Raw genomic sequence first — 71194 nt, 5'->3', positions numbered from 1 at the left:
GTCGGTTCCTGGTAACTGGGTCCTTCCATACTCTTGGGGGTTTTGATAATCAGCTGGTGCATGTTCCTCTAGCCACTTAGTTGCTGCGTGGAGCCCTCTCCGCCTTTTGCCTTTCATTTCTGTTAAAGAGGAACATGAGCAACCGGTGGCAATCAACCCAGGTGTGGTTGTGGGTCTGGATAACAGTCTGGAGCAAATCAATTAGGGCTTGCGGCTTTTCGCTGTAGGACGGGGTATTGTTTTCCCTGTTGAGAAGGTCGGCAGAGGTGAAGGGCTGGTACACAAAAACATGCCTCTCCACCACCTGACCATCCTCCTTTATCCCAGTATACCGCTGGTCTCTCAGCGGCATTGGGATCCCCGTTTTGCATCGTAAACGAGCTGCCGAGGGAGGGGTGGAATGGCGCAATGTGACTTACTGCAATTAATAATCTCAATTATTAATTGACACTTCTAATTATCAATATTAACTGATCATATAATTATTAAAATCAATACCGATAATAATGATAATTCATATTAAAAAGTTATACTAACGATAACAATAAATGATTAATATTAATGATGCCTGGTATTAATAAGTGATATTGATCTTATTCATTAGAAAACTAATATTAGCTCATAATAATTAATATTAATATTAATAAGCTGAACACTATTAGCAATGATTTCTTAATATTAATATTAATATTGGTAATACATATTCATGTTTATATTAAATGAGGAAGAATTAATATGAATATTATGCCTAATACCTCAGTGGGTGTACACCCACCTGTGATATTGTTCCTAATGTCCAGAGAGGGAGAGAGCATGATATTACGTTCAATATCGCAGCAGGTGTACACCCACCCAGTGATATTGATCCGAATATCATCTCCAGAGGATGGCGTATGACATTACTCCCAAGATAGCAGTGGGTGTGCATCCACCTGGTGATATTCCTTCTCATATTCCCGGAAGAAGAGAATGCTATTACTCCCAGGATCACAGGAAGTGTACACCCCTTCTGTGACATTGTTCTTAATATCCGGAGGGGGAGAGGGTGATATTACTCGAAATATCGCAGGCTGTGTACACCCGCCTTCTGATATTGTTCCTAGTATTCAGGAAGGGAGAGGACGATATGACTCCCCAAACAGCAGGAGGTGTACACCCATCCTGGGATATTCTTCCTAATATCCATGGAGAGGAGAGGCTGATAAGACTCCCAATATGGCAGGGGGTGTACATCCAGTCTGTGATATTGTTCTTAATATTCAAAGGTGGAGAGGTTGATATTACTCCCAATATCACAGAAAGTGTACAAACCCGTGTAATATTGTTCCTACTATCCAGAAGAAGAGAAGATGATATTACCCCCATGTCGCAGGAGGTGTACACCCACACTGTGATATTTTTTGTAATGTGCAGGGCGGGGGAGGATAATATTCTTAATAGCACAGGGTATGTACAGCCCCCCTGTGATATGGTCCTTAATATTCCAAGGGGGAGAGGATGACCCTACTCCCAATAGCACAGAAAGTGTACACCACCCCAGGGATATTGTTCCCATGATCCAGGAGAGAAGAGGATGATGTTACTTTCAATATCGCATGGGGTGGACACGCCCCCAGTGATACTGTTCCTAATTTCAACGTGGGAGGGGACGATACTACACCCAATGCTGCTGGGGGTAGAAACACTCCCGTGATATTGTTCTTAATATCCAGGGTGCTATTACTGCAAAGAGTACAGAGGATGTACACCCGTCTATAATATAGTTGGTGATTTCCAGAGGCGGAGAAGATATTACTGACAATCCCGTCAACACGCTGTGTGACCACCGTGGATCGTAATATCCGGGGGGGAGAGGGGGGTGATGTTACTCCCTGCATCGCGGGGGGCGCCTGCCCCCCTGCGATGTGGATCGTAATATCCAGGCGGGGAGAGGGGGGTGATGTTACTCCCCGATTTTTCCTAGGATCTTTTGTCTACTACCACCCTTGTTTCACACCCTGGGACATTATTTTCCATATTCTAGCAACATGCCGCTACTAAAGTCACCGGGGTATACACCCTGCGATATTATTCGTAATATTGTAGGGGAATGTTAATCATGTTGTCACAGGACTCTACACACTTGAGATGTTATTCACAGTATCCTAGCGGGACATTAATAATAATATCACAATGTGTGTACACCTTGTGGTCTTATTCTCCTAAGGGGAGGTTACTTTTATTGTCACACGGGGCAGGTTCCGTTTGATATTATTCATAATATCCTAGAGGGATGTCACCTCTTATGTCACAGGTTTGTACACCTTGTCAAATTACTCGTATGATCCTTGTAAGATGTGACTCCTCGTATCACGGAGGGTGTACACTCTGATATTATCGTCATATTCTAGGGAAATGTGACTTTTAATGTCACAGAGGTTGTACACCTTGTGAAATTATTCGTTATAATTTTGTGGGATGTTACCCCTAATGTCACACGGGGTGGACACACAGTGATGTTACGTGCAATATTCTGTAGAAATGTTACTCGTAATTCACAGGTCGTGTACACCCTTTAATATTCTTCATAATATTCCAGGAAAATGTTACTGCTAATGTCACAGGACGTGTAGACCCTGTCATCAAATTCGTAATATCCTAGCGGGACTTCACTAGTCATTTCACAATGCGTGTACACCCTTTGATATTATTCGTGTTGTCCTGAAGAGATGTTACTACTGATGTCCCAATGCAGGTACATTCTCTGACATTATTCGTTATATCCTCGGGGGATGTTACTTCTAATGTCACACAGGGTGTACACACAGTCACACAGTGATAGGAGTTGTAATATTCTATAGACATGTTACTCATAAATCACTGGGGCTGTACGTCCTGGGATATTATTCGTAATATTCTAGGGGAATGTTGCTACTATTGCCACGGGGGTGTATACCCTGTGATATGAATCGTCATATCCTGGGGGGATGTTACTACTAATGTCACAATGCCTGTACACCCTGTGATATTGTTTGTGATATCCTAAAGAGATGTTACTAGGAAGGTCACAATGCATGTACACCCTCCGATATGATTCGTTATATCCTCGGGGGTGTTACTTCTAATGTCACACGGGGTGTACTCCCTGTCATATTAGTCGTAATATCCAAGGGGGATGTTATTTTTAATGTCACCGGGGGTGTATGACATACGTATTCAATGCCTGTGATACTATTCCTAATATCCTAGGGGCATGCTCTCCCTAATGTCACATGGGGTGTACACCATGTGTGGACACCTGCTGTGATATTATTGGTAATATCCAAGGGGAATGTTACTCCTGATGACACAGGCGGTGTACATCATGTGTGTACACCGCCTGTTATTATTCATAATATCCTAGGGCGATGTTTCTTTGAATGTCACAGAGTGTACAAAATGTCACAGAAGGTGTACACCTTGTGACGAGATCTGTAAGGTCGGCAGAGGTGAAAGGCTGGTACACAAAAACACCCCTCTCCGCCACATGACCATCCTCATCTATCCCAGTATACCGCTGCTCTCTCAGGGGCAGTTGTATCCTCGTTTTGGTTCATAAATGAGCTGCCAAGGGAGGGGTTTCTCCCGAGTCTTCACCTCCTCTCTTGTTTACTCTGGGGGGCCTAGGGATATGCTTGTCTTGCGGAGGTGCAAGCACTGTGAACTCAAGAGTGGGAAGCCTCTTTCCCTGGTAAGGGGAGGGCATCAAAACCAAGAAATTAATGCCAGGACAACACTATTCAGTAAACTACAGAATGTGTTCAGATGTCACCAGTTTTTCCACTCATGTCCTTCTTCTTTCCCCAAATCCCACATTACATTGAGTTCCATGTCCCCCTGTTCTCCTCCGATCTGTGACAGTTCCTCAACCTGTACTTGTCCTTTTATGACCCTGAGAGTCTTGAAGAGTACAGGTCAGGCATTTGATAGAATGTCCCTTAGTTTGGGTTTGTCATGTTTTGTCATGCTTTGATAGATTGAGGTTATGGATCTTGGGGAAGAATGCCATGGTGGTGATGTGCTCTTCTCTGCTCACAATACTGCAGGTATGTGCTATTGGCACATCTGTTGCTGGTGAAGTTAGCCTTGATCATGTGATTGGATGGCATCTGCTTTCCCCACTCAAAGTTGCTATTTTCCCTTTTGTAAATAATATATATTTTGGGGAAAGTTCTTTCTTCTTATCCCTTTTCTTCTTAGTATCCTATATCTTGTCAAACTTTTGTCCACTAATTATAGTATTCTTTGGTGAATCTTGCAGCAATTATTGCTGTACTGCTCTGATAAAGTTTGTCTACTTTCCTTATTCTGTCTCTATTTGTTAACTGGAATTCTTCTGTTCTCCCGTACTTGTTATTTATTCAATCGCTTTTTTATGTTAGCATGGACTTATGGTTATTTTATTCTTTGGGTTATAAAAAATGTTTTTGTTACTTATTTTGTTGCTCAGTTTTGTTCCAGCTTTGGCCACTGGGAGCTCTTTTAGGTTGGCTCCTGTGTCCTTTTACATGATGTATTCCTTTTATAGTTTAAAAAATACAACAGAGTACAAATAATTAAAATTGTTGTCCACCACTTTTTATTTTGTTGTTTCATTTGAATGAGAGAGTATGCTGAGACTAGCCAAGGAGCAAGTGAGATTCATTTGGGGTACATAAACAAATCTTTAAAAGATTTCCTTCCTTCCTTCCTATCTCCCTCCCTCCCTCCCTCCCTTCTTCCTTCCTTTTTCCCTTTCTTCTTTCCTCTCTTCCTTCTTCCTTCCCTCCCTCCCTCCCACTCTCTTTCTCTCTCTGTATGCACAATTCTCTTTGGCATATGAGGCTGAATGGTTCTAAAATGTAGAATCAGGAATCTACCTAGGTTGTGAAAATAACATGAATAACGTGTGAAACTGTTTCTTTTTTTTCAATCACAAAGAATAACAAGAACTTCATATTGTTAAAGAGACTCATGAAATCCCTGAACTTGAGTGCTGCCCAAAGTTCACTTGAGGAGAAAATTACAAATAAATTCCAGAATATTGATTTGTCTGATTTTTCAGGGAAAGGCTGAAAAGATGACTAAGGTTAATTCATCCCTAATAAAGGAAAATTGTACTCACTGCTTGTTTATGCATGCTGCAGTGAAAAAGAAACTGTTCCTAAGCCCTGGAGAGCACTCCTTAAGTTGATGATGTCTTTGAAGCATAGTTGAAATTCTTTGAAGTAATGAGATTAATGAGGAAAAAAAAAGAGAAATAATGGATGTCTGCTGATGCTCTTTCATTAACGTTAGATTTGCAGTAAAGATTTAAGACAATAATCCAAGAGAGATGAATCATTTTATGATGTCACATTGCAGCCAAGCATTGCAGTGAAAAACTCCATAAGAGCATCTCAGCCTAGCTATCCAGATAGCCAACCTGTGAAAAATAGTGTCTTCAAACATCAGCCTGTTTGCCTTTTTTGTGTGTGAAGATTTGAATGCTGATCTTAGAATACTCAGGTTCATTTCTTGCTACAGGGAAATTGACCTGGCTGGAATTAATGAAGGCCACAGTGGTTGTGTCTGTGGAACACCCAGGGAAAGAGCTTTACAAGTTTTTAATAATGTTAACTCTCCGTATAGCTGGGTGTGGCAGATTCTCTCGGTGCTTCACCTGGAGACCGTGGGTCTTTTAATTTGTTAATTTAATTTTTTAAAAAATTGAAAATTAATTTCTGTAAGGAGATGGGGTCTTGTTATGTTGCCCAGGCCGGAGTGAAAGCCTGGGTCTTTTTACTGGTTGGATGCTTTCATCCAGCTCCCTCCGTGGGTGGGTGCTAAGGGATTCTCAGGTGTAATGCGCTGAGATATTGTGAAGTATTAACTTGGTCTTCATTCCCGTTTCCTGGCATACAACTCCTAAAGTCCTTGGGATCACCAAAGTGCTGTCTTTTATGTGTCTTTTGTCTGATAGGTTCAGGGTGGGGCTGGTTACCAGAGTGGCCGAGGCAGAATCAGAGGGTTGGGACTTTTAGCCCCAGGAGGGGAGAGGGGCTGAAGGTCAAGTTGATCCCCAGTGGCCAATGGCTTAATCAATCATGCCTGTGTAATGAAGCCTCCATAAGAAGAAAAGAGGACAAAGTTCGAGAGCTTTTGGATCTCTGAACACGTGGTGGTTCCTGGAGGGTGGCCTGCCCAGATGTCAGAGGCTTTGGAACCAGAGTGACTCCATCAAATGGGTGAGACTGGAATTGGAGGGATTGGTTTTTCAAGATACAGGTCACAAAGACCCTGCTGATAAAATAAAGTGCGGTAAAGAAGCCAGCCAAAATGCACTAAAACCAAGATGGTGACAAAAGTGACCTCTGATTGTCCTCATTGTTCATTACACGCTCATTATAATGCATTAGCATGCTAAAAGACATGCCCACCAGTACCATGACAGTTTATGAATGGCATGGCAATGTCCAGAAGTTACCTATATGGTCTAAAATGGGAGGAACCCTCAGTTCCGGGAATACGCTGCCCCTTTCCTGCAAAACTCATGAACAGTCCACTCCTTGTTTGTTATATAATCAAGAAATAACCACAAGTCTATTCAGTCCAGCAGCCCATACTGCTGCTCTGCCGATGGGATTCACCCTGTGGCGTGGGAGGGCATGGAAGCTCTGCACCCTACAAGTCTCTTCATCAGTATCATCTGTAGTGTCCTTTGCGGTAAACTGGTAAATGTGTTTCCCTGAGTTCTGTGGGCTGCTCCAGCAAATTAGTCGAACCCAAAGAGGGGCTTTTGGGAACCCAACTTGAAGTAGGTTGGTCAGGAGTTCCAGAGTCCTGGACTTGCAACTGGTGTCCGGAGTGGGGTGGTCTTGGGGACTGAATATTCAACCTGTGGGATCTGACGTTATGCCCAGGTAAATCGTGTTGGAATTGAATTGGAGGACATCCAGCTAGCATCCGCTGCTTGGTGGTGGCGAAACCCCTGCCCCCTGCCCCCTGCCTACATTTGGTCACAGATGTCATCTTCTGTGTTGATGATTGTTGCGGTGGTATGAGAGCAGAGGAAAAACATGGTTTGGGAGAGTTTTTCCCAACACACACACCTTCCAGAAATGGTCCCCTGGCGGGGCTCTTCCCCCTTCCTTGTTTTTCTTCCCTCACACCTTACAGGTTTCTCCTTCATAAACCCCTTGTGGCTGTGTCTTCCCTGAGGGTCTGCATCTCAGGAGCCCAGCCTAAGATACTTGGTGTACTTAGCAGATATATTTGAACTTTTGAATATATTGATTGTGAAACTTCAAGAAATAAATATCCGTCTTGTTTCTCAGTATTACTTACGTCAGGAAATTATAGCCCACATTTATCTAAAAATACATTATATTAGTGCTAAACATTTCTTTGTAGTGTTTAGATTTGGTGGTCTTGCTCTTAAGGAGAAAAAAAGTAAAAAGCAGTTTCTTCTAATATGTCTGCAGAATGAATTTAAGAAATCCATATTTTTCTGATATTTTGTCTGGAAAGCACATTTGAAACTCCATAAGGAAACCCTTTCTCACATGTTCAGTCTTTGCCAGATCTCTCAGAGGTGTTTTGGGAGCTCAAGCTTGAGTCTAAGACAACTTAATCAAGTTGGCTTTCAAGGTTTTTGGGAGTAAATGATCTCCTTGATCCTCTGAACACAAGTAAACATTTATTGAACATCATTTCTCATTTTTATCAACATTAAAAAAAGCTGGCAACAACTTTGATGTTGAAAATGATCTTCGTTGTGTTCTAATGGCCACTTTGACCAGGAAAGAGGAACCAGGGCAGACAAGCAGATTGAGACCTTGTGACTAAAATAAAGATTCTATTTTTAGGGAAAATGAACTATTTTCATCTAACATTGCCACAGCCTTGCTTTGTTTTGAGTAATGATATTTAATTTGTTAAGATATTTAAAGTGACATGAAAGGCATGTTTTGTGTGTTTGGCTTTTGCGTTGGTGAACGGGGGGGGGACTTTGGGTTGCAGAAGGTTTTGAGGGCTCCCTTAGTGACCTCTGTGGTCTTTCCCTACAATGACATTCATTGAAAACAAGATTTACTTATTTTTTCTTAACTAAGACTTGAGTCTGAGTCAGACCAACTTTTCTTCCAAATAAGGATGTTGTGGAAGTTGCATTAAATTTTGAGTTTCGGGTCCAAACACTGAGGGACAGAGACTGCAGAATGAACCTCTCCCTGTGTCAACAGACTAAGCTAATTAACATGGTTGTCTTTGGCTGATCTGCGAAAAATTAAAAATGACGCAGGGTCCTCTTTAGCTGGACCTTCTCCCTCTCTACCTCCTTCCTTGCTTCTCCTTTCTTCTCTCTTCCCCTTCTACCCTGTTTTCTTCTTTATCTTCCTTTTCTTCCAATTCATTTCTTTCATCCATTTTCCTTGTTTTTCTTCCTTTTCTCTTTTTCTTCTTTCTTTCACGGCAACTGAAATATACCCATCCCAAAATAATTGCAGTCAACATGTCACCCTTTTTAATAATAAATATTCTACAACATTGACACAAAAGGACTCCTGCAGTTAAACATGAAGCAGAAAATTCGGTGGAAAAGAAGTGGGTGTAGACAGCAGGGATTGTTCTTGTGTGAGGGTGATTCTTAAGGAAGGCATTTTTAAGGGAGGGGTCTGCAGGGGCCAGATGCCAGAGAGAATTAAAGCTCCATGCCTTGGATGAGGATTCAAATCCAGAAATGACTTGCAGGAATCGGGAGATGCCTTTCTTGAGAAACGTCTGAGCTGGGTTGGTGTTGATCTTGATGACCTGTTTAGGTTGTCTTCTGTATGCCTTAATTTGCTTTTTTGTTAAGTGGGAGCAAGGATTGTGATTCCTTTCCATAGATGAGAGATATTGTGAGGGCCAAGGGCCCGTTGGAAGGCAGCATGGTGAGGATGTCAAAGCACCGAGCCGGGAGCCGGATCCGGGCCTTAGACCCAGCTCTGCTGTCCCCCAGGTTTGTAATCTTCAGTGTGTACGTAGCTTCTGAAGATCTTTTCCTCATCCATGAAATGAGATGGTCGAGTTTCTCAAAATGGGGTGCATTTTCCTGGTTAAAGCTCTTTTGTGCCCCCCTACACTTTTGGATACATGCTTTTTAAAGGCATAAATGTAGTAAAAAAAAAATTGCTCAGAAATTTTGTTGAAAGAGCAGATGGATAAATGAATGCTCCGAATCGGGGCCTCCAAACATGACGGTGTGGGCTGTGGGGCTGTGCTATAAACAGCTCCAAGGGAAAGGGGGACATGCTTCATGAAGATGGCAATGGCAATCCTGCCCCATGGATCTGTGGCAGATGGCTGCCTGATCCCAATGGACAAGGATTCAGTGACCTGAAGTTGCTGAGAAGAACACGAGGCTCTTGAAAGATGTAACATCCCCTGTATCCTTCTCTCAAGGGTCGTTTTCTAGGAGCTTTGAAACAATCCACTTGGGCTCCCCGTCTTCCTCTCTCCCTACAGAAACACACATCTGTGCACACTTTCTGGGTTTGCAGCAGCCTTGGGGGTCCAGGACCTGCTAAGAGGACTTGGCAGGGTGCCTGGGTCAGCAGAAGCCTCGTGTTGACATGGGCCGGAAGAGAAATAACCTGGGTCTCCCAGCGCTTCCCTTAGAAGCTATATTGTGTAAGTTAACAAGCCAAAGAATCCCTGACTGTCTAACCAAGGAAAATATTTTTATCTTACTCAGAAAGCAGTTCCCTCCTTTGTGCAGTGCAGCTAGAAGAGAATGAAATTTTCTTAGGACATGCATCATTACTAAGAATTTTTCTGTAAATTTATCTGTGTGCCTTCTACAGTTACCTGTGTGTCCCCTGTGGCACCTATGGAAACCAGTTGTTGGGAAATCCTTCTTAAGGTAAGAGCATCTATGGACCAGTGTGTCCCAATAGCTTTGGATGGGGGAGGCTGAGTTAGTTTATCAATTAACACATTCCTAGCACCCCCTGGTGGACATTGCTGCTCTAACTGACCTTGGAATTCTTGGACTTACCTGGGCTGGAGATATCATACCCAGCCAGACACCACCCACCCCGCCCCACTGCTGTGGCCCCCACCTGACCCCGACTGCCAACCACGCCTTCTTAATTTTCTCTGTGTTTTTCTGTCGCTTTGTGTTTGTTTCTCACAAAGCCCTGATGAAACTATCAGGGAACAAAGGACGAGAGACAGGGGTCTGAATCCAGAGTAAAGAGTTTTAGTTCCAGGCACTTCCTTGGGCTCAGCCCATGCATTGCTGTTCTCTGTATGTCAGACAGGAGGGGGTAGGTGAATTCCAAGGCTCCTTGTAGCAGAATAATGCAGTGTGGTAGAGCCTGGGCTTTGGGGTGGGTCAAACATCTGAGATGTTGGTTTATATCTGAGCTTAGTACTTGAGGCAAGTTGCCTTAGTGCCACGAACTTTAGCTTTATGAGCTGTAAAATGGGGATAATAATGATAATAGCTGTCCCTGGATTTATGGTGGAGATCAAATGGGAGCAGGCATGCAAAGCCTGGCTCAGCATGGCACATTAATTATCAGGCTCAGCTCATGGCAGTGGATGTTTTTATTAATGCCACTGTGATCTTCCAATGATTTGATCCGGGAGATGCCTGCTGAAGAAAGCAAATCAATCTGTACACGATAGTAGGAATAGTAGCATCGATGTGGCCTTGGTACTTATTTTGCATTTGGAAAAATTCCAAAATGCTTCATTCATCTCAGGTTTTTAGTGGGTAATTTGTCCCAAGTCAGTACCACTGGAGCCTGGAGCCATCTTCAGCCACGTGGGTGTCATCACATCCCTGTCTGCAAGTGCAGATTTGGGATGAAGACCAGAGTCAATGGGGTAGGAAATGACATCTGCCTAAGTGGCCCTGTTGTAGCCTGGGGAAAGCAGGGCTGTGTAGGTAATGATGTTCTCTGATGTTTCACAGCTGTAACTCTATTCCTTGTTCCTGAGTAGGGCCAGGCTTTTCTGGTCTAGGTGCTCAGTCTTCTTCTACTTCTGTATATCTGTCCTTGTTCCTTCTCCTTTTTCATTCCTTCCTTGATTTTGCTAACACACATAGCACTCGCTGTGTACTTGCCTCAGTACTTCACAGGAAAAACTCAGTTCATTTTCTCAACAACCTTGTGAGCTAGTTCCTGTCATTATGCCTCCACAGGTGGGGTGAGTAGTGCCACTCTGGGTCCTGCCATTCACTGGGAGGGAGACCTCAGGAGGGACCAGGTCAGGGCTCTGACTGGGCACTCAGTACTGACGTTTGGTATCAGGAGGGCAGAGTGAGACAAAGGTGTGCATTTCACACTCAGCTTCTGTTAGGGGACACAGGTTTTGTTAGAGGACAATTCCCCATGGCCCTCTCTCATTTCTGCAAGTCTTGCAAGCAGAGGCACTGTCTGCCTTTTGTTCTGTGTTATCTTTGCATAACAAACATTCTTGGGAGACAGAGAGAGTGTCTCCCATTGGAACAAAGGTGGGCATGTGTATTAGTGTACTTTCACACTGCTGATAAAGACATACCTGAGACTGGGTAATTTATAAAGAAAAGAAGGTTTAATGGACTCACAGTTCCACGTGGCTGGGGCAGCCTCACAATCATGGCAGAAGGCAAAAGGCACGTTTTACATGGAAGCAGACAGAGAATGAGAGCCAAGCAAAAGGGGAAACATCGGATTTCATGAGACTTGTTCACTACCACAAGAAAAGTATGAGGGGAAACCATCCCCATGATTCAATTATCTCCCACTGGGTCCCTCCCACAACACATGGGAATTATGGGAGCTACAATTCAAGATGAGATTTGGGTGGGGCCACAGCCAAACCATATCGGTATGCTTACTTACAACAGGTTCCCCAAGCTAAGCATTGCTGTTCTGTAATGCAACCCACTGCATATACAGTATTACCTGGCCCTCTTCATGTGGTCCTGTGGAAACTGAGGCTGAGGGCACTGGTGCAAAAACCTTGATTGTCTGGCTATTGCTGTTGTCCTTTGTCTCGGATTCAGGAGTCTCTCACGTCTCCTGTCAGCATCCATGAAACAGGCAGGCTGACTTGTTGGCTTGCAGGTAGGGTAAAATCTCATTGCCTTCACAGTTCCTGACAGCTTCCAGGTTCATGACTTAGAGGAGGCAGAAGTTTAGGATTTTAATGATGAATCAGCCATGGCATCCACTCTTAAATTGCTCATAGACTAATGGGTGTAGAGGGAAAAGGATACGTGACAGAATGACATACAAGTTAAACAGTGAATACTTTCAGAGCAGTTAAGGAAAAGACAGTTGTTGGGCATGGCTTGAAAGATGAATGAGATTTCGGTGGATTAGAAAGCTGGACAACAGAGTTCTAGGCAGAGGGAACAGAGTGAGTGAAAGCACAGAGGTGCATGTGAAGGCCAAGAGTGGATTCAGGGGACAGTGCCTGGTTACTTACAATTGTAAAATATTTCTTTAGTAAGGTGTAAGGAGCAGTGGCTAGAAGAAACAGCATGGACTTCGGCGTCAGACAGTAAGTCCAAGAGCATGAGAGCCAGAAATGCATGGCCAGCTGGGCTGGACAGCTTCATCCATTCTTCCAGAGTCACCCTTTACCCTTCACATCCTGCTCACTGTCCTGGCAGCCTGGCCTTGTCCCCTTGCTCTGTCTGGGTTGGCCAATGGGAGGTGCCAGTGAGAGATGAGTGTGTTGCAGGAAACTGAGGACAGGAGAGACTGATACGGAGAACAGGAGGATTGTTTATTTTAGGTACTCACCGGCTCAGTGGATTCATATCCAAAAAGCTGAGCATTGAACAAAGACTGAGCACAGTTTTTATAAGTTGACTTACAGAAGCAAAACAAAAGCAGCTAATCATATGATAGGTCATATAATCTATAGCATAACGTAACTTGTGGCCCTGCATAGCTGTTGGCCTTGTAGCTGCATTGAAAGAAAAACAAGAACAGGCTAAATATAGACATTTGTAAAACACAGCTGTACTTAAGAAGCCAGAGAAAGGAGGAGTAACAATAAAGGAATTTGTCTTTCTTTTTTTCCCTTCAATCTTGCTCTGGCAGGGGGTTGTCTGGAGCCCATTCTTTTGGCCTTGGCTTCTCAAATAGTGTTATCTTATAACTGTTCTTGAAGTGAGATTGCTAGACAGAGGAAAACTTGTTCTTTTCTTTTTAACCCTTGCCTTGCCTGTTACTTTTCTTGGAGTGAATGAATGCATATTTATTTTAAGTTTCTGCCTCAAGTGGATGAGAGGCGAGTGAGGTCAGGGTGTTGATCTTGGCTCCTGGCCTGCAAGGTTGCCTTGGGCTGCTCTTTTCCTTTGATGGAAAGTCACTGTGCCCTCAAGGGGGTCTCTAACCAGCTCTCTCTTTTTGGATTTCTATAAATTCCTTCCTCTCACCTTTTCAAGTGGTAATGGCTCCATTACAACTAGCCAGGTAACCACACTCTCCTGTGTGGTCCCCAACCCTGCCTGTTAGGGATTGTGTAGTCCCTGTGGAAACTAACACGCCTCCTGGGATCTGACTGGAGCAGACTAGCTTCCCTGTTGGGACCCGAGTGGTACAGTGGCTGATGGGGATGAGATGGGAAGAACGTTAGGTCAAACCCTAGAGGACATGTGTTAGGAGCCTGTCTGAAGAATGGTTTCCTAGTTTCACCTAATGAACTCCATTCTCCCTTTAAGATCCAACTCAGATGTCTGCTTCCCTGGGAAGATTCCCGTGAACCCATGCCACTTTCCATAGCATTTATTGACTGTGTTCTAATTGCCTCCTTCTCTATGTCTCTCTCTTCTGACTGCAGGTATCTGATGAATCTCCGTATCTCTTACACTGCACCCAATAAATACCCGTTGAATGAATGAATACATATATGGATGGATGGACAGACGGATGATGCATGGTAGATGGATGAATACTTGATCCCATGCCCATTGAGGGTTTGGGTCAGGGGACTGATGTGAGCAGACACACAGAAGCACAGGCAGCCCCCGGCCTCCAGCAGATTCTTCCAACCCAGCTGGAAAGACATGATATGGACTTGGGAATTCTCTAACTCTGAAAGGCCCCCTCTGCTGAGGTGTCCCATGTTCACAGACAGTGTGCATGACCAGAGGTCAGAAAGAAGGGAGCTCACTCTGCTCTGGGCAGGGGGAGATCAGGGAAGGCTGCCTGGAGGAGGTGAGGCTGGAGTGGGGCACTGAAGGATGGGAAAAGTTATGTGGATGGAGAGGCGGAGGGAACAAAGGCCTGGGAATCTGATGGGCCAAAGGGAAGACAGGAGACAAGTAAAGCTTGGAGATTTTGTCGAGAAAAGAAGAGAGGAGGCAATTAAGGTGGGACAAATGACACCAGAAAGCCACTGAAAATGCCCCAGTGGGGTTTGTTACTTTTTAAAAAAAGCAACCACAAAGAAAGACAATGAAACATCCATGCTTTCTTTAGTAAGGTGTAAGGAGAAGTGGCGCCAAGAAACAGCATGGATTTCGGAGTCAGGCAGACCTGGGCTAGAATTTCAGCCTTGCTGATTTTTCACTGTGTGACTCTGGGCAGGTGACTTTACCTCTCTGAACCATAGTTTCCTTTTCTAGAAAATGGGCCTTGTAATAGTACCTCTTAGGGCTGCTGTGAAGGAAGGATAACATGGAAGCAACATGCCTATCATAGTGCTTTGTGTATGGTAAGTACATTGTTGATGTTATTGTTAATACTATGACTACTATAGCCTTTATATGTTTTGTTTTGTTTTGTTTTGTTTTGTTTGGGGGAATGTGGCATTTGAGAGTCCTGGGCATTGTCTGCAGTAGCTGTGGCAGCTGTGATTGTGGGTAATAGGAGAAGTCATGCAGGCACAAGGCTTTTTTTCTTCTCTTTTTTTTTTGTGGCCTGAAAGAATGAGATAGCAGAATATTAATACTGCTATCTGGAGGCTTGACGCTGGGGCCTGGCGGGGGCTTGTTTTTGCAGCCAGAAATAGTCTGGCCTTTGCCTTTCCAGCGGGCAAGTTGCCAGGCCAACGAGTGTGTAAACCACCCGGCCGAACAAAGCAAAACTATTTTTACCTTGGGGAGCCCAAGAATGCATCACAGAGTTTACGCACCTGCCCCACCCAGCCTGGCGGCCCAAGCCAGTCGCCAATGGAGGCTGGTCTGCGGCAAGCAAGTGGAAAGCAAACAGTCCTGCCCCTTGGGGACCAGCTGCCCTGGCAAGGATACCAGGTGTTCCAGAAAGGCCCAGAGTGCCCCCTCTTTCTCCTCTAGCCAGAAACGCTGAGAGAGTTTCTGAAGTGGTCACGCAAGGAGCAATAAAGGTTTAATTTTACCACCTAATTCGATATGAATAACAGCAATTCTACTCACAGCAATGCCTTCCACTTACTGAGATTCTGCTAGCCACAGGCACTCCGCTAACTGCTTACACATGTCGTCATCTCTTAGCCTGTAATAAAGATTTCCATGAGGGACATCCCCAGTTTTCTGATGTAGAAGCTGAGGCTCAGAGAGGTTAAGTGACCTGCCCAGGGTTACCCAGCTAGGATGCAGTTTGAACCCAGGCCCATTCACTGCAGAGTGGATGCTCTTCTCACCTCCCTCACTGTCTCCCCACACATGGGAAGAACAGGGAGGGCCAGCCTTGGAGTCGTCATGGGGAGAAGGGTGCCTACGGTCCTGCCCATGCAGGGCTGTGCAGGCGTGGAGGCCGGGAAGAGAATGGGACAGCCCCACTGCCTGCTGATACCAGCAGATATGCACACATACTGGAGAGCGAGGGTGGCGCCATACCTGGTTCTCTGCTGAGCAAGAGGGAGGCCAGGGTGTCAGAGTCTACAGAACTGAATCCTCCATGTGTTACCATAGTGAAGGCTTTTCTTCCTTTCTCCCTCCCTCCTTCCCTTCCTTCTATACTCACCTCTTGGTAGGATGTAGCAGAAAGAGCATAGTTTCGGTAGTCAGCCTTTGTTCCCTCCTCTTCTCCACGTACTTGACTCTTTTCATCCTTCAGTGCCCAGTGTCAGCCTCGCCTCCTCCAGGCAGCCTTTCCTGATTGCCCCCTTCCGAGAAAAGAGTGGGCTCATCTGACCTCCTGTCGTACCCACTGTCTATGAGCATGGAACACCTCATGGAGGGTGGCCTGTCAGTGCTAGAGAACTTCCACGTGTCCATGTCGTGCCTTCCCACCTGGGTTGAAAGCTGCTTGAGGGTAGGGGCTGAGTCTTGGGCTTCTTCATGCCACTTTGTATTACTCCTATGCCTTCTAACCTTCCATGACTTGTACCACCCTTTGGATTGATTATTCATCCACTCACCTATTCAACAAATACTCATCAAGTGCAGTGTCAGTTATGTGAAGATGCCTGAGATGCTATCCTGAAGTCTAGAGTCAATCAGGAAAGAGAGCTAAGAAAGGAGGTAATTATAAAACAGGGTGGTGGGCCAGGCACCGTGGCCCAGGCCTGTAATTCCAGCACTTTGGGAGGCCAAGGCAGTAGGATCACTTGAGGTCAAGAGGTCCAGACCAGCTTGGCCAACATGGCGAAACCCTCTCTCTACTAAAAATACAAAAATTGGCCGGGTGTGATGGTGCACACCTGTAGTCCCAGCTACTCAGGAGGCTGAGGCAAGAGAATCACTTGAACCTGGGAGGTGGAGGTTGAAGTGAGCTGAGACTGTGCTACTGCACTCCAGCCTGGGTGACAGAGTAAGTGAGACTCCGTCTCAAACAAGCAAGCAAACAAACAAACAAACAAACAAACCAAAAAATGAAGCAGAGTGGTAAATCCCATGGAAGAGGAGGCAGACTCATCTTGGGAGCCAGAAAAACCCACATTCAAATCCTGGCTCCACCACTTCCTACCTGTAGGAGCTTGGTCAAGTCACTTCCTCCCTGTGCCTCAGTTTTCTCATTTATAAACTGAGGCTAATAACAGTTCTCAACTCACAGGGTTGTAGTGAGGACTGAATGAGATGGTGTGGCCTTTTCGTCCTTTCCATCATGTTGGCTCCACATGGGCGGGGGTTGTGTCTTCCTCGCTCCCCGTGGTGTCCCCAGCCTAGGGCACATGGTGGGGCATGAGGACTGTTTGTGGAATGGCTGTTGCTCTGTCCCTGGGTCACAGTCAGTGACTGCCTGGTGCTGTCAAGAGGGGCTGAGAGTCCAAGAATTGGAACGCTCAATCCATAAGCAGGTTTTGTGCCAGGTTGGGAACACGAAACAGGGCAGAGGTGGCCAGGAGGCGGGCAGCAGCGAGGTTCCAGGAGGTCTCATTTCCTGTATGTTAGAAGAATAAATAGTAAAATGTGTCCTGGACCAAACCTTTGTTCCTTTTCTTGCCAGACTTGCTTATGGGAAAATTAGCTGCTTTTAGCAGAACATGGAAAAGAGGGAGAGTATGTATTGCCAGAGGTTTAAGTTTCTCAATTTCAAACCTGAACATGAAGGCTTTTCAGTTGTGTGTTCTGTTTGAGATTTGCACAAACCTGGTCTCTCTCTTTCTCTTTTTGTCTCTCTCTCTTTCTTAAAATCTTATTTCCTTGGTTATTGTTGAAGTGGGACACGAATTATTAAAAAACAGAACAAACCACCCAACAACTAGAAACTTTGTTTTCATAGCAGCACAGGCTTATATTTAGTTAGAATAATATTCTTTTGAAATTCAATTTCCCTTATTCCACAGTGGTAGGAGGAGAAGAAAAAAAAAGTGGAGATGTCTGAAACATTCCCCAGCATTCTGAACTTAGGACAGAACAGAGCGGGTTTTGAAATCCTGGCCTGTGTGTTTGCCTCCCGAGTCTTCTGCTCTACCTTCAGTCATTCTTCTGACAAAAACAGAAGAGCGAGAGGCTGTGTTATCAGTTTTCTGATTGGCTCTGAACAAAGGAATGGTGCTTTCTCTCCACGCTGTCAGCTCATTGATGTCAATCAGAAAATTGATTCGAGGCATGTTTGGGATTCCGACTAGTTTGTGTGCATAACGAGTTCCAAGTCAATATTTTCAGAGGGATGAAATAGATAGAGGTTGTGGGGACTAATGGGGGCAAGAATGACCCACTGAGACCTTGGGAAGCCACCCACTGTGATCTTGGGGAGGCCACACACTGAGACCCGGGGGAAGAGGCCACCCACTGTGATCTCCGGGAGGCCACACACTGAGATTTGGGGGAAGAGGCCACCTACTGTGATCTTGGGGAGGCCACACACTGAGACTGGGGGATGAGGCCACCCACTGTGATCTCCGGGAGGCCACACACTGAGATTTGGGGGAAGAGGCCACCTACTGTGATCTTGGGGAGGCCACACACTGAGACTGGGGGATGAGGCCACCCACTGTGATCTTGGGGAGGCCACACACTGAGACCCTGGGGAAGAGGCCACCCACTGTGATCTTGAGGCCACACACCGAGACCTGGGGGAAGAGGCCACCCACTGTGATCTTGGGGAGGCCACACACTGAGACCTTGGGGAGAAGGCCACACACTGTGATCTTGGAGTGGCTGCACACTGAGACCTTGGGGAGGACACCCACTGAGACACTGAGATATTTATATTTTCCCTGGAGCTCCGGCATCTATCTGTAAAGTGAGGTGCTACGGTTCTATTCCTACTAATTTACCCTATGGAAACACACACACATGTGTAGGCATAAGTAGAAGGCTATCTTTAAACCACAGCAGTGTAACTGCAGTGAAGTAGGAGACAATTTGGGTGTCTATTGAGAGGAGAATGGTAAAATACATCATGATACATTCCTACAATGGGAAACTATGAAGTGTTAGAAATAAGGGAATCTGAGATGACATGGGTGATTCTACAAACATGATGTTGAGTGAAAGAAGCCAGATTCTTTTGCTGAAAATTCATTTGTTGAAGCCCTACCCCCTAATGTGATAGTGTTTGGAGATGGAGTCTTTAGGACGTAATTAGGTTTAGATGAGGTCGTGAGGGTGGGGTCCCCAGGATGGGATTAGTGCCTTTCTAAGAGACAGAAGAAAGCTTGCTCTCTCTCTTTCTCCTCTCCACATGAGGACATAGCAAGAAGGCAGCCATCTACAAGCTAGGATGAGAGCCCTCACCAGAACCCAACCATGCTGGCACCCTGATCTTGGAATTCCAGCCATCCAAATGGTGAGAAAATACATTTCTGTCGTTTAAGCCACCAGTCTGTGGTCATGGCAGCCTGAGCTGACTAATACAAGTGCCTGCTGTTTGAGTCCAAATGTATCAAGTTCAACAGGCAAAACTGAGCCATGGTGTTACAGGCAGGGGAATGGTTCCCATTGGGTGGGGTGGGAGGGTCGGGAGGTGGAGAGTGAGTACCAGAAAGTGGCCTAAAGTGGCTTCAGAATCTGGTCATGTTCTGTTCCCGATCTGAGTTTTGGTCACACGGGTACATTTACTTTGTCAAAATGCATCCAGTTGTGTTCTTAAGATTTGTGCTTTTTAAATGATTTGTGTTATAATTCAGTAAAATGTATACAAAGAAAAATAATCTCATTCAAAAATTATCAGTAAAAACAAAAGTCTTGTGAACAATATTTTAGTTATTTCTATATTATTCGTATTTAGCCCAGTGCCTGAATTTAAACCAGATTGTGTGCTAAATGTAAAATCTGCTACAGCAACAACAATAAAATGAACAAGGTAAAACTGTGTATGCTGTTGACACAGAAAGATATCCATATTGTATTTTGTGTTTTTTTTAACAAAAAAGGATGAGCAATATTTACAGCATGATTTCATTTATGCTTTTTAAAAATTCTAAGTGTATGCACACTTATAAGCAAATTTACATGTAAATTGACATATGGACATTGGAGGTGCGGTGACCATTAGTTTTTAGTTTTTAATCTTTTGAATCTTTGATTTTTTAAGGATTAGGATATTTCTTTTATAAATATAAAAAATAATGGTGAAGGTAAATAAAAGAGGACAATGAAAGTGAGTTTGGAGCAGATGACATCTGTGGCCCCTGCCTCTTGCTCTGAGGTCTGTGATTAACATTGACCTTCTTCATGTCCAGCCAGATGGATGACCAGGTTTGAGTTGGACGACACTAAATCTCCATGTGATTCTTAATTTAGATCCAAAAAGGTGTCCATTCTTGTGGCTATCATTTCGGTTTTTGGTTGTGGATTCTCTTTCTCCAAGTGGAGGTGGAGCTGGCTCTGGAAGCCAGGTACAAGGGCAGAGCCTCAGGGCATTTAGGTAGCCGATCCCCAGGACAAAGAGGAGCCCAGTCTCCTCCCCACTCCCAGGGAGATGGCCTGAGGGAAAGGGGGAGTCAGTCACATGCTTATATTCCAAAACAATAGACCTGTGGAGAGTGGCCTGAAGACACAGAGGAGAGAACAGTTGTTTCTGGTCAGGGAAATCATGAAAGGCTTCCTAGAGGAGGGGGCATCTGAGATGGTCCTTGGAGCATGAGTAGAAGTTTGCCAGGGAGAAAATGGTAGAAGGAGAATGTTTCAAATGGGGGAAACTGTATACACAAAACTCGATATAGGTATATCAGGGGAAAACATGTGAGGGCTAAGGCTGGAAAGGCTGTTTGGAGGCTGACTGAAGATTTGGACTTTATCCTAGGGTAATAAGGAGCCATAAAAGATTTGAAGCAAGACACTTAATCAGATCTAAGTAGGCAGGAAAAGCTTTCCACCCTTCCCCTTTCTTTCCTCTCTCTTATCCTCCCTTCTTGGGAGGGGGACTCTGAGCAGCAGGAATAGAAGACAGTCTGGGTAGACATGATAAGCATTGAGGTTATGCCATGGAAGGCAGCTGCTATTAGTGACACAAAGGTTTGCTTGCCTTGTGGATGTCTTATTGGGAAAAATCTGGAGATGGTAAAGCCATTTCTGTTACTGGTCTATAAGGCTACTCCTGATCACAGAGCACCTGAGACCCTGGGACTGGGGGAGATTGTGGTACAGGTGCAGAGGGAGGAAGATCAGAGAGATCCTGAGGAGGGCTCTGTGTGCTTGGATCAAGGACTCAACAGGGAAGGTGGGAGAGTTCTGTCGCACTTTGGACACTGTGTGTCATCCTGATCATGTGATCGTTTGATTTTCCTTCTGGGGATGGACGGTTGACCTCCACCGTTCCCTGGTCATCACTGTGCATGCGGGACACGCTGTAGAACAGCTCACACTGGCTGGCACTGCTAAGCAGGTGCGGAGGGGAGTCAGAGACCCCCGGATGGAGGGGTGAGTGAAAGCCTGCCTGAGGCAGTCGCCACGGAGATGGAGGGAGGAGAGATTGGCAGGAGGTGTGTGTAGTGGGAAGAGAAGAGACAGAAGTTGAGGATAATTAGGGGTTTCCTGTATGTGTGGCTGGGCATGATGGTGAAGAGGCAGAGGAGGGGAGGAGCTGGCATGGGGAAAAAGAGAATTAGGGTGGAGCCATGGGAACACATCCATCCTTGCTGAGGGCTGTCTCTCCAGTTGACATTAGATGGGAGGCCTAACATCAGGGGATGGAGGAAAAAATCATTTCTGCCACTTTTGGCTTCATGGGAGACTCTGTAATGGGGCTATGTCTGATGTTACTTATCGCTCTGGTACCCATCAAGGTTTCTGCAAGGAATCAAAGCTCTTTAATAACATGTGAAAAAAATACACGATTCCTCATTCTGCTCCTGCTCCCCATTTTCTGTGTGGCCCCAGGAGTCACTTCACCTCTGGGGACCTCAGGGCAACATGCAAAGTGTATTTGTCATGGAAGAAGTCCTGTGCTATGGTCTGCTACTCACTGCCATGTGAGCCTGAACAAGTCCTTTCCTTTCTCTTGGCCTCGGTTTCCCCATGTGCACAGTGAAGAAGCAGAACAAAAAGAATTCTGAGGTCCCAACAAGTGCTCACCATCAGCAATGATGGCTTCCCTCACTTGCCTCCCCCCTTGCTGAGACAGCCGAGAGATGCAATGGGCTGGATCCTGAAGCATTTATGACAGAAACCCTCTGCAAACACAAGGACGGGAAGTTAGTGTTGTCCTGTGGCCTGGGAAGGCTGGTGGTGCCTTGCAAAGCAAATTGAATTTGTGTTTGAAAATTTCAGTGACCAAACAGACTGGCCTTTTAAAATTCCAAATTGGTTTTGTAGATAAATGGATCAGATTAGTAGGAAGGAAGGGAGAAACGGAGGGACCGTGCAAAATGCGTGCAATTGCTGGCAGGCAGCCTTCTGCCTTATGAGATTAGCATCTCTGCCTTTTGCTGGAAATGAGCCACTCTGTTCTCCTTGCCTGCCAGGAGTCACGATTTAAAACCTCTTCCATTTTCTAGCCCAGTGAGGACAGCAGCTGGAACCATAGAAACTGGTTTTAGTTGGTTTAATCTGAAGCCCCCAGGCTGGGCATCTGCACTGACCCACAAAAGAGCTCCCTGGGAAATGTCTTTCAGAGTCAAGGCCACGGATGGAGCAGGAGCTGTCACCGGTCAGTTTTCCAACCACGGGGATGGAGCGTCCTGTAGTCCCAGCTTCCAGGGAAGCATCCTTCATTAAGGCTTTGAGCCACAGGGTCAAACTGAACTCCTTCCTGCTGTTCCTGTAATGCAGCACTCAGACTGGATCCCTGTTTTTGAAGAAGTAAATGTCTAGAAACAGGGACAAACTGGTATTTAAAAATTACTAGTGGCCTTCTTTTTTCTTCTATCAGTTTCCCCACAGTTGGAACAAAGCTTATCTTTGGAGAAAACTGTTTAGAAGTCCAGGACAATGGGAAGATAAAGTCCCTGCATAATAATATATTTGTTTATTTATTCATTCATCACATGTCTATAGAGCATCTATTATTTTCCAGGCCCTGTTCACAGTGCTAAGTATACAGCAGGGAACTAAACAGACACAAATATGCTTTTTGGGATTTTTATCTTGGTAGCCTACATCCAGATTATGACACGTGTTGAACAAAACACATAGTAAGTTAGCTAATGTGTTGGATAGAAGTAAGTGCCATGAAGAAAAACAAAAGCAGGAAAGAGGATCTGAGACTGGAGATTTGGTGGTGGCGGCAGGGTGTTCAATTTTAAATAGGGGCCAGGGACAGCCTCCCTGGGAGAGTGACATTTGAGCAAAGGCCTGAAGGTGGTGAGGGAACAGTTTGTGTGGAGATCTGTAGGGGAATTCCAGGTCTCCGGTACAGCAAGTGCAAAGGCCCTGAGGTGGGAATGTGCTTGGTGTGACCCAGGAACGATGAGGAGGCTGGTGGGGCTGGAGGAAAGGGTTGAAGGGAAGCAGGCGGAGGCCATATTGGTAGGGAGGGTGCAGGGGGTCGCTCGCAGAGCACGGCAAGGACTCGGCTTTTAGTCCAAGCGATTTTGCAGCCAGGAAGGGTGTTGAGCAGAGGAGGGGCTGTCTCCTGACTTACAGGTGTAGAGGGATCAGTCAGTTCTGAATTGAGCATGGGCTTTGTCAGGGCGAGGGCAACAGGTAGGAGGCCCATGAGGAAGTGACTGCAGCAATCCAGGTGAGGGGGGCAGGGGGCTCAGGCACGAGTGGGAGCAAGGAAGCAGACTGGGAGAGGACCCAGGCAGATATGACTTGCTGACATTGAATGGGGGTATGAGGAAAAGGGGGAGTGAAAGCAGGTGGAGACCAGAAGTTCAGTGCTGAACACACAGAGAGAGCTCGAGGTGTCTGTTACACAACTGAGGGGAGATGTCCCAGCCAGATAGAGGAGTCAGGAGTTCAGAGGAGAGGTCAAAGCAGAGGCAGAAATTGGGAATCATGAGTGCGTGGACGACCATAACACTGAAGGAGGTCACCAAGGGAGTGAGCACGGATGGACGGGCACACAGTGAGTCCAGACACCCTGATATTTAGAGATCAGGGGAGAGGAGCCACCATCCCACCTTGCCCGCTCCTGGGACCTGCTCTGGGAATGAGGAGAAATGCAATTCCTGCCCTCTTCATGAACTCAGGAGCCGGGAGATGTGGTGAGACGTGGCGAAAGTTCCTGTTGCAGGCAGCGTTCTTGGGAAGAAGACTTTGAGGAGGAGGACCTTTGTGTGTGGGAAGTTAGCTGGGGGTGCTCTTGGGATCAAGTCCTGTGGGGAAGCAAAGGCAGCAGGATTTCACAGAGGGAGGAGTTGAGTTGCGCTGCAGTCAGGGCAAAGGTCTTGCCCATTGTTGGAGGGTAGGGGCTCAGAAGTAGGGCAGCCCTTCAGAGCTGCCCTGAATGAAGGCCCAGGGTGAGTCAGGGAAGGGCTTGGCCAGGCGCTGGAGATGAGGTTCTCATCCTGAGGGGACCTGGGAGGGCAGCCCAGCACTCACTAAAGCACCCAGGGGAAGGTGACCAGGCCACCATTAGACGGTGGGGGCAGGCCAGAGTCTCTTAAGAAAGTTGATGAGTTGGGTTCCTGGAGCATCAGGATTGGTAGAACCTGGAGCTGCGATGTATCCAGGGTCAAGGTTAAGTTTTGTGTTGTGTTTAATCATTTCCCCACCTGTGTTTTGGGAGGCTTCCAAGAGGGGCCTCAGCTACATCAAGGGAATGAGGGAAGGGGCGCTGGGGCCTGCAGGAGGTGATAGAGGGAAGCCCAGGGCAGCAGCAGACCAGAGTCACAGAAGGGAGTAGTGCTTTGGTGAGCACTCATTGGAAGCTTCTGGAAAGACTTCAGGATGGGGGGCACTGGCTAAAGTGTGGCTTTGCTGTCGTTGAGGAGACAAAGGTTCAGGATTGGCTAGGAAAAGGAAAGGTGGAGGGTGACCTTCCTGAAGGCCTCTGGCCTGCGGGCATCGTAGTTTCTCAGCTTTCCTCCATTGCTTTCTGTTCAGCTGACTGGGTAGCCAGACTTACACGGGCCAAGCCACTAAGTAGCCAGGTCAGTGAAAACCATGCCACGCTCCTTCCCCTAGCTTCTTACAATGACACATAACAACGCACAGAATTGTTTGTCATCTATATCAGGGCCTTGGTGCCAAATTGCTCTCATTCCTGTTCTGCCGCACCAGAGCTGTGTGACCTTGGGTAAGTCACTCAACCTCTCTAAGCCGTTGTTTTCTCGTCTATAAGGAGAACAATATCTATCTTACGGAGCTGTTGTGAAGGTTTAACTGAGAAAGCATCTGTGAACGCATCTCCCTTCCTATGTGGTATTTGGGGGGCATCAAGAAGATCTCAGTCCCTGTTTTCTGTCTGTGCGGTTAGAAGTCCACGACTTGGGCCTGGAGGGATATGCCAGTTTCCCTGGCTCCCAGAGAGAGGAGGGTGCTTGGGCATGGTGTTTCGAGAACCTCCTTCTTGGACAAGTTTCTTATTTGTGTCAAGCCCATTCTCCTCCACTCCATACTTGATTCCTGCCATGGGCACCACCGGTCTCCATCCACCCAGCCTGCAGATAAGCCAACAACAATGTTATCTGTGGCTGCCAGGCCCTTTGGGGCAGAACTCCTTTGTTGGCAGTCTTGGCTCCTGTGGGGGTTCTGGGTGGCTCTGGGTTCGGTTGGGTTGAGAGGGCCCGAGGCAGGGCCTGGTTCCTGGTGGATGTGCAGGGAGTGTTCACTGGATGAATGAGAGTGAGGGCTCTGTAGATGGTGGGGTGAGACCTTCGTCCAGCAGGAGCTGAGCAATAGCCGGCTTCTCTGAGACAAAAAGAAATAACCACACCAGGCACCGTTCAAGGTTCTGCCCCCTGGGAGTACTTCTCCTCACCACGGTCCTTCAGGGATGTTCTGGAAAGGGGCTGCAGTGCTGCCATGTCCACTTTAGGACTTTGAACTCAGTCTACCCTGACTCTGAAGCCATAGACTGTGATGTTCTACTATTGCTCACACCCCACTTTGTTTAATCACCAAGCTTCTGCTTTAATATTCTTCCGAAGGGCTCAGTCCAAAGGTAAGAAACTCTTCTCACTAGAAAGTTTCTTTGTTCAGCCGAAAATGACCTCCATTCCGGACCAGCTCTCTGCATGCCTGCGCATGGATAGGACAGGTGTCCTGAGATTCTGTTCTGCTGCTGCCTTCCCACATGCCCCTTTAAACACTTGAAGACAGTTATTGAGCCTTGCTTCTAGGTTTTTCCTCACTATCATGTTCAATTGCAGTCCGACCACGTGGTTCCTTGATTCCCTTCTAAAGCTCTGCCCTACCCTAATTCTTCCTGCAGCCATGACATATCCCAAGACAGACACCCACCTGTGAGATTACATAGATTTTATTTCCAGGAACAAACGAGGTTCTCAGACAGCAATCAATTGATAGAGTCAGCTCCTGGACAGCTGTGTTAATTCCACAAATGTTTCTTGAGCACTTAGCACATGCAGGACACGAGGGCCAGTTCAGGAGGAGCTCTCACAGCCCACTCATTTCCATCAACAGCAGGGAGGAAGAATGACTGTCAGATGTCAGGCACATAGTGGGCGCCTCTCTTCCCTGATCCCAACCTCCTTTGATAGTAAGAGGCAGGGACCAGTACTAGCCTCACACTGTCATGGGTCCCAGAGCTAATGCTGCTTGTTCCTGCTGATACCACAGATGTTAGGGGTTGATGGGTACATTACTTGCCCCGAGTCACTCAAGCACACTGTTGCAGACAGCACTTCCGTACTGATGCTGAAGCAAGATCAGAAAGGTCTAGCTGTTGGTTTGTTTATCTTCCATGCGTTTTAAGAGCTTTTTATTAACTTACTATTATGGGATCTAAGTAGTGTGCAGAAAAGGACTGTCATTTCTGCTGATCAGCACTTCCTGGTTACGAAGATACAGCTCAGGGTTGTCTGCATTTTTGCGGCCTCAAGATTTCGGGTCCTTGTAATGCTTAATTCTCTTCAACATTTTGTTCAGTTTGACATTTAAAGAATTTTCTGTGGTTGTTCCTTTTAAATGCTGAGGAGGGTTTTAGGTAAGCATATATTGCTGCTTAAAAAGTACTCAAGATGTAATAGTGGTATATTGTTTTAGTTAAGTTACAAGTATTCTGTCATTAATCTATCATTTATCATGTTTTGGCTCAAATACATACACACATGCAAACACACACCTAAACAGATACAGCAATGGATGCTCACATAGATGTTTAGGGTAAAATATACACACAGAGAAAGGCATGCAAATTCATGATAACCCCATTTACCATGGGGACAATTCTATAAGGGCTTAAAATCATTGATTCATGTATAAAGGCATCAAAAGACCACATTTGTTCCTCAGGATCATGGTCTTCCTTGTGTATACACAGTAATGAAACTTATATGACTCTCAAGTATCAGAAATCCAGTGCTCCTACCAGCCATAAAAATCGATTTGTGAGGACTGAGTCACCTAAGAAGCATTTGTGAAATTGTGAATACTGCTGAAGATTGCACTTGCATGCTGTCGGCGATGGGCAGTCAGTGACGAGGGTGAAGGCAGTAGAGAGAATAAAGACACGCTCTTTATGGAGCAGCTGGGAGCCATCTCTGTGTGCAGTGTGGCCATCCCAGACAGGCCGACATTTAGGACACTGACAAAATAGTCCTGATGCTTCCCCTGGTGAAGGCAATCCCAGGTTGTCATTGAGGAATATCATGGCACATCCCACGTGCATTGCTGGGATGGGGAAGTCAAGGCATAGGGCAGTTTCATCGCCCTGGCCAGAGAACCCCAGGTTCAGCTGCAGAGGAGTGATTGCCAAGGATGCAGTGGAGGGGGTAGGACCCATAGAGCCTCGGGGACCAGCTCACAAGTTCTGTGTTTAGACTCATGCAGAGGAGGATGATCTTCCAAGGGCTGAGGTTGAAGGGGTGTCAAACTCCAATGGAAAAGGTTTAGGAAAAGACCTTTTACAAATCCAAAGATGTTTCACAGTGGGCGAGGCTGGTGTGGCGACAGTAGTGGCCCACATGGCTGGGTTGGGAGCCAGCTCTGCCCATGAGGTGCCGTGTGGCTTTGCAGTGTGGCCTCACAATCCCAGCTTTGTTTCTTCCCCAGGGAGATGAGGCTGGTGATGCTCAAGATCTCAGAGGCCCTGCCCAGCCTGAGTATCTGTATATAATATCCCCCTTGGGCAGGTAACCTTCTTGTGGTTATGACCTTTTTCTGCATGTGCCGTACAATACTTAGGAGTCTGCCTCCTACAGCTGGGCGATGTAGCTCAGTTGTCAGGCACTCTGACTAGAGAGTCAGACTGATGAGGGTTTGAATCTATCATCCTGCTGAGAAAAATGGGCATGATACCAGTGCCCCTCTCAAAGGGGTTCAGTGAGGACTTGAGTAACTAGAAGCATCCATAAGAGCTTGGTCAGTAGAAGGCTCTTGTGGAAGAGGAGCTCCCAGAACCCGGTGGATTGGGTGCAGAGCAGCTGCTATGATGAACGGTATAGATGTTTCCCTTTGTTGTATTCAAACTGGGTAACAATAGGCTTGCTGTTCTGGGAGGGGCCTGAGGGTGGTCCATCAGAGCACATCGGTCCAAGCACACTAGAAGGGCAGACATCTCTTTGGCAGGACGTCTGGAACATGGACAGGGATCTGAATGAAGATGACAGTAAGTAGAGCCTCAAAGACAGCACGGAAGACTGTGTGGAGATATTTTAGCCTGCATTTGAAGAGGACCTAATCTGACCTCTAATATGTTGGGAGTTCTGTGTCCATAGTCTTTTCTAATAAGTTCTGTAGCTAGCACTGTGTGAACTCTTCCATCTGCCCTAAATGCAGTCCTCGGTCTGCGTCTGGATTGCCGAGAGCACCCCTTCCTTCCTTCCTTCCTTCCTCTCGTGTAAAGCCTACCTGTAGCTTGCGATCTCTTCTTCCGTTATGAGCCTTTGGACAATGGAGAAGGAAGGTGGAAGACGAAGTTGAGAACTTTTCTCTCTATCACAGTGACACCATGCAAACCTTATATTCTTTTTCCTTTTGCTTCTTTTCTCTAGTTGACAGTGTCTCCTGCTCCCAGCCAAATCTAAGTGAGATTTTCAGGATTCTTATTTTAATCACAATTGGATTCAGTTCTTAGATGACGTTAACTCTACAGAAAGGTCGGGAAAAGGCTTCACTCATGATCTTTCTCTAGCAAACAGCCAGTTCGTTCATTATCGCTTATGAAACATAGCCCAGGTGACCCCATCCTGTCACTACCGGGACAGAAATACAATGGATTCTCAGGGCTATTTAAAAACATGAAGGAAATGGTATTTCAGGAAGAAATGTGCTATGTTTTAAAAAGGGAAATTTTTGAATCCGAATTTGAAGCAGGCAGTGCAGAGGGGTGGTGGTTGCCGGTGGCGGGGAGCGGGGAGGGGAAGAGCGTGAGACTGAGAAGTGGGAGGCCAGGATTCAAGTCCTGGCTCTACTCTGAATTAGCTGTGTGATCTTGGGCAAATCACTTAACCTCTCTGAGCTGCAATATTCTCATCTATAAAATGAGATGGTTTAGGTCTTAATCTGAGGACCATGAGGGTGTGGGCAAAATGTTTTTTGAACATGCTTTGTGGGAGATGTAGAGAGAGGTCTGTAGCTTTCATTTGAATCCAGAGAGACCCATGACACTAACACACCTTCATGGTCACCACACTTGATGACACTGGAGCTTCTTTGCAGGCATAACACTCTTTCTTGTCTTTAATGTTGATATCTTAAAGCTTTAAGTTTTAGACCTGAAGCAGAATATGAAATTAACCTATACTAAACTTAGAGAGCTCAATTTAAATTTTGTTGGAATCTTTTTTCATATTGAAGTGAAAGACTGCCTGGAGATATTTTAGCATGTATTGGAGGAGGGCTTAATCTGACCTCTAATATATTGGAAATTGTATATCCATACTCTTGTTCTAATAAGCTTCAAATAACATTCTAATGCAATCTTTTTTCTTCAAAACACTGTTTATTAGCAGTCTTTCCATTTATGATTAGAGTTTCTCATAGTAGCAATGGACTAGGTCAGATCTGGACTCAAACCTATGCTCTGCCTCCTAGTTTCTGGGTGACTTTGCTCAAGTCGCTTAACCTCTCTGAATTTCATTTCCCATAATTTTTTTTAAAGGGATGGTGTCATCTTGCAGGATTGATCAAAGATTCATTGGCTACAAAGTGCCTAATACATCACCAGCCCAGAGTAGACATGAAGTCAATATTGACTCTACGAGATGATCAGGTCCCCAGAACTTTAAAAGTAAACTGCTATTAATGGGAAATATTATCTCCTGTGAAGTTCCTGTTTTGACCTCATGCCTTTTGGTGAGCAAGGTGAGAGAAAGGTGAAGTCTTTGGGCCCATTACAAGTCTAGGAACCCTGAGTCTTTCATAGGGTTGTCCTGAGTGCTGGTCTCAGATGTGATGGAACTCAGGTGAGCACTTGGGGTTCACTGCAAGGTATAGGGGCACCCAGGGAAACTTTTAGAAAAAGTTAATGAAATCAGAAACCAGGTAGATTTTTTTTCCCCAAGTGTCAGAAAGGGAGCCTGCTACAGGCCTTACATAATTTAAATGTGCCTGTTTAGGGGAGAGGTGATTGCCCATTTCATCCAATCGAGTTAATGTTCCAGGCACTAAAGTGTTGTCCCATCACTTTTCAGGTCTATAATATGAGTGACTTCAGGGGGAGAAAACCTTTCTCCAGTGATACGTTTTGGGACAAAAGTGCACGGATAGGAACATTCTGGGATGTGGCACCCATGTGCAAATCTCCTCAAGGAGGCCTTTGACCATCACCTTCAGGTGCTGGCTCTCTGTGACAGCATCCCTGACTAGGGCAGCATCTCCCACTTTGGCTGGAACACTTCCAGTGATGGGCTGGTTCTATTTCTATAGTCGAGACTGTCCAAAATTCTTTCTTACATTGAATCGCTCTCTCTCTCCCTGGAGCTTCTACTCTTTGGTCTTGATTCCAGGCTGCAAGTCTACTTAGAATGTCTGTTCCCTGTTTAAAATAAGAGCCCTGTAAGTCTTTTCTTTTCTAGCCTTTTCTTTTCTTTTCTTTTCTAGCCTAACCAGAACCTGTTTCTTCAACAATCCTAGAGGTAATCACTCTTTTCTTAAAGTGCAATGTCCTAGCACAGAGCGGAAGAGAAAAAAATTCCCTCCCTTATTCTATATACCATATCTTTTGTGATAGAACTTACTTCTTTGATTGCAGACTGAAACCTCTTCCAGAAATGGTGAGCAAAATCCTCTTCAAGTAAGATGGGCTATAAATACAGTCTCTGGTAATTGTAGGAGGCAGCTTTTCTGGTCTAGGACTATAAGACATGGGTTGTACCTTTTTACTCCTGGGCATGAGTCCCTGTGGACGGGGGCAGGATTGAGATCACGAGTGAGAGCCCTGGTCTGAGGCCACATCGCCATCACCACCCCGACCCAGTGCTGAGCAGCTGGGACTCTCCCTTGGTACCCAGGCCAGCTCTGCTCCCAGAAGCCTTGTTCATAGAATGCCCCTGCCCTCCACGACTAGGGATGGAAAATTGATACTAGCTTTCAGGCTCTCAGTGTATCTCGGTGAGAAAGGGTGCTGGACTTCTTGGCAAGGGCCAAGCTGCCGTTAGCTGTGGTGACTGACGGGGGATCTTAGCGTTTTTCACACATCCCGTGGATGGAGGCACAGCCACCGGAATGCAGCTTTCCCAGCTAGGTCAGCCCTGGCCTCTAGGGGCCCATCTGGTCTTTCCCACAGGCTGCACACTTCGGGAGGGGGATAGTGGTTCCGGTAGCCCCTAATAGGAAGCTACAGCATCTACTTTGGGGAGTGAATAAGAAATAAAAAGCTTTAGTGAAATTGTTACAGCTTAGACAGGATCCCCAGGGCTCTCCTGAATCAGTTTCCAGAGTCCCCTCTCATCCGTTGTCTCATTTGCTCCTCTCAGTGACCCTACTCCCTGAGCCCTGTTTTTAGGGAAAGGAAATCAAGGCCCGAAAAAATTGAGTGATTTTTTCTCCCCAAAGACTGCGTAGCGGGTTAGGTATTTTGTGCTGTGGTCATTGCTGGGAAAATGAGGATGAATAAAACATTGATCTACCTTTGGGGTACTCCAAGTCTGGTGGGGGACACGGACCCCACATGGACTTTTTACAAAGGATTCTTAAGAAGCCATTTAGCAAAACAACAGTGGAGAAGTGGAATGGAGTGCCAAGGGGCAGAGGACAGGGAGCCGCACTCAGGCAGGCTTTGGAGACAGGGAGGTCTAAGCTAAGTCAGGCTGGAGGGCGTGCCCAGTGGTGCCACGGGCAGGACCAGCCCCAGCCAGGGCTGGGGAAATGGCACAGGGTGTGTGAGGGTGAGTACAAATGTCTGTATCATGAAGCCACAGGGCACCTCTGGGAAGCCCAGTCACTGTGTGGCCCTGTCTTGGCATGACAGCACTTTCTAAGAAGCATTAATTTCATCTTTCAAATAATTGAAAAATATTGACAAATAACAATCTCAAATAATTGAAAACAAAAATTGCAATATTTGCTGCATTCTTGCTTGGCAACCCAGGGTGGCCTACATAACTTAAAGCAAATCTTCTCCCAACTCTTCACCCATTTCTCTTGATGTTGGTCTCATGGCATGGTGAATATTTGCTCCCCCAAATATTTTTTCAATGGCTCCCAAACGAACTATTCATGCTTCTCTCTCCAGCAGCCTTGCCTTTCTCCTTCCGTCTTTCTTTCTGTTCTCCTTGTCTCTTTCCTTCCTTTTTTCTCTCTGTTCTTTTTCCCTACTGTTGCCGTCTTCCACAGTTAGGTGCCTTACCTTCTCTCACCCTGGTCTGCACACGTAGGAGGCTTTTCCTTGGCATGTGGGCAGATGAGAATCCTTTCTTCCTCTCTTGTGGGTAAGGGCATCTAATGTAGGGACCTTACCTGCCAAATTTAGGAGCTTGGATTTAGCTGTGGGTAATAGTGAGTCACTGCAGGGGTTAGGTGAGGGGGTGATATGATCAGGTTTTCTGGTCTTGCTAGGAAGTACTTGAACTACTGTGACCAATTATTTGTTTGTTCTTTGTGGCAAAACAGAACTTCTTTCTTTTCTTTCTCTTAGGATCACCTCTCTTTCTCAAGTTGTTTTTATTTGTGATAAAATATACCTGACATAAAATTTGCCATCTTAGCCATTTGTAAGTGCCCAGTTCAGTAGTATTGTTCATTCACGTTGTTGTGCAGCCGTGACCATCCTTCTGTGGAACCCCTTTCACCTTGTAAATCTGAAATTCTGTCTCTATTAAATAATTCCTTATTCCCTTCTCCCCACAGCCCCTGTCAACCATCACTCTACTTTGTGTGTCTGTGTTTGACCACCTGAATCTTTTTGGCACCATCTCAAGTATAATTCAAATCATGAGGCATTTGTGCATATCGACAATATGCCCATCGTGGTAGGTTTGCTGTTCCCCTAACACTTACTGTGCCTGTTGGATTCCCACTCTGAGTGTTGAATGCCATTCCTTTCTTATACGAGACAGGGGCCCCTGTCCAAAAGGGGCCCTCACACCTGTCAAAGGAGACAATGTATGAAACAAACTCAAGTAAGATGGTGATGGGAAGCCCTCTGAGCACACTTCAGTGCTTTTAAGATGATTAATGTGGAATTAGGGACAAAGGACATTGATTTCCTTTCTCATCTGTAGTCAAGGGAATGACATTTTAAAAAGAGAACGTTAAAGGGGTTACCCATTAATAATGCCTTTCTCCACAAGGAAAATTCCTTTCTATACAAAAGAAAAGTATCTTGTGGGTGGTGAGCTGAAACACTACCTTGGCGACTCTCTTTGCAAAGTCTTCTCAACATTCACCTGATGCTCTTTGCATGGAGCCGTAGGGTGTTCAGCTGAGTAAAAAGGTCACTGGGCTCGGAGACAGGATCTGAGCTCTCAGTGCTATTTTTATCTCTGCCATGCGTGTGTGAGCAAGTTGCCCCAGACCACATCTTGGAGTCTCATTTCATTCTTCTCTGAAATAGGGAAAACTGGTTATCGTGAAGCACAAAGGAGATCATGCCTACAGTGTCCCTTTGGGAGCCACGGGACACAATGTGTGTGTTAGGGCGGGGTGGTCCAGCTGGACGACTGCCTGAAACAGCTGCAACACCATGGGAACAGCAATGTGGCTGGTGGCCCCTTCCGAGTGCCCCGTGCTGGGTGTCACACAATGCCCCGTGACGTCCACATTCCCTGCTGAGCCCGTCAAGATCTGTACAGGAAATGACACATCCTCCTTAGTTCAGTCTGGAGTCCTTTATTTTTGTACGTAACAGAATGGCGAGATTAATTTAGCTCTGATGAACTGTAGCTGCTCTGAGAGGTCAGGGTGGCTCCTGGTTGAGGAATGGAGTCTGAGTTTCCCACCTCTCATTCTTCCCCTCTTCCTGCCCCTTTTGTTTGGTTTCCAGCAGGACATTGCAGCCGAATGGTATTTCCCTGTCTTCTCGTCAAGAGGAGTATTGATGCCCCAGCAGACCCAAGACTTCTGGGTGGGTGGGGGGCCATCCCAGGGGACAGGGCTGTGACAGTCTTTCTATGCTTGATATTTTCACTGTTGTCTCCTGGCTTAAATGAGCACAAAGAAAGGGGAAGACCCACCCTTCTTAGGTTGGAGGCAGTGACTGGGTTTTGTTAAAGGCCAGGCACAGGACTAAGGACTATGCACACATTGTCTCATTGCTTGGGTATTAATATCAACTGCTCTGTTTCGCATAGGAGGGAGTTGAGTTCTACAGGGATGTGTGGCTTACATGGTGTCACATCATGCAGAGAGCCTGGGCCCAAGGTGACATGTCAGAACCCATGTTTCTAACCATGCTGCCTTTGGGTTTCTGACTCCGGTCAAAATGTGGCAGGACCATTGGCTCACAAAGATGTGTTTTCTTGCTTACAAAGGCACTCTACATCTATGAAACTTTTTTCTATTTACCTTCCTTGTAGGTTTTCTGCCAGGAGGAAAAGACCTTAGAGAGGCAGATAGTATTTCTTATTGTCAGAGGACAAGGACATTCCCAATTTGGGAGGTGGTAGAGAGCGGGTGTTCATTCATCTTAAAGGCATCCCCTCCTTCCTCCACTGCTTGGGCCATGTATTTCAGGGCTGCAGTCCAGCCCTGACCTTGATCTTTAATTCTGATAATGGAGCTGACAGAAACTCCAGTGGACATGCATGGGCCTTTGCCCCAGAAAGGCTCAGGTTTCAGCCTCTACCTTTCTGATCCCCTCAAGCCCATTCCCAGGAGAATGTCTAAGTAGACACACAGGTGAGTGTCTAAGTCAGGGCTGGGCCAAACGTGACTCAGAGGGCCAAATCGGACCCACCACTATTTTCACAAATGAAGTTTTCTTGTAACGAAGCCACACTCTCTTATTCAATTGTGTATTGACAATTGTGTATGACATATGGCTGCTTTACACTACAACAGCCAACTTGAGTAACTGAGACAGAGATTGTATGGCCTGCAAAGTCTAAACTATTTACCACATGGCTCTTTACAGAAAATTGTTTCTAACCCTTGGGTCCCTGGTGGCTAACATAGCTTCAAATGCTACTAAACTAATTAGAAGCAAAGCAATATTGAGAACCAAGGTATTAATAGTAATTCCAGATGAATTATCACACTGGAGATTTCAGTGCACATTGGCAGGCATCAGTTTGAGGCTTTGGGATGACGTCACTTTGCATCCCAGCCACATCTATCTCAGATCTCTCCCCTGTTTCCTGGCAGAACCATTTGCTTACAAAGGTGGGTTTTCCTGCTTAGAAAGGTACTCTCTACATCACAAACCTTCTTCTACCCACTTTCCTTTGTAGGTTTTCTGCAAGGAGAAAAAACCTTAGAGATGCAGATAATAGTTCTCATTCTCAGAGGTCAGGGACATTCCTAATTTGGAAGGTGGCAAAGGGGAGTGTTCATTTGTCTTAACGACACTTCACTCGCTACCTCATTCTCAGTCATGTGTTTCAAGATTTCCTCCTTCCTCACCTGCTGACGGCTCCACTTCCAGATCAGCCTAGGTTGGTCTCATTTAGAACAAAACCTGCTATTGTCTGGTTTTTGTTTTTATTAAACTTGAAGGGACAGGGCATATTATTTTTACTTTTGTGAAGGGAGAGAGCTACTACAGGCTTTAAATAGGTTCCTCCCACCAAGAAAACAAACAAACAAACAAACAAACAAACAAACAAACAGGCTCTAGGAGATGGGGCAGTTCAGCTGGAGGTCTGATCTGAGTTTGCTTCAGTGACTGAGACAGACAGTGTCCCCTTCCATGACCATTTCACAGGCACCATTTGAAGTCAACTCCTGTGACTGACTTGGCCACTAGACAAGCAGAGCCAAGGGATTCTTGTCTCCCAGTGTGAGGGGTTGTAGGAACAGTTTTAAAGGGGTGGCCCAGTGGGCTGGAACTAGACCTCTTGTTTCAGAGGCCTCTGGGACCTCTGTCCTGCTCTAACTCCACAGCTGTGTGATCTAGGATTACTGGAGTAATCTCTCTGAGCCTCATGTGCCTCATGTCAAGTGGGGTCAGAAGTGCTGCCTTCCACACCCCCAGGTGGGAGTGTGGGATGAGGCAACACGTGTGGGAAGGTGTTTCATGAACCATCCAGTGCTTCAGGGGCCAGTTCTTATATTATGCTTTCCTCCTTGGCATCTCAGGGCCACCTGTATCTATGTCACACCTGACAGGCTAGGATGAGGTTTTGAAAACAGATACGTAGTGAATGATTTTTTCATAGTTTTGCCTCATGAAAAGTACAGATACTACTCCACCTACAGTGGGGTTATGTCCCAATACACTCATGATAAGTTGAAAATATCAGAAGTCAAGAAGGCGTTTAATACACCAGGCAGTGGTGGAGTGGGAGCTGTGGTTCACTGCCGCTGCCTGGCATCACGAGAGTGTGTCATATTGTCTATTGCTAGCCTAGGAAAAGACCCAAATTCAAAATTTGATGTTTGGTTTATAATGAATGCGTATGGCTTTTGCACCATCATAAAGTAGAAAAATCAATAAGTCCGAACATCCTAAGTTGGGGACTGTCTGTACTTGGAAAGAACATGAACTTTGGAGTCAGACGAGTCTAGGTTTGAATCCAGCCCCACCCACCGCTTGCTGGTTGTATGATCTTGGGCAAGTCACAACCTTTCTGAGCCTCAGTTTCCTCATTGGTAGAATGAGGGAAGGCGTTAGTGTACCAGTTTCGGTCACCCATGAAGCAGACACCAAGATGGCATTAGATGTGCAAGGGGTTTCTTGAAGATACCTGTGAAGAGAAAAGAGGAGGGAATGTCTTGAGACTGCAATGCAGGTCTGATGTTTGTGAAGGGAGAGAGGGAAGGAAGGAGACTAAGTAGGAGGAGTCTCAGACTCCATGTGGCCCCAAGAAAGTCTTGGTCAGGTATGCTGGGAATCCCAGAGCAAAGATTGTCCACTGGAGGAAGCTGCATAACAAATGACCCCACATCTCGGTGCCTTAAAACAATGTTTTTATGTCTCATGATTTTATGGGTCAGGAATTAGGGTAGGGCTCAGGCAGGAGATTCTTCTGCTCCACGTGGTGTTGATTAGGGTCATCCAGTGGCATTCAGCAGGTGGCTGATATGGCTCGGAAGGTCCAGGATGGCTTTGCTGGTTTGGCGGGGATAGCTGGAAGGCTGGACTCAACTGGACCTCCTTCCATGTAGTCTTAGGGTCTCCTCATGGTCCCTCCAGCATAATAGCCTGACTTAGAGCTCAGGGTTCCAAGACAAATGCTCCATGAGGCAGAAGAAGCTGGAGTCTTTTAATGCTTCCACTGTATTCTCTTGGTTGAGGCAGTCACATATCTTCCCAGGTTCCATGAAAGGGAAGCATCAAAGAATATGTGGCCATCTGTAATTCCACCGTGAATTACAGATATGCAATAATGCATATTCACAGAGTAGGTACCCAGCAAATAGGAGCTGGCATTCTTGATGTTTCTCATCACTATTATTACTGCTGCTACTACCACCTGCCCTGCAGATGTATTCTGTGTCCTAAGGATGCCAGAGTGAAGCTGGCTTAAATGTGAGGCTTTTTATAATGCACCCGCCCTAATTTCTCAACTTCCTGTGAAGCCCTCATCAGCCCTCGCCTCCCCGCCCAAGGCTTAGGAATGCTTGTCTTTCTGCAGGTGTGGTGGACCTCAGTTTTGAGGCCGAGAGTCCTCTGGCACCCCCCACAGAGCTCCTGGAGAGACTGCCCAGCTATGACTGGCTTCTTCAAGGGGGCAGTAAGTTCCAAGGGGGCTTGGTTCTTTGGGCTTCTACCTAGGGCTCATGCTGGTTGGGGGGATGTCTCGGGAAAAAGGTGGTGCTGAGATAGCTCCCCTTTCCCTGGGGGGGCCCTGGGAAGCCACTCATCATGGGTAGGTGGAAAGAGGAAGCAATGGGGCATAGGACTTCTGTCTATGAACAGTCCATGACCGCGACAGGCCCCACTAAGACCTAGATGGTGCTGGTCTTGGAGTCCCCATTCTTTTTGCATTAGATACATCACTGTTTCTTCATCTGTTCTTTCTCACATTCAATCAGTCTTTCCTTCTTCCACCACACAAATATTTGTTCCTTTGGCCTGGGCTGTCCAGCCGCTGACTCTTCCCTTCTCCAGGAGGACAGATATTCTTCCCGCCTTTGGAGGCCCCAGGGAGGCCCCAGGAGCAAAGGTCCTGGCCCTCGTTCCTGGAACACAGGTGAGTTTCAGGTTGTACTCTGTGACTGTGTGCATTTCCTATGTCACTATTGCCCCTTGAGGATCTCAGCCCTGGCAGTGCATCAGGATCCCTGGAGGGGGCCGTCTGCACCCCAGACCTACTGCACCAGATCCTCCAGGGATGGGGCTTAGGGATTTACATTTTACCAAGCTCTTCAGGTGGTTTGGCAACAAAGCCAGCGTTGAAAACCATAGTCTAGATCAGGGTTGCAAACTCCTGTCTGTGGGCCAAATCCAGTCCACTGCACATTTCTGGAGTAAAGTTTTATTGGAACACAGTTACACTCAATTGGCTGTGTATTGTCTCTGGCAGCTTTTACTCCAGAGCTGAGTAATTGAGACAGAGACTATGTGGGCTACGAAACCTCAAATATCACTATGTGGCCCTTTGCAGAAGTTTGCTGACCCTGGTCTAGATCCGCTGAAAGGCCCATATCCACCTTGTTTTGAGAGGACTCAGGGCCGAGCTCAGGGTTTCCAGCCAGCTTTGCGCAGAGAGAAGGTGGAGCTGCCCCCTATTTCAATCCAGCCTCTCACCTGCGCAGCATGAGAGGCTTCTCCCGGGGGCTTCTGGCCCTGCTGCTGCCAGAAGCAACCCCCTTCTCCTCCATGGACACCCACTTTCCATGCTTAGGAAGAACCCTTCTTCCTCCATGGAGTCATCTCTGGCCCCTCCAGCCCACAGTGTCTCTTGTGCTGCCATCCATGGATCTGAAGACAGATGGGCCCCTCTGTGTGCCGGGGCTGGCGGATGCTGGAGACACAAGTGTGCAGGATTGTGGATTAATGGCTCTCAGGGCTGCCATGGAGAAATGCATGAAGATGCAAGGGGAGGAAGGAGGATTCTTTCCTCTTGGAGGTGTTGGGGCCAGAAAGACTTCAGTAAGGGGGTGGCATGGCCTCAGGGAAGGGACTTCCAGGGGAGGGGGAGGCATGCAGAAAGAGGGCCAAGGTTAGGGTCCCTGTCTGGCGTCCCACCCACAGTCCTCAGGGTGAGTCTCCATGGGCGCTGCCATCAGCCCTGGGCCAGTGCCTGGCTGGGGTCTTCCCATCATGTTGCTAACAGCTCCTCTGGCTAAGGTCAACGTACCCGAGGGCAGGAGCCTTATTTAGCCTGTCTCTGCCTCCTTTTAACTGTGCGACATCCTCTCTGGACCTCTGTTTTTCTTATCTATAAAATGGTACAATTCCTCTCTAAGGTTGTGTTTCTTCAGTTGCAGGATTCTATCAGCTTTTCTCCTAAGCTCCACATTTCAACTAAAGTGTTTTTGGCTGTTCTCTAGGAAAACCTGCCCCGTTCTCAGCCTGGGCACCTGTTCACATGGTCCCCTTTGCAGGAGATGCCCTCCCCAGTTAGACTGCTGAGGGCTTTACCACTACCGTGGCCTCAGTTTCTCGCCTGCACGTTGAGGAGGCTGGCTGGCCTGCGTGAGTCCACAGGCCCTTCCCAGAAGCCCCTGCCTCTCTGTTCGGTCCCCTGCAGAGTCCCTGCAATGACGGAGGAGGTGGCCCGGGAAGCCCTCCTCAGCTTTGTGGACTCTAAGTGCTGCTACAGCAGCACGGTGGCTGGAGACCTCGTCATCCAGGAGCTGAAGCAGCAGACCCTCTGCAGGGTAAGAGGCCAGGGCCGGTGGGGGGCCTTGGCCAGGGGGCTGGGGAGCTCCGGGGGCTTTGGGACAGTGGAGGCCTGTTTGTGTGATGTGGCCAGGGGAAAGGAGTCCTGGGGGCAGTGTGTTTGAGTGTGAGCGGTGGTGATGTTGAATCCCATCTGCAACTTGACTTGTCTGTGGCTGTGAGTGATAATAAAAAGAACAAGTGTCAGGCCGGGTGCGGCGGCTCATGCCTGTAATCCCAGCACTTTGGGAGGCCGAGGTGGGTGGATCACCTGAGGTCAGGATCACCTGAGGTCAGTCAGGTTAGACCAGCCTGACTAACATGGTGAAACCCCATCTCTACTAAAAATACAAAAATTAGCCGGGCGTGGTGGTGGGTGCTTGTAGTTCCAGCTACTCGGGAGGCTGAGGCAGGACAATTGCTTGAAACTGGGAGGCGGAGGTTGTGGTGAGCTGAGATGGGCCATTGCACTCCAGCCTGGGCAACAAGAATGAAACTCCAACTCAAAAAAAAAAAAAGGTGTCATCAAACACCACTGACAAGCTCGAACATGCCAGACATCATAGAACGCATGCTACACACACGCCTTGTCAAATCCTCATGGCTGCCCTATACGGTAGCATCACTGTCACTGGTTTACAGATGAGAAATTGGAAATTTAAAGAGGCAAAGTGATTTTCGCAAGAAGATGCAGCTAGAAGTGACAGAGGTGAGATTCAAACTCAGATTTGGTAGCCTCAAAGCCTATGTTCTCACTTCATACTTCCACAAGGCATGGGCTGAGAGAGGTTCATCTACCTGCCACTAGACTTCAGCTCCCTCTGCCTCCCCCAGATCATGACTGTGCCAAGAAATTATTTATTCATTGCTGCAGGGAAGTCCTACCTCTGACAGGCACTTCTGTCTCCTGTATTGACAGAGCAGAGGAGCAGCTTTTACATTCACATTTTCTAGTGTTGCTGATCCAGCCACCCTCTGAGGAGCACATAATCGCTTGCAGGCAGTGGTTAGAGCAGGAATCTGAAAGAAGAGGCCACTGTGTGGCTGTGTGACCTTGGGCAAGTCAGCTGACCTCTCTGAGCCTCCATTTCCTCACATGTAAAAGGAGAGGGCAAGTGATGTCCAAGACCTCTTCCCATTCTGTCACTCTACGGATGAAGATCAAGAAGGAAGATCTTGATATCAGGGAGATAAATTCCTCCATAAGGGAAATCTCAAAGCCATAGATTTCAGGGACCTCCATCTATCAAAGACAGCTACTGCTTTGAAGCTTGTCTCATAGAATCTTTGTATAAATTCATGGGGAACTGAATTAGCTCTAGTTTGAGCCTGTCAGGGGAGATTTCCTGGGGCTGGCTGACTTCCCTGCAGACATGGGGGCACGTGGAACAGAAATCGCTGTTGTCAGCCAGTTCCAGCAGCCGAGGGTGTTGTGCATGGACCTCTCAGTTTCCCCACTGAGCCCTGGGAGGGTAACAGCTTCATCTTTTTGCATAATGCTTTGTCTTCATAAGGGGCACGAGTGTGAACATGCTGTTTTTTTCCTTTTAGTACCGTCTGGAGACCTTTAGTGAATCCAGGATAAGCGAGTGGACATTTCAACCCTTTACTAGTAAGTGAATTGTCTGAAATTAGTTTAACTGGGGGCAAATAAGTCAGGGTGCTGGTGGAAAATGTCAGGACTTGGCTCAGGCACTCATCTCAATTAAGATGGTCTTCTGCTTGGAGCCTTGGCTTCCTTACCCCCTGCAAAATGAGAGGATGGACTTTCATCTCAGAGACTTTCCAGTGCTTATCTTAGGAAATGCTTCCTGCCCAGGAAGCAGGAGGTCCTGAAAAAGCCAAGCATTTGCTTTTGCTACAGTCTGGTGCTGCCACACGGGGCCAGGTTGTAAAGTAGCATGCGTGTCTAAGCATTCACCTACCCCCTCATGCCACCCCTAATTCCTCCTAAGCTTCTAGGCCCCTGTGCTCCCCATTCGCCTTGCCATCCCACCTTCTGCTGAGCCCCCACTGGAGGCGTAAGCTTCTCTATTTGGGAAGATCTATGTCCTACTTGTTTTCTCTAACAGACCGCTCAGGTCCGTTCTTCAAGACTCAGCTCACGTGTCACTTCTTTTAAGAAGCTTTTCAGGATTTCTCCTCCTGCTGCTCCCCTCCCAGCAGGATGAGCCAGTCTTCTGAGTTTTCAGAGCCCTTTGTGCAACTCTTGTCCAAAGCATGTATCATATCCTATCATATCTTATTATGATGATGTGCTGTCTGTCTCCTCGAACAGAGCAAGAGGAAGAAAATGGGATGGTGAAGGGGATGGTGATGATAATGATGACAATTCTTGTTTGTCAACCCCTCAGTATGTGCCATTCGTGGTGCTAACAATTTTATATACATTCTTCCATTTAATTTTCACTACCATCTTGTATGGTAGGTGCCATGACTATCCCCATTTTAGAGATGAGAGAATGGAAGCTCAGAGAGGGTAAGAAACTTCTCTAAAGTCAAAAAGCTAGGACATAAAAGAGCCAGGAGTCAAACCCAGATCTGTCTCTAAATCTTGGTTGCTTAGTCACTGCCTCCAAGGAAGGCCTTGACTATCCATCCCTGTAGCCCCAGGATCTAGACTCATGCCTGGCACCAACTGAAGGCTCCATGTTGTTTGCTGGATAAATGAAAGTTTATCCCTGCTGCCCTTTGTCATTCTTACGATGACCCCTTTTTGTGTCAGACCACTCTGTGGATGGGCCGCAAAGAGGCGCCTCCCCCAGGCTCTGGGACATCAAGGTTCAGGTTCCTCCGATGTTTCAGGAAGACACCAGGAAGTTCCAGGTCCCTCACTCATCACTGGTCAAGGTAACACGATTAACACGATTACTGGAATACTTGCCCTTCTCCCTGAGAGGCTTTCCAGGCACTGCATGTTTCCTCAAACTCATCCTTTGAAGGGAAACCCAAAATTCAGGCTGGTGCTTCATTTGTTGGTTGTAAATAAACATAATTTAATAAAACCTGGTATATGGAATGTAGTCCCAAATAAAATTCCAAGCAAATCTGGGAGTGTTCAGCTAGCAAACAGATCATCCGATTTACAAATCATCACCAGCTTTAGTGAGCAGTGACATTCCTGGACCGGTTGAGTGTAGTTTTCATCTTTTTTAAAAATTTATTTTAGCTTAAACAGCTGGAGGGCTGAATGAAATTGATATAAAATAAAAACTTAAAACCCTGCTGGGATTTTGCATGAGAGTCAGTAAGGAAACAGAATCTGACTTCCATCCTGCTTTGTGGACATATATTCATGGCGTGAAGGGAGAGGAGCCTAGTGGATTACAAAAACACGACTGAGATAGCTCATATTGTGTTCTTTTCCGGTTACGGCCTGCTTTACACTTTTGGACTGGATTTAAGGGTGCAATTTTGCTCTGTGAGTTTTTACAGAGTTCTAAGATAAAGAGTACTTTGAGAGGTCGAGAAAGTGTTCTATTCCTTTCTCAAGGGGGCCAACGCTATTTTAAATTAGTGATTAAATACTAGTAGCTAGCTCATTGCCTTTCATAAAAATCCTGTCCATTTTTTAATGGCTTCTGTTCCCAAAGACCACTTAGCTACCTTATAGGCAAATGCCATCAGCCTTTGTAGTTCAGCCTGGTAGGAAACTGTAGAGTGTGAGCTAGGATATGGGGCTCCCAGAACACGTCTCCCCTTGATGGCATCCAGATTGGGCTAGGGCTCAGAGGAAATGGTGACATGATCTGCTGATGCAGTCAAGCCTTCTGGAATCTTAGTCAGATGGGAAGGGCCATTTCTTTCCTGTGCCATCTTCCTGTCCTGGTCCTGATCCACTCCACCTTCGGTTTAGATGGTGATGTTATGGGTGTGGGGGAAGTGGCCCTTGGGAAACTAGATCCCAAGAAAGCGTTGCACTTTCAGGAATGCCACAAATGCCACGGGCGTGGGCGGTACAAGTGCAGCGGCTGCCACGGGGCGGGCACGGTGAGTCATCTGTGAACGATTGGTGAGTCAGTGAGGGTGTGGTGGCAGGGGAATCCTGGGGACAGTGGGCTGGGCTGGTGGCCTGAGGCTCCCTGCAGTAACTGTGTCATCTCAGGCAAGTCATCCTCCCTTTCTGGGCCTCCATTTTCCTGTCTATAAAATGAAAAAGTGGGGTTTTGTGGTCTCTAATCACACTTTCACTTTGACAGTTCGATTTTAATTTTTCTGTTATTTTCTCATCCATCTACCAACATACACCGAATACCTGCTTGGCTCTGACCTCTAGGTCCTGTAAGAGGGCCAAGACCTGGGGTTCTTCTTACCAGGCAGTCTTTGTCAGCCAGGGAAACCAACGAGCAACTCCATTTGTCGTGCAGGGCAGTGGGTGCTGAGCAGGTAAAGTTTGGAAGGCTTGGAGAGACAAAGTAGACGGGACATTTGAGTTAGTTTCTTTCGGCTGCTGTAAGCCATGACCACCAATGGGTGGCTTAAAACAACAGACACGGCTGGGCGTGGTGGCTCACACCTGTAATCCCAGCACTTTGGGAGGCCAAGGTGGGCAGATCACGAGGTCAAGAGATCGAGACCATCCTGGCTAACACGGTGAAACCCCGTCTTTACTAAAAAAAAATTCAAAAAATTAGCTGGGCATGGTGGCGGGCGCCTGTAGTCCCAGCTACTCAGGAGGCTGAGGCAGGAGAATGGCGTGAACCCAGGAGGCAGAGCTTGCAGTGAGCCGAGAACGTGCCACTGCACTCCAGCCTGGGCGACAGAGCAAGACTCCATCTCAAAAAAATAAAAAACAAACAACAACAACAAACCAGACACCTATTATATCACGGTTCTGGAGGCCAGAATTCCAAAATCAAGGTGTGGGCTAGGCTGGTTCTTCTGGAGGCACTGAGAGGGAAGCCATCCCCTTCCTCTCCCCCGGCTTCTGGCAGCTGCGGGCCGTCCTTGGTGTTCCTTGGCTTGTGACTGTGCCACTTCAGTCCCCACCTGCCTTGTCACCCAGCCTTCTCCCTGCATGTCTTTTTGTCTTCACATGGGCTTCTAATGAGAACACGTCATCGGATTTAGGCCCTACCTGGTCATATGACCTCATCTTAACTAAATGCATTTGCAAAGACTATCTCTAAATGGGGTCCCACTCTGGGATTCCAGTAAACTTGAACTTGGAAGGGCCACTATTCAACTGAGCACAGGCCCCTCAGTGGCATTAGTCATGGCATTAGTTGTCTTTTCAGAAACCTTCAGGCCTATTAACCATCCCAGGGGGTAAAACCAAACTCCTCGTGTTCTTTGGTGTCCTGATTCGAGCCTCATCCTTTGGCGATGCTCTGACCCTGGCTACCGTGAACTGTCTTCTCCACCAGCCCTTTCATCCCTCGCCTGCTGGGTTTGCATCCCCAGCTCACTCCTGCACTGCCTGTGGGTCCCAGCGGTGGTCTTCCCTGGAATGTTTCTGGAGCCCACCATGAGCCCAACTGGGAGCACAGCCTAGGCCTTTTCTGGGGGCCATTTCTCAAAAGGAGCCCCCTGTCTCCAGTGCCAGGCCCCTGACCAGCGCCTGTGTCCCAGCTTCCTCTCAACACTTGGTCAGGGTCAGGTCTCAGGGGTTGTGGGGATCAGAGAAGAGGCAGGAGAGGCTGATGTCTCAAAAGAAACAGGGATCTTAGGGAGTGGAGGCTTTGAAAGCTACAACTGGAAGGATCCAAAGATACCCCATGTCCACCCCGCACCATTTTACAGATGAAGGGGCTAAGGCCCAGGGGGAGGAAGGTCACCAGGCTGGGATTTGAACCAGGTCTTGGGATGCCGTTGGCCCTGCTTCCTGGGAGGCCAGCAGGGGCTGAGGCAGTGGTGTGTCCGCAGGTGCGGTGCCCGTCCTGCTGCGGAGCCAAGCGCAAAGCCAAGCAGTCCCGGAGGTGTCAGCTGTGCGCGGGGTCCGGCAGGCGAAGGTAGGGGCGTCTCCCAGCACCGAGGTGAAGTGCTCTCGCTTTCTGGCTTTTCATTGCCTGCCCATCTGGAAGGCAAACAGGAACCCGTCTGTCCTGTCACTGCTGTGTCCCCAGAGCTCTGCACGTAGTAGGTGCTCTGTGGTTATTTGAAGAGTAGGTGAGCTTTTCTCAAGGCCTAGCATTTCTGGACAAGGCTGGAACGCATCATGCAATATGTGTGGAAAGGGTGTGAAAAAAGAGGCACTGCAGGGAGGAAACACAGGGACGAGGTTACCAGGAAAGGAGACCTCTCCCGCCCACGGGTTGGGAAGTGAATATCAAAAACCACCTAAAGGCCAGATTTTTAACTCTCTGAGGATCAGGTCCTGGGCAAGCCCCTATTTATAACTCATTTTGGGGTCTGAATGGAGGAGGAGTCAAGGAAAGTTGGTTGATTGACTAAACAATAAACAAAATTTCATCACTGCTCACAGCTTTGCAAACACTGGGCCATTGCATTTTGTAAATCCTATCCTTTAATGTATTTATAACTTTTTAAGGGAAACAGGAAACCGTGAGGAGTAAAAATACTCAAGGTTGGGTTGGTTAATGATACTTTTGCCTCATCAAAGCCCAGGCCATCCTTCTGACAAGCCAGTTGGAGAAGCTTTGGTGGCACCTTCCATTGTGGTTGGTAGAGACAGTCTCTGACTGGGAAAAAGACACTTATTTTTCTTTCATTTGCAAGTGAAAGGAATCCAATTCAAATTGGCTTTGGCAAAAGTTGATTTACAGGCCTGGGTAAGAATGAAGTCCAGGTGTATATTTCAGGGATGGCTTCAGGCCCAGCTGGATCCGGGTGCTTAAACAACGCCACCAGGAATCTGTATCCACCTCTCACTCTGCTTTCCTTTGTGTGGGCTTCATTCGCAGGCAGGGGGTTCCTTGTAGTGGCAGAGGAGATCACCAGTAGCTCCAAGCTTACTAATCCCAGGAGAAAAGATGTCCCTTTCCCGATAATCCCGACAAACATCCTGGGACAGATCTCATTGCACTCCCCTGGGTCATGTGCCCATCTTTGTATCAGCCACTGAGACCAGGGACATGGAATAAGATGATTGGCCAGTCCCAGGTCCCAAGCTGTTCACAGAATTTGGGGGTGGGGGGGCAGGCCCTAGAGCCATGTGGGCTGGGTGGGGGAAGGGTGATCCCCATAGAGATATTGGGGCACTGCCAGCAGAAGGAGGACTAGGTGGTGGGCAGGTACAAACAATGCAGGCCCACCACAGTCTACCTCCAGGAGGAAGGGGGTGCAGGTGGGAGCCTCTGGAAGCCACCAGGACCTGCAACTGATCTGGGGGTACGGACTCTGTGCCTTTCTCAGATGCAGCACTTGCTCAGGGAGAGGGAACAAGACCTGCGCCACCTGCAAGGGGGAGAAGAAGCTGTTGCACTTCATCCAGCTTGTCATCATGTGGTATGTGGCAGTGTCTCAATGCTGTGGCATGCGGGGGTGGCTGAGGGACTTAGCCCTGGACTGGTTTCTGCAGAGAAACTGTGGTTGGTTGGGGCTTTCACAGTGCAAGAACCTGCCAGGACTTAGAAGGGGGAGAATTCCCTTGGAAGCAGCAGTGTGGGGTTGTCGTATGTTGACTGGCTTTAGAACAGACAGACCTCAGTCCAAATTCTGCCATCACCACCTTCTAGGGCAGCAGCCGCTCGACAACTGAGCGCTTCCCGTAGGAATAGAGCCATAGCATCCTGCTATGTCCCTAAGTCAGTCAGGGCTTCCGTGCATTAAAGGTTTCTCCTGTCTCAGGCACCTTGCTAAGTGCTTTGTAGGCAAAGATGAAATGAGGTAATGGAGCTGAACTGTCACTATCCTTACTAGCTTCATTTTACAGATGAGGAGACTGAGGCTCAGAGAGGCTACAGAACTGTTGCAAGGTCCCTCCAGTAGCAATTCAAGCCCTCAACCCCAGGTCTGTCTGATTGCAAAGGCCGTGCTTTTAACCTGCCACACTGTGTGCTTTCATCCCTCATCCTCCTTCCCTCCAGGAAGAACAGCTTGTTTGAGTTTGTGTCTGAGCACCGGCTCAACTGCCCCAGGGAGCTCCTTGCTAAAGCCAAAGGAGAAAACCTCTTTAAGGATGAAAACTCGGTGGTAAGAGGGCATTGTAGATGGGAACAAAGGAAGCTGGGTTCCTCCTCCACTCTCGTGGGCCTGGGGCTGCTAGCTGTGTGTGCAGGCTGCATTCCTTGGAAGGACAGGTTGTGTAGGAGCAGAGCTCCCCAGACATGGATAAGGCTGTGGGGAGCCTGGGGGCTGTCAGTTTCCTTTTGACTTTTACATACTCAGCCCTCTGTCCTTCCCCACCCACCATGCCGTTCTTCCTTCCTAATACTCTCTTTCTCTCTTTCCCTCCCTCCCTTCTTCCTCGCTCTTTTCTTTCCTTCCTCATCCCCTCCTTCCCTTTCTTCCTCATCCCCTCCTTCCTTCCACAAATCTTGAGACCCTCCTCCTATATCAGGCACTATTCTTGGCCCTGGGTAGACCATGGCAAAAAAAAACAGGGACCCTGCCCTCATAGAGCTTACAGTCTGGTGAGGGGACTATGATGGACCCTTTTATAGCAACGTCAGATGGTGAAGGGGCACTGAGAAACATTCAAGCAGGGTAAGGGGCAGGGAGGGGTGGCAGTGTCATTCCAGCTGGAGGTGGGAAAGCCTCTTTGTGGAAGTGACCTTGGGCACAGACCTGGTTGCAGGGCAGTTGGGGAGTGGACCTTGTGGCGTGGGAGCGAGGGGACAGTGGGGCAGAGGCCTTGAGGACTGGCAGAGGGCAGTGAGCAGGGCAGAGCTAGGAGCTCAGAAGTGAGAGGTGCCTTCAGCCAGAGGAGAGGGTCCTGTGGGCCAGGGGTTGGCACACCCAGCCCACTGCCTGCCTTTGTTGATAAAGCTTTATTGGAACACAGCCCCACCCATTTTCTGACAGGTTGTCTATGGCCGCTTTCCTGATGGTGGGACAGAGCTGGATAATCACAGACTACATAGCCTGAAAGCCTGAAATATTTACTATTTGGTTCTTAGCAGAAAAGGTTTTCTCACTCTGCCGTTGGCCTTGGCAGAGAGATTGGCTTCAATGGGACTTCTGAGTGGGGTCTTCATACTATAGGGAGGTGTGTCAGCCTCCTTTCTTTGCTCCAGTAATTTGGCTTTTTAAAGGCTCACTTCAGGCATCCCCCTACCAGAAGCCCTGCACCCCACTCTTCCATTTGAGTTAGGCATTTCCCCCTGGGCTCAGCTCAGACTGAGGACCATCCCTCGGCGTCACTGGCTGCTGGCAGGTCTGTGAGCTGACCCTGCCTGGTGCTGAGCTCTGACCACTGTCTCACCCTCAGCGTCCACAGCAGCACTGGGCCCAGGTGGACACTTAGGAGGAGGGTGGAGGAAGGAGCCACAGTTCCACAATGAGGGGCAGAACAGGGAGCCCCAGGGGAGGGCTATGCTTGCCCTTAATATGTGGAAAGCTTTCAAGCCTGGCAGAAGGGGATTTGGGGGCTTTGGGGACCGAGGAGATGCCCCAGTGCCCGGACTTTCTGTAGGTTGAGTGCAAGCACCTGGGCTTATTTGTGGTTCATTTTGTATCCTCAGCTCACAGACAGTGCCTGACCCTTAGAGGGCGGTTTGAATGTGTAAATGAGAAATGAATCTGAGTTCCTTTCCCGCTACACGTGTACAGACCCCACGAGTCCACACTGACGGGGACCACACCAGCCATGGTCACTGCCTTGTCCTGCACCTAGCGCGGTGCCCGGCACACAGGAGGCACGCAGCTGGGGGATCCAGTGGGCTGCAGGTGATAGCGTTTTCTCTCTGAGTGCAGGCTCCCTGTTTTCCTGTTTTTGAAATTCCTGAGACCGCACCGTGGGTCCTTCTCTCAGCCCCCTTCTCTGTCTGGCTCTGGCTCTGGCTCTAGTCAGCCCCAGCGACTTCTAAGGCTCCAGGTGCAGCAGCCAGGTGGTCTGTGTCGCTCTCTCTTTCCCCCAGGTGTACCCCATTGTGGACTTCCCCCTGCGAGACATCTCTCTTGCCTCCCAGAGGGGCATTGCAGAGCACAGCGCTGCCTTGGCCTCCCGTGCCCGCGTCCTGCAGCAGGTGAGCCAGGGCTGAGGGGCCATCTGGCTCTGACGTCTCTTCCTGGGCTGCTGAGCCCTCTTTCCTGAGAATGTCAGAGCGGAAGGATGAGGATGTAGAGGTGACGGAGGTCCCGGGGGAGGAGTGTGGGAAGGGCTAGGGCCTGACCTAAGGCCCCAGGGCATGGAGCAAGGCAAGTAAGACGCAGAGGTAGGAAGGACCGTGGGTCACAGGAGAAGTTTGCATTTTTATTCCCAGAAGCGATTGCAGGGTTTTAAGCATGAATGTGGTGTCATGGGATTTTTGATTCTGACTCCCTGGTGTTCAGATAGGGGAAGAAAAAGGTGGGGATTCAACGTCACAGGACTGGCTGGAGCCCAGCGTCTTGCCCCTGAGGCCCCTGGCACTTCCCAAGCCCCAGCCCTGTCTTCTCCAAGCCTCTGGGGTTTTGGCCGCTGTATCGTGATGGCCACAAGGTGGCGGTGGTGGCTGCTACATCCCCAGGAGCAGCCCTGAGCAGCCCCTTCTGCTGCTGCTGCAGCCAGCCAGGGGACCCTAACGTGGGAGTTTGGCCTGATAATGTGCTTTGCTGGAGCTGCATGAAGTGGGACTCAGCAGCCGGGACAGGAACCTTGCAGACTGGGCTGAGATCCTGCGTTTCCTGCATCCCAACATGATCCTGGGCCAGCCACTTCCCTTCTTCAAAGCCAGTCTCTCACCTGCGAAAAAAGACACTAAAGCACCTCAGAGGGTTTTGCAGCAAAACCCTCTAAATGTGTTTGACACCTGGTGCTCAAAATGTCCCTTTCTGTCCTTTGCAATGAGCATTTCCCCTTCTCTGTCTCTGTCTGCACATCTCCCTGATTTGTAGGAGAGAGAAGATGCACTTTTGTCTACATGAATACGGATCATCTTGGAGCTGGAAGGGGGATGAGAAACCATGCAGTTCAGACACTGCAAACTTACATGCCTACCAGGGCCAGGCAGTAAGGAGGGTGACAGAGCGTCATTCAAAGGGGCCTGTCGACACTCAGCTTTCTGTAGGCACAAGACCCAGTGTTTCCAGACTGTCTGAAGTCCAGATTTTTAGATGAAAACTTGTAGTTTTTCAATATTTTGGCAGCTGGGGAAACCGAGGCCCAAGGAGGGGAAGTTACCTGTCCTAAGTCACACAGTATGTTGGTGGCAGGTCCAGGACTAGAACTCAGGTCTCCTGAGGCCCTGCCTCTGCCAATACAGCCATTCCGGGAGCCAGGAAGGGTAAACCAGGGGGCAAATACACATTTTTCTTTAAAAAGGAGTATAATGGGAGTGGAGGTCACTTCTCTGAATCTTTTTTCTAATTTTGCCTTTGGTCCTAGAGCTGTAACAAAGATTCATGCTAATATTTTACTCAAGATGGAGAAGTTAGAGCCGAAATCCAGCCATGAGGACATAGCTGGCTAAATTCCGTCTCCCAGCCGTGGCCATGACTCTGAGACCTGGAATCTGCTTATTGCAGGGGCTGAGCTGCACAGACAGATAAACAGCCAATTACATGATGACCACTTGATGGCACTTGATATCTTGAGCAATCTGTGGCCTCAAACTTCCAGACTTTTTGAGCCAGAAGCAGATAGAGGCAGGGGGGTTGAGGGGGTTGCGGGGGTTGGGGGGGTGGTATTGCCATGCTCTCCATTGGATCTTAATAGAAAAATCTGGGCCGGGCGCGGTGGCTCACGCCTGTAATCCCAGCACTTTGGGAGGCCGAGGTGGGCGGATCACGAGGTCAGGAGATCGAGACCACGGTGAAACCCCATCTCTACTAAAAATACAAAAAATTAGCCGGGCGCAGTGGCGGGCGCCTGTAGTCCCAGCTACTCGGGAGGCTGAGGCAGGAGAATGGCGTGAACCCGGGAGGCGGAGCTTGCAGTGAGCCGAGATTGCACCACTGCACTCCAGCCTGGGCGACAGAGCGAGACTCAGTCTCAAAAAAAAAAAAAAGAAAAATCTGGAAACAAGAGTGGTCCTGACTTCAGTGTCCAGGCCTTCTGAGCACTGACATTGACTCCCATCTCCTCGTGCCCTTTAGTCCCTATTTGGGGTCCTCTGCACTGAAATTTCAAGAGGCATCTTCCAACTTTTATTTCCAAAATTGTCATTTGGATTCCAGTTTCTGGCATATGAAGAAAACTCAGTCACCGGGGTCTTATTTGGTTGTCTCAACAACTCTGTGAAATCAGAGTTTTTATTCCCATTTCACAGATGAGGAAACTGAGGCCTAGAGAACTGGAGCACAAGATCACACGGAAAGCTGTGTGGAAATTTCGTGCCCTGACTCTGGTTCCCCTCTTCCTTCTGCAATGTCATGCTGCCCCCTGGCCTCTCCTCTGACAGAACAGGGGCCTGCCTCTCAAAATACACCCCCACTGCCCAGATCTCCAGGGATGGCCAGGGCAGTTTTTCTAAAATGGAGAGAGAAGTCGAAGCAGCCAGATGGCTTCAGCCTCAGCCCCCCACCCGGCCTGGTTTACCTCTTCCGTAGGGTCTTCAAGCTATCAACTACAGCAAGAGGACTTGGGGCTCTTTTCCCAACAGGAAGAATTCCCTGCAAGTAAAGAGGGCCTGACCCTGGGCCAATCATGCCACCTGCCCCTAGGTTTGGGTCCCCACATCTGAGTCTGGGACAGGGGAACATCTTGTGCAGAAGAACTTAGGGGTTTTTGCACAGAGCCTGGCCCACAGGAAGTCCACAAGAAAGCTTGGCTTAGACGATCAGGAGCAACATTCTTATGTCAACTACGAAGTGTAGTTGCCAATAACAAAACAGCACCAGAAGCCAATACAGATGGGAGCCTAATGTTTGCTCCCAAGGTGGGCTGCTGTTTTCCGTTCAGGGCCTCATCATTGCAGAAAGTTATTGAGTAACTGCTCAGAGAAGGGGCTGGAGAATGAGGGACTTAGCACCACCCTGTGGGAGGGGATGAGGTCCCCATCCTGAAAATAGCCTGGCACAGCCAACTAAACTTTCAAATGTCTTCAGGGTCAATGTTTTATCTTAAAATTTGATTCATATGTTAGAAACCACTTCCTAATACCTCTGTGGTTGTTTTAATACACACGTTTAAACTGACTTTATCCTCCACTGCCCCCCAGCACCCCATCTAAAAATTAATGCTTCTGGAAGTTGTCCTACTTGGCTGGTGACTTTCCGTACACCCTGGAACTCCTCTGGAGATGCCTGTGCCCACTTGGTGAAACCTAGAATGAAATGGTAGCTAAAGATGAGAAGTCAGTTTTGGCCAGAGCTTAGGGTGCGTGAAGGAGCACAGTAGGAGATACATCTAGAAAGGCAGATTGAAGGCAGATTGTAGCAGGGTTTAGAATGCTGTGTTAGTCTGTTCTCATGCTGCTAATGAAGACATATCTGAGACTGGGTAATTTATACAGGAAAGAGTTTTCATGGACTCACAGTTCCACATGGCTGGGGAGCCCTCACAATCATGGCGGGAGGCAGAGGAATGGCAAAGGCACATCTTACATGGCAGCAGGCAAGGCAAGAAGAGAGCATGTGCAGGAGAACTGCCTTTTATAAAACCATCAGATCTCGTGAGACTTATTCACCATCATGAGAATGGTATGGGAAAAACCCACCCCCACGATTCAATTACCTCCCACTAGGTCCTCTTATGACACATGAAGATTATTATAATTCAAGGTGAGATTTGGGTGGGAACACAGAGCCAAACCATATTGAATGCCAACTCCAGAGCAGGACCTTTCATACCACACACAGTAGGGAGCTACTGAAAGTTCTTGAGCAGGTGAGTGACTTGAACAGAACACTGACATTTTCCTTGGCTATTTGTTTCCTTAGCGCCAGACCATTGAGCTGATCCCCCTCACAGAAGTTCACTACTGGTACCAAGGAAAGACTTATGTCTACTACATCTATGGCACTGACCACCAGGTGTATGCGGTGGACTATCCTGAGCGGTATTGCTGTGGCTGTACCGTCGTGTGACATAGCATAGCTGTCCCCAGAGCCTGCCATTCACGTTTACCAAGGAAGATGACCGACACTCTCTGAGTGTGTTCACTGTTGGCTGCATTGGACAATCACATACATACCCTGGCATGTCCTTCCAGAAAAACCAGCTTATCATCTATCAAGCTCCAACCCCTTATGCAGCTCCTCTGGTGGAATCCATGACTCATATGTTTAACCTACAATAATTCAGCTACACACATTCCCGTAGAACAAATGAGAGAAATAGTTTAAATGGCAAGGACTTTGCCTCTGGTCTCCAAGTTAATGCCCCGATGATGTGTGTGATTTGATTTTGCTTTTTCCCTTTGTCGGTCTTGGTTCTGGTGTGCTTCTTCTAGTGGGAGCCTCTTGACGATCTGAGTGTTACTGAAATGTTCAAGGATACACACAAATATCTGGCCCTAATGCACAATAAATACTGCACTTAGGCATAAAGTGCAATATGTTACTGCCCATTCTGTGGATCAGGAATTCAGACACAGCCACAGTGCGGGTGATTTATCTCTGCTCTGTCATGTCTGGGGCCTCACCTGGAAGATTTGAAGCCTGGAGCTGCTCAAGCGTGGGGCCTGAAATCATCTGAAAGCTGGTTCACTCAGATATTTGGTGGTTGATGGTGGCTGGTGGTTGGGACCCCTTTAGGGAAGCTGTCAGGTGGAGCACATATACGTGGCCTCTCCATGCAACAAGAGCTTCCTCACAAGATGGCAGCTCTGAGAGTGTGTGCCCCTCATGCACGTCCCAATTTAAGAAATAGAGATCTGTTTCACAGCTGGAGAACAAACCAGCTGTGTTGGATGGACCAAGAGTCTGCATGCCAATCTCTAGTGTGGTGTCTATGTAAGGAATTTAGAGAGTGTTTTCAAATAGTTACAGTTTTTTACATCACAGGCTGACTTTAGAGCCTGCCCACTGAATAAGATGTGAGCTTGATGCTCTGTGCACCCATCACAGGCAGGAGCTCCCACCTGGTGGTATAAGGCTGGGTGGGGGGTGGTGCTGGAGGGGATGCCCTGCAGTCCTTATGCCGAGTCAGCTTTGGAGAGGTGGTGCTGGGCTAGGCAGGTCTCTGTGCATCTGGTTGTGGGTAACCAGAGACCCTCCGTCATCTCATGATGCCTGCCCCACACCCAGAAGGGGATTGCTACAGCAAGGAGTGGCCTCAGGAAGCAGCCCCTCAGAGGGCCACTGGTGCACTCTCTTGATCCCCAAATCCCCTCACTGGGATGTGGACTTAACAGGCCTAGCTGGGGGAGGCTGGGGAGACTGAGGCCATCCCCCAGGGCATCACTGATAAATGATATGGAAATGAGCACTCTCATCCTCACCTGCTACTGCCGAACCCTGATTTTCCTGCATCCTGTTTGCATGTGGCTGTTTCCCGAGTTTGGCTGAACCACGTGAACCCCACACACGGGCGGGTCCTGGCTAACGGTGTGGTGGCTAGCCTCATGCAGGAACAGCAGGGGTTAGGGGGGTTCTAACTCCCTTGGGACCACACAGAAGCCCAAGGGGAACCGGACAGAGAAGGAAGGGAGAAACACCTGGGGGCTTGGAGAAGCCAGGGCCCAGCAAACCTTCCAGGCTCAGATTTCAGCTCCTGCTCGCTCCATAGCTCAGTATGTCAGGGAGGCCAAAGGCAGGACGAGGTGTCCCCTTGGGTCAGGGTGCACTGGGGCATGGGCAGCAGCTGGTCCCAGGGACAGAACCTGGTGGTGGCAGGGGAAAGAGGAAGCATTCCCCAAGGAAGACCTCACTTCATCTTCCTCCATCACGCTCAAGCCTGGGAGGCCCCTGCTCTGGTTTAACAAGGGAGGCCATGCCCTCCCACCCCCATGGCCTACCTGTGTGGCCCTCAAAGGGGAGGCTTCTGCCTGTCAGGCGCATGATACAAGCTGGGGGGACAGCTTTTGGTTGTTTCAATGATTGGAAGCAACACCATTGGCACTAAGTGCACAGAGTCAGGAAGCTCAGGCATCCAGCAACGCCGTTCTACAGCTCACCCGACCTGCACGTAACCCACTGACCTTCCTGCAGAATCTCGGTTATATACAAAAGTCCTATCAGGTAGTACTTAATGTAATGCTTATTTTTATTTAGTGCTCACCTGTGTTTTTTGTTTTTTCCTATATGTCTTGTTTGAAATGACTTCGGATCATCTTACTTAAGTCCAAATGTGTGTTCTTTTTTTTTTTTACTGGTGGAATTTTAATTTTTCTTTTTTTATTATTATACTTTAAGTTTTAGGGTACATGTGCACATTGTGCAGGTTAGTTACATATGTATACATGTGCCATGCTGGTGCGCTGCACCCACTAACTCGTCATCTAGCATTAGGTATATCTCCTAATGCTCTCCCTCCCCCCTCCCCCCACCCCACAACAGTCCCCAGAGTGTGATGTTCCCCTTCCTGTGTCCATGTGTTCTCATTGTTCAATTTCCACCTATGAGTGAGAATATGCGGTGTTTGGTTTTTTGTTCTTGCCATAGTTTACTGAGAATGATGATTTCCAGTTTCATCCATGTCCCTACAAAGGACGTGAACTCATCATTTTTTATGGCTGCATAGTATTCCATGGTGTATATGTGCCACATTTTCTTAATCCAGTCTATCATTGTTGGGCATGTGGGTTGGTTCCAAGTCTTTGCTATTGTGAATAATGCCGCAATAAACATACGTGTGCACGTGTCTTTATAGCAGCATGATTTATAGTCCTTTGGGTATATACCCAGTAATGGGATGGCTGGGTCAAATGGTATTTCTAGTTCTAGATCCCTGAGGAATCGCCACACTGACTTCCACAATGGTTGAACTAGTTTACAGTCCCACCAACAGTGTAAAGGTGTTCCTGTTTCTCCACATCCTCTCCAGCACCTGTCGTTTCCTGACTTTTTAATGATTGCCATTCTAACTGGTGTGAGATGGTATCTCATTGTGGTTTTGATTTGCATTTCTCTGATGGCCAGTGATGATGAGCATTTTTTCATGTGTTTTTTGGCTGCATAAATATCTTCTTTTGAGAAGTATCTGTTCACGTCCTTCGCCCACTTTTGGATGGGGTTGTTTGTTTTTTTCTTGTAAATTTGTTGGAGTTCATTGTAGATTCTGGATATTAGCCCTTTGTCAGATGAGTAGGTTGCGAAAATTTTCTCCCATTTTGTGGGTTGCCTGTTCACTCTGATGGTAGTTTCTTTTGCTGTGCAGAAGCTCTTTAGTTTAATTAGATCCCATTTGTCAATTTTGTCTTTTGTTGCCATTGCCTTTGGTGTTTTAGACATGAAGTCCTTGCCCATGCCTATGTCCTGAATGGTAATGCCTAGGTTTTCTTCTAGGGTTTTTATGGTTTTAGGTCTAACGTTTAAGTCTTTAATCCATCTTGAATTGATTTTTGTATAAGGTGTAAGGAAGGGATCCAGTTTCAGCTTTCTACATATGTGTTCTAAGTGGCCATAATTGATGACTGTATTGGGTTCCCCACGTGGTTGTGCCTGAGCATTTACAAATTGAAACACAGGTAGGTAAAAATGACCTTCTTCCAATTGCTCCTCTATATTTTATTGCTCCTTTATATACATTTATAATCTGGGCATTAAATTGCTTTTTTAAAAACCTCTGTTATGTAAGTGGGCTATATGTAATTTTTTTTTTTTTTGGAGACACGGTCTGCCTCTGTCATCCAGGCTGGAGTGCAGTGGCTCCCTCACAGCTCACTGCAGCCTCCATGTCTTGGGCCCAAGCGGTCCTCCTACTTCAGCCTCCCGAGTAGCTGGGACTACAGGCGCATGCCACTGTGTCTGGCAAATTTTTGTACTTTTTTGGCAGAGATGGGGTTTCACCATGTTGCCTAGCTGATCTTGAACCCCTGGCCTCAAGCGATCCTCCTGACTCAGCCTCCCAAAGTACCAGGATTACAGGTGTGAGCCACCATGGCCAGCCTATGAATTTTATTTTAGGATAAAAAGGAAGTGTTGTGTATGTTAAGGCTGAGGCTCAATAGCCCAGATGCACTGTTGGCTTGTAAACCCAAAAAGAAAATGCTAGCTGCAATAACAGGGGCCCAAAGGACCATGGTTCCTATTAGGCAGCTAGTGAAAGAAAGCAGCAGTGAGCCGCGAGCCACAGCATCCTTAGTTCTGATGGAGGGCGGGTCTGCTGGCCATTTGATGACTGCTGCATGTTTTCCCTTGCAGTATCATCTGTTTTTATGACATTCACTGAAGCCAGGATGTGACTTAATTTGCTATTTCTGCCTCTCGTTGTTATCATAGGGCTGATTTGGCTGTTAGTGTATAGCCCCAGATTCAGTTGAAGTCATTAAGGGTAGAAAATAGAACATAAGGACACTTCTCATCCTAAAACTGGCCACCATAGACTGTGGTTCTGAGCCTGATTCAGTTTTGTTTTAGAATAACGTTCGACCCATGTGGTTTGCCTTTCCTTTATTGCTCAGTCAAAGAGGAACATGAGCTCTAATCTTCACCAGTCAGCAACAATCACAGGGTCTCTGCTAGGTGGCCAGAACCCTGGTGGGCTTAGTGAGCGTTTTGCAAAGATCTGAGTCTACAGGATAATAGGAAGCATTATATGTAAACAGAAGAAAGTGAAAGACTCAACATGAGAGTTGGGTAGCTGTACCGGATGAAAAGGCATAAGTTGGTGGTGGTGTTTACAAATGACAGAAACTCAAATGGATTTAAACAGGAAAAAGGTCATTGATGAATTCTTTCACCGTAATTAAGTTTACCAGTTTCAGGTATAGCTGGACTCAGGGATTTAAATAATTTTATTCCAACAGGCTCTCCCCTGCCTCCTATCTTCTCCTTGTCCTATGAGCATTTCTCTCTTTTGTTTTTGTTCTCAGGCAGGCTTTCCCTGCCTTGGTAGTGAGACAGCTACTAATAGCTTTAGCATTTCAACCTATGAACTCAGTGAATCCAGGAAAGAGAATGCTACGAGCTTATTTGCTAATTAACTTCCACAAAACTTCCAAGGGAAGGCTCTCAGTGGCTTGGTCTAGGTCACATGCCCAGTCACCGGCCAGGGAATGCAGTGACTGCATTGGTCAACCTAGGTCACATGACCACACCCTCCCCCAAGGTAAGGTCTGTCAGCCTGGGCCAAATCTGAAAGGGGACTGGGAGCTCTGCAGGCAGAAACATCGCCTGTCCACTAGAGAGGCACAAAAAGTGGACTGGCGTTTTCTGTGTGCTTTATCCCAAATGACATCTTATGCCAAAGAGGAGCGATTGGGGCTGGGTCCTTTCCCTGCTGAGCCTTGCATCTCCCTTCCCCATACTTGTTGGGGTTGCAGGGCTGCTATGCCTCTGTGCTCTGGTTATTACAAATACAAATTTGGACTGACCTTGGGCTTCCTGCAGGGCTCAGGGGAGGCATGTGGTCCTGAAATGTGTGTGCGCATGGGTGTAAGTGTGTGAGTTTGTGTGGTGTGTGTGTACATGGGGTGTGTGTGTGTGTGTTTTCCAGTTGGGAGGGTCACTGCTTTGAAAGCAGGAAGGACTTCTCTCTCCCATCTGGTTTTCTTCCCCTTCCTTCCAGGCCCTTGTCATTCTCGTGGTTCCCAATTCCCTGGCCCTCAGCACGTGATCACCTTGTTGTAACATGGTGGACTTAAATTTCTAGTTCACAGGCAGATGTTTAAATGGAGAATGATGAAAGAACTGTTTTTTCAGTCAGGGCAAACAGCCCAAGTGGGGTTATGTTTCTCAGCAGGAAGGCACCTGCTAGATACAGCAGCTCGGATCCTGTTGGTTTACATTCAGATTTCCATTTTCTCTGCTTTTTGTTTGCATAGAGTGATCTGGGGTTGTGGAAAGAGTATGGGTTTGGGAATCAGGCATACTCGGGTTCAAATTCTGGCCCTCATCATTTTGAGTTCTGAGATGTTGAGCAATTCATTTAATCTGTCTAAGCCTCAGTTTCCTCATCTGTGAGATGGGGATGATAGCACTTGCTTTGCAGGATGGGTTGAAGAGATGAAAAGAGATCAGGCATGCAGAGCTCAGCATGAGGAGGTGCTGAGTACCTGAAAAGGTCCTCATTCTCCCTGAATTGAGCTCTTTGATGGGTCAGTGCTTGGCTACTGGTCCCAGGCCTCTCCTGAGGGCTGGTGATCCGGGCCTCCTGCAGTGCAGTGGCTGCCTATAGGAGAGATGTAGCTTCCCTGCCGGTGCCCCTCTATTCATCCCTCAGCTCACCTCAGCTTTCCCTGGGGAGGTTTCCCTTGCCCTTTATTCAGGTGAGATCCCGTGTCCTTCCTTTAGGGCTCGCATCTTAGCAGCGACTGTACATGTGTTTGCTGTATTGCGCACGCATTGTTGTATTTATTGCACATTTGACTTGTATCTGCCTGTCCCACTGGTGCCTGTCAATAAACGCCAGCAAGCATGACTGAATGCCTGAATAAAAGTGCAGGATGTTGATTTAATACAAGGAATATTAGATTTTAATTCCAGCCTGGCCTCTACCAGCTGTGCAATCCTGAGCAAGTCCTTTCACCTCTGAGGTCTCTTTCTTGCACTGTGAAGAATGGGGTTGGATCTTATATTTCCTTTCCTTTGCTATGGCACTGTTTACTTCTCACTGATATATCACATGAATCAAGTGGGACTGCTGTGGTTGGGTGTGGGTGGGGACTCAGAACGCTTCCCTGCCTGAGCAGCTGGGCCCTGCTCATCTCGAGCCCTCAGCTTCTAGAAATCCAGCTGAACACGGCCAGAGTGGAGCCACTCAGAGCCTCCCTGCCACTACATCTGTGAGTCTGGAGGATGAGCTGCATCTCTAATAGACCACAGGACACTCCCAAAAGTTTTATTTATTTTCTTTCTTTCTTTTTTTCAAAGAATTAAAACCTTGGCAGAATCTGATTTTCTGCTTATTTCTCAGAATGGCAAATGTATTGAGGAGAAAAGCACTGTAAAGCCCTGTTGAGGGGTACTCTGGGCAGCAGACAGTTTTTCTGTTTTTTATCTAGAGCAGATGGGCCCTGGGGCATCCAGATTCGGAGGCCCCTCTCTCTACCCTGATCTCCAAGCTGCAGAAGCATGTTGCTACTTATTTTTGCATCTTGGAGCCTGCGGCATTTCTTTGCTTTTTTCTCATCAGCTGATGGAATTTGAAATTTCCAGCTAAAAGAAAGATGGGATGTGGGAATGGGGATGGGGGGGTGACACGAATTTTTAGGTCAATTCAGTTACAGTCATTTTAGTGATCGTTTCTGTCCCATAATCAGAAAGTAAGGTAGGACTTTCAGAGGACTGGAACACAGAATGGGAACATTTTTTAGGGGAGACAGTACAGTGGGACTTCAAGTTACCCAGTGTGTCTTCCATGGTCACAGCCTGGGACTCACATCTTGGCTCGATTGCATGTCACCTGGTGAACTCTCAGGCACCTCTGCTTGCCTGGGACCGGTGACGGGCTTGCAGTGAGGACTCAGTGCAATTGTGCACACAGTATGCATGGCACGCATGTCCTCAAGCCATGTTAGGTATTAGGGGACACGGAGAAATAGGCACATGCTGGGAGGGAGAGGTCGAACCCTCAGGCACGGGGCTGGAGGGAGAGGGGTGTCCGCACACAGAGTCTGAGGCCATGTGATGAAGGCGATGCTTTCCAAATGCCAGTCCAAATATTGGGACCTGACTGCACCGGACTCGCCTAGAAAGCTCATCAGAATGCGGTTTCTCAGTCGCCCTTAGGTATTTGGGGTAATGGTGGCTGAGATTCTGTGGTTTTCCCCAGTGTCCTCAGAGGACTGTTATGCACAGTCAGAAGAGGGAATTGGCATTTAGAGTCCAAATAGTTGAGCTTTGGGATCAGAACTCTCAGCCTCGTGTCATTTTTTTTAGCTCACCATGGGAGGGCCCCTTTTAAGCCTCATTTTTTTTCATCTGTGAAATGGAGATAGTCTTAAGCTACCTTGCAGAGTTGTTTTAAGGCTCACACGAGCTACTGAATGTGAAAGCGCTTTGCAACCGGAAGCACTGCCTCATTATCTTTTCTTACCAGGAGTGGAAACGACAACCTTGATGGTTTCCAAGGCTTCCCGTCACTTTTCACTCTGTCCACCAGGGGGCAGCAGGCACTCGCACATGAAACCTCGGAGCTGGAGCCGTTTCTCCCGCAGGAGCGAGTTCCAGTGACTGCAACACCCGCATCCAATTTCCCCTCAGCAGTCCCTGGGCCATGGAATCCCCTTACAGGACCAGACCCTCAGGAAAATCGAGGTGGCTCCAGGAAGTTTCTTCAGAAACGGATTTAGTATATCTCCTATTATTTGTAGGCTGCAGTTAAAGTGTTTTATCTTCCCAAAGGAAGGATGGCGCAGAAAACTATAGTGACTTTGAGAAAGCCAGGCTTGAGATGCCAGACTGGAAGTTCATGGTCTAGGTTAACACGTTAGCTCCTGAATCCAATTCATTCATTCATTCATTGCTTCATTCATCAGACTTGAACTGAGCCTCTTTTCTGCCGGGCACTAACTAGGCCAGGCATGGGGGAGACGAAGGTGAATCGGGCACTGATCTTGCCTTGAGGATTCTTGGTCTTTAAGGGAGCGGCAGATGCTTCTAGAATACCATCCCTGTGTCAGGTGCTGTTCTCAGCCCTGTACAGGTGTCAAGATGTCAGTCCTGTGAATGAGGTATTATTATTCCCTCTACTTGACAGAGGGGAAACTGAGGCCCAGAGAAATTAAGTCAAGGTCTCAGGTCTAGGAGAGAAACAGGGCTTTGGACATGGCCAGCTGGGCTGCAGAGCCTTCACTCTCCCTGGTTGATGCGCGAAGCAGACATGAGACCGATTCAAGGGTGGGAGCCCACAGCCCTGTGCCTTAGCCGCTCGTTCCTGGGAGTGCTCTGATGGGGCCGTGCTGCCAGCCTCTGAGCCCCCGTCTGAAGGCGTCCTCTTGCGACTGTGCCTGGCAGTGGGAAGTGCTGGAGGGGGTGCCCCTAAGAGCAAACCCTTAGGCCAAGATGGGAGAGTGAGAAGTTGATTCACTCCAGGTGGGGCAGTCATGGAGGGCTGCTCTAGAGTGCCTCCTAGCGTTCCCCAGAGGGACTGAGCTCCAGGTGCCTTCAGTAGAACTTGTGTCTGTCCCAACAGTGCATGTGGGATCCCCGTCCAAATAAACCATCCCCACTGAAAGCCCTGGCTCAGGCTCTGTTCTGGGAAATAGCCCTGCCTAAGGCCACTGTATCTCCCAGGATTTGTATTCTTTAAGGAACAAAGGGCTGAGTTCTAGGCACAGCTGTGTTTCCAGCCCAAAACATGCCAGGGATGAAAGGAATCAGAGGTTGCAAAGCTTTAGGGGGCATTACTTTGCCCTTGGAATGGGTGGTGAAGGCCTCTCAAAAGAGATGACCTTTGGATTCAGAGCACCCCTCTTAACTCCCTGTTAAAGGGCGTTCTCCCTCACTGATGCTTTCCTCGCCTTTCAAACCCACGTGCCTGTCTGAAGTCTCAGAAAGCCATGAGCCGGCCCCTGGAATCCCAGTACCTTCTGTACCCTGCTCGTTCATCTCTAAGCATTTTTTTTTCCTCCATATTGATCAGATATGGTAAACAATCAGTTGCTTCTGCCTGACTTTTCTAGAGCCATCTGAAGCCACATGTAACCTCCCAGGGCCTCAGTTTCCACACCTGTGAAATGGGGATGGTGATGCTTTGAGTCTCGAATGTGATAGGCTTTGACAGTGGGCATGCTCAGCTGCTGGGCTCCCCTGGGAGCTGGGTGGCAGCCTTAGCCCTGCTCTCCACAGTGGCCCAGTGCTCTGCCTTGCTCATGAAGGTGGCCCAGCTGCTGCCTGCTTATCTTCTGCCCTGCCACCTGCTCCAGGCATGGGGCTTCCTTCTCTGATCCTTGTCGGCCCTGATGGTGTCCTGGGCTCCTAGTGGAGATGCTGCACTTCTTCCTTGTTTCTTTCAGATGCCCCCAGACACCCAGAAGAAACGGAAGCCACTTTAAGGGTTCAAACAGCCCTCCCTGAACCCCTCCAGAACACCCCAGTATAACATTTAGATTTTATTCTACTGACAAAACCTTTGTCTCTTCTCCACCTTGTCATACTACAAAGCGCTATGTGACTCCTCTAACCTAACCTTGGGGGGCAACATGACCCCCTCCCAATTCCTTGCTTTTTTTTTTCTTTTATTATTATACTTTAAGTTTTAGGGTACATGTGCACATTGTGCAGGTTAGTTACATATGTATACATGTGCCATGCTGGTACGCTGCACCCACTAACTTGTCATCTAGCATTAGGTATATCTCCCAATGCTATCCCTCCTGCCTCCCCCCACCCCACAACAGTCCCCAGAGTGTGATGTTCCCTTCCTGTGTCCATGTGATCTCATTGTTCAGTTCCCACCTATGAGTGAGAATATGCGGTGTTTGGTTTTTTGTTCTTGCCATAGTTTACTGAGAATGATGATTTCCAATTTCATCCATGTCCCTACAAAGGACATGAACTCATCATTTTTTATGGCTGCATAGTATTCCATGGTGTATATGTGCCACATTTTCTTAATCCAGTCTATCATTGTTGGGCATGTGGGTTGGTTCCAAGTCTTTGCTATTGTGAATAATGCCGCAATAAACATACGTGTGCACGTGTCTTTATAGCAGCATGATTTATAGTCCTTTGGGTATATACCCAGTAATGGGATGGCTGGGTCAAATGGTATTTCTAGTTCTAGATCCCTGAGGAATCGCCACACTGACTTCCACAATGGTTGAACTAGTTTACAGTCCCACCAACAGTGTAAAAGTGTTCCTATTTCTCCACATCCTCTCCAGCACCTGTTGTTTCCTGACTTTTTAATGATTGCCATTCTAACTGGTGTGAGATGGTATCTCATTGTGGTTTTGATTTGCATTTCTCTGATGGCCAGTGATGGTGAGCATTTTTTCATGTGTTTTTTGGCTGCATAAATATCTTCTTTTGAGAAGTGTCTGTTCATGTCCTTTGCCCACTTTTGGATGGGGTTGTTTGTTTTTTTCTTGTAAATTTGTTGGAGTTCATTGTAGATTCTGGATATTAGCCCTTTGTCAGATGAGTAGGTTGCGAAAATTTTCTCCCACTTTGTGGGTTGCCTGTTCACTCTGATGGTAGTTTCTTTTGCTGTGCAGAAGCTCTTTAGTTTAATTAGATCCCATTTGTCAATTTTGTCTTTTGTTGCCATTGCTTTTGGTGTTTTAGACATGAAGTCCTTGCCCATGCCTATGTCCTGAATGGTAATGCCTAGGTTTTCTTCTAGGGTTTTTATGGTTTTAGGTCTAACGTTTAAGTCTTTAATCCATCTTGAATTGATTTTTGTATAAGGTGTAGCCATTTTTCCCAGCACCATTTATTAAATAGGGAATCCTTTCCCCATTGCTTGTCTTTCTCAGGTTTGTCAGAGATCGGATAGTTGTAGATACGCGGCATTATTTCTGAGGGCTCTGTTCTGTTCCATTGATCTATATCTCTGTTTTGGTACCAGTACCATGCTGTTTTGGTTACTGTAGCCTTGTAGTATAGTTTGAAGTCAGGTAGTGTGATGCCTCCAGCTTTGTTCTTTTGGCTTAGGATTGACTTGGTGATGTGGGCTCTTTTTTGGTTCCATATGAACTTTAAAGTAGTTTTTTCCAATTCTGTGAAGAAAGTCATTGGTAGCTTGATGGGGATGGCATTGAATCTGTAAATTACCTTGGGCAGTATGGCCATTTTCACGATATTGATTCTTCCTATCCATGACCATGGAATGTTCTTCCATTTGTTTGTATCCTCTTCTATTTCATTGAGCAGTGGTTTGTAGTTCTCCTTGAAGAGGTCCTTCACATCCCTTGTAAGTTGGATTGCTAGGTATTTTATTCTCTTTGAAGCAATTGTGAATGGGAGTTCACTCATGATTTGGCTCTCTGTTTGTCTGTTGTTGGTGTATAAGAATGCTTGTGATTTTTGTACATTTATTTTGTATCCTGAGACTTTGCTGAAGTTGCTTATCAGCTTAAGGAGATTTTGGGCTGAGACAATGGGGTTTTCTAGATATACAATCATGTCGTCTGCAAACAGGGACAATTTGACTTCCTCTTTTCCTAATTGAATACCCTTTATTTCCTTCTCCTGCCTAATTGCCCTGGCCAGAACTTCCAACACTATGTTGAATAGGAGTGGTGAGAGAGGGCATCCCTGTCTTGTGCCAGTTTTCAAAGGGAATGCTTCCAGTTTTTGCCCATTCAGTATGATATTGGCTGTGGGTTTGTCATAGATAGCTCTTATTATTTTGAAATACGTCCCATCAATACCTAATTTATTGAGAGTTTTTAGCATGAAGGGTTGTTGAATTTTGTCAAAGGCCTTTTCTACATCTATTGAGATAATCATGTGGTTTTTGTCTTTGGCTCTGTTTATATGCTGGATTACATTTATTGATTTGTGTATATTGAACCAGCCTTGTATCCCAGGGATGAAGCCCACTTGATCATGGTGGATAAGCTTTTTGATGTGCTGCTGGATTGGTTTTGCCAGTATTTTATTGAGGATTTTTGCGTCAATGTTCATCAAGGATATTGGTCTAAAATTCTTTTTTGGTTGTGTCTCTGCCCGGCTTTGGTATCAGAACGATGCTGGCCTCATAAAATGAGTTAGGGAGGATTCCCTCTTTTTCTATTGATTGGAATAGTTTCAGAAGGAATGGTACCAGTTCCTCCTTGTACCTCTGGTAAATTTCGGCTGTGAATCCATCCAGTCCTGGACTCTTTTTGGTTGGTAAGCTATTGATTATTGCCACAATTTCAGATCCTGTTATTGGTCTATTCAGAGATTCAACTTCTTCCTGGTTTAGTCTTGGGAGAGTGTATGTGTCGAGGATTTTATCCATTTCTTCTAGATTTTCTAGTTTATTTGCATAGAGGTGTTTGTAGTATTCTCTGATGGTAGTTTGTATTTCTGTGGGATCAGTGGTGATATCCCCTTTATCATTTTTTATTGCATCTATTTGATTCTTCTCTCTTTTTTTCTTTATTAGTCTTGCTAGTGGTCTATCTATTTTGTTGATCCTTTCAAAAAACCAGGTCCTGGATTCATTAATTTTTTGAAGGGTTTTTTGTGTCTCTATTTCCTTCAGTTCTGCTCTGATTTTAGTTATTTCTTGCCTTCTGCTAGCTTTTGAATGTGTTTGCTCTTGCTTTTCTAGTTCTTGTAATTGCGATGTTAGGGTGTCAATTTTGGATCTTTCCTGCTTTCTCTTGTGGGCATTTAGTGCTATAAATTTCCCTCTACACACTGCTCTGAATGAGTCCCAGAGATTCTGGCATGTTGTGTCTTTGTTCTCGTTGGTTTCAAAGAACATCTTTATTTCTGCCTTCATTTCGTTATGTACCCAGTAGTCATTCAGGAGCAGGTTGTTCAGTTTCCATGTAGTTGAGCGGTTTTGAGTGAGATTCTTAATCCTGAGTTCTAGTTTGATTGCACTGTGGTCTGAGAGATAGTTTGTTATAATTTCTGTTCTTTTACATTTGCTGAGGAGAGCTTTACTTCCAAGTATGTCATCAATTTTGGAATAGGTGTGGTGTGGTGCTGCAAAAAATGTATATTCTGTTGATTTGGGGTGGAGAGTTCTGTAGATGTCTATTAGGTCCGCTTGGTGCAGAGCTGAGTTCAATTCCTGGGTATCCTTGTTGACTTTCTGTCTCGTTGATCTGTCTAATGTTGATAGTGGGGTGTTAAAGTCTCCCATTATTAATGTGTGGGAGTCTAAGTCTCTTTGTAGGTCACTCAGGACTTGCTTTATGAATCTGGGTGCTCCTGTGTTGGGCGCATATATATTTAGGATAGTTAGCTCTTCTTGTTGAATTGATCCCTTTACCATTATGTAATGACCTTCTTTGTCTCTTTTGATCTTTGTTGGTTTAAAGTCTGTTTTATCAGAGACTAGGATTGCAACCCCTGCCATTTTTTGTTTTCCATTTGCTTGGTAGATCTTCCTCCATCCTTTTATTTTGAGCCTATGTGTGTCTCTGCATGTGAGATGGGTTTCCTGAATACAGCACACTGATGGGTCTTGACTCTTTATCCAATTTGCCAGTCTGTGTCTTTTAATTGGAGCATTTAGTCCATTTATATTTAAAGTTAATATTGTTATGTGTGAATTTGATCCTGTCATTATGATGTTAGCTGGTTATTTTGCTCGTTAGTTGAGGCAGTTTCTTCCTAGTCTCGATGGTCTTTACATTTTGGCATGATTTTGCAGTGGCTGGTACCAGTTGTTCCTTTCCATGTTTAGCGCTTCCTTCAGGAGCTCTTTTAGGGCAGGCCTGGTGGTGACAAAGTCTCTCAGCATTTGCTTGTCTGTAAAGTATTTTATTTCTCCTTCACTTATGAAGCTTAGTTTGGCTGGATATGAAATTCTGGGTTGAAAATTCTTTTATTTAAGAATGTTGAATATTGGCCCCCACTCTCTTCTGGCTTGTAGGGTGTCTGCCGAGAGATCCGCTGTTAGTCTGATGGGCTTCCCTTTGAGGGTAACCTGACCTTTCTCTCTAGCTGCCCTTAACGTTTTTTCCTTCATTTCAACTTTGGTGAATCTGACAATTATGTGTCTTGGAGTTGCTCTTCTCGAGGAGTATCTTTGTGGCATTCTCTGTATTTCCTGAATCTGAATGTTGGCCTGCCTTGCTAGATTGGGGAAGTTCTCCTGGATAATATCCTGCAGAGTGTTTTCCAACTTGGTTCCATTCTCCCCGTCACTTTCAGGTACACCAATGAGACGTAGATTTGGTCTTTTCACATAGTCCCATATTTCTTGGAGGCTTTGCTCATTTCTTTTTATTCTTTTTTCTCTAAACTTCCCTTCTCACTTCATTTCATTCATTTCATCTTCCATCGCTGATACCCTTTCTTCCAGTTGCTTGCATCGGCTCCTGAGGCTTCTGCATTCTTCACGTAGTTCTCGAGCCTTGGTTTTCAGCTCCATCAGCTCCTTTAAGCACTTCTCTGTATTGGTTATTCTAGTTATACATTCTTCTAAATTTTTTTCAAAGTTTTCAACTTCTTTGCCTTTGGTTTGAATGTCCTCCCGTAGCTCAGAGTAATTTGATCGTCTGAAGCCTTCTTCTCTCAGCTCTTCAAAGTTATTCTCCATCCAGCTTTGTTCCGTTGCTGGTGAGGAACTGAGTTCCTTTGGAGGAGGAGAGGTGCTCTGCTTTTTAGAGTTTCCAGTTTTTCTGTTCTGTTTTTTCCCCATCTTTGTGGTTTTATCTACTTTTGGTCTTTGATGATGGTGATGTACAGATGGGTTTTTGGTGTGGATGTCCTTTCTGTTTGTTAGTTTTCCTTCTAACAGACAGGACCCTCAGCTGCAGGTCTGTTGGAGTACCCTGCCGTGTGAGGTGTCAGTGTGCCCCTGCTGGGGGATGCCTCCCAGTTAGGCTGCTCGGGGGTCAGGGGTCAGGCACCCACTTGAGGAGGCAGTCTGCCCGTTCTCAGATCTCCAGCTGCGTACTGGGAGAACCACTGCTCTCTTCAAAGCTGTCAGACAGGGACATTTAAGTCTGCAGAGGTTACTGCTGTCTTTTTGTTTGTCTGTGCCCTGTCCCCAGAGGTGGAGCCTACAGAGGCAGGCAGGCCTCCTTCAGCTGTGGTGGGCTCCGCCCAGTTGGAGCTTCCTGGCTGCTTTGTTTACCTAATCAAGCCTGGGCAATGGTGGGTGCCCCTCCCCCAGCCTCGCTGCCGCCTTGCAGTTTGATCTCAGACTGCTGTGCTAGCAATCAGCGAGACTCCGTGGGGTAGGACCCTCCGAGCCAGGTGCGGGACATAATCTCGCAGTGCGCCGTTTTTTAAGGCCGTCGGAAAAGCGCAGTATTCGGGTGGGAGTGACCCGATTTTCCAGGTGCGTCCGTCACCCCTTTTTTTGACTCGGAAAGGGAACTCCCTGACCCCTTGCGCTTCCCAGGTGAGGCAATGCCTCGCCCTGCTTCGGCTCGCGCACGGTGCGCGCACCCACTGACCTGCACCCACTGTCTGGCAGTCCCTAGTGAGATGAACCCGGTACCTCAGATGGAAATGCAGAAATCACCGTCTTCTGCATCGCTCACGCTGGGAGCTGTAGACCGGAGCTGTTCCTATTCGGCCATCTTGGCTTCTCCCCCCTTCCTTGCTTTTTTAAGGGATCCCTTCAGGTACTAATAATGGCAAACATTTATTAAGCTTTTCCCAAGTTACAGGCACTATTCTAACCATTTTTCAAGTGTCAGACCCTAAGTCTTCACAACAAGCTTATAAAGGAGGGGCTGTTTTTATCCCCGTTTTACAGATGAGGAGACGGAAGTCCAGAGGGTTTCAATTGCTTGCCCAAAGTCACAGAGCCGGGAAGTGCAGAGCCAGGCCACTGCCTGGTTTTAAATTCTGGGTGGAAATGCAACGTGCCAGTCAACATGGTGTGCTGGTGAGTGTGTTATCCTCAGCGGTGCCCAGGGGACAAATGTGCAGACCAGCTGACAGCAACAGCAGGCTCCCCTTTTCTCCATCAGGAACTGTCAGAGGAGGCTGGGTAAGGAGAGCAGCTTGGCCGCCTGGGGCTGCAGTTGGGAGGTCCCAGCACAGCAGCTGCTGGGTGAAAGTGGGTTGTTCTTCTTCAGTAGGAGTTTTGGGCCCAGGTTGCTTTGTTGCCAAGGCCAGCTTGGCCTCTTTGCAAGTAATTGGTAATTGTGCCATTGCACTTCTGCCTGGACAACAGAGTGAAACCTTATCTCAAAAAAAAAAAAAAAGGATTAATAGTAATAATAATTACTGAGTACTTGGTATGTGATATGGTTTGCCTCTGTCCCCACCCAAATCTCACCTTGAATTATAATAATCCCCACGTGTCAAGTGTGGGG

The 71194-nt window shown here is 47.2% G+C and overlaps 1 protein-coding gene across 1 annotated transcript; it reads left to right on the top strand.

Annotated features, from left to right (window-relative positions):
- Window positions 1-38025: 38025 nt before the first annotated feature.
- On the top strand, window positions 38026-55230 carry SSUH2 (ssu-2 homolog). Its single transcript, XM_004033534.5, has 11 exons — window positions 38026-38124; window positions 38502-38583; window positions 40087-40216; window positions 41769-41829; window positions 42943-43067; window positions 44145-44207; window positions 46083-46168; window positions 47532-47624; window positions 48206-48311; window positions 50198-50305; window positions 54141-55230. Exons 3-11 carry the CDS (start codon window positions 40097-40099, stop codon window positions 54285-54287), a joined length of 909 nt encoding a protein of 302 aa, XP_004033582.3. The 5' UTR covers window positions 38026-38124; window positions 38502-38583; window positions 40087-40096; the 3' UTR covers window positions 54288-55230.
- The last annotated feature ends 15964 nt before the right edge of the window (window positions 55231-71194 follow it).

This window comes from Gorilla gorilla, chromosome 2 (assembly GCF_029281585.2).
Source record: "Gorilla gorilla gorilla isolate KB3781 chromosome 2, NHGRI_mGorGor1-v2.1_pri, whole genome shotgun sequence".
NCBI classification, from domain to species: Eukaryota; Metazoa; Chordata; class Mammalia; order Primates; family Hominidae; genus Gorilla; species Gorilla gorilla.
This window is presented reverse-complemented; position numbering and strand designations above follow the sequence as displayed.

Excerpts from the sequence above, each read along its gene's own strand:
- SSUH2 (XM_004033534.5), top strand. The coding sequence starts at position 40,097 with ATGACGGAGGAGGTGGCCCGGGAAGCCCTCCTCAGCTTTGTGGACTCT. Across the intron at positions 40,217-41,768 it reads AGCAGCAGACCCTCTGCAGG|TACCGTCTGGAGACCTTTAG; the intron begins GTAAGAGGCCAG and ends TTTTCCTTTTAG. Across the intron at positions 44,208-46,082 it reads GCTGCCACGGGGCGGGCACG|GTGCGGTGCCCGTCCTGCTG; the intron begins GTGAGTCATCTG and ends GTGTGTCCGCAG.